At 37.5% G+C, this 72,089-nt stretch overlaps 1 protein-coding gene and 1 pseudogene across 3 annotated transcripts; one reads left to right on the top strand and one right to left on the bottom strand.

The window, feature by feature from the left end:
* Nucleotides 1–33,454: 33,454 nt before the first annotated feature.
* Nucleotides 33,455–48,001, bottom strand: LOC110805208 (uncharacterized). 3 transcript variants are annotated; one of them, XR_008927775.1, is made up of 10 exons: nucleotides 45,083–48,001; nucleotides 44,899–45,000; nucleotides 44,412–44,564; nucleotides 42,345–42,508; nucleotides 42,001–42,148; nucleotides 37,409–37,531; nucleotides 37,238–37,325; nucleotides 34,654–34,844; nucleotides 34,463–34,512; nucleotides 33,455–33,917 (listed from the first exon to the last, which is right to left on the bottom strand). XR_008927775.1 is itself a non-coding variant. In XM_056836740.1 (9 exons), exons 1-8 carry the CDS (start codon nucleotides 47,525–47,527, stop codon nucleotides 34,678–34,680), a joined length of 3,390 nt encoding a protein of 1,129 aa, XP_056692718.1. In that variant the 5' UTR covers nucleotides 47,528–48,001; the 3' UTR covers nucleotides 33,455–33,917; nucleotides 34,654–34,677. The 3 variants fall into 3 exon arrangements, 1 of the variants encoding a protein (XP_056692718.1); XR_008927774.1 differs by having other exon boundaries at nucleotides 34,463–34,844; XM_056836740.1 differs by lacking the exon at nucleotides 34,463–34,512.
* Nucleotides 48,002–55,282: 7,281 nt separating this feature from the next.
* LOC110805204 (PTI1-like tyrosine-protein kinase 2) lies at nucleotides 55,283–57,959 on the top strand (annotated as a pseudogene).
* Nucleotides 57,960–72,089: the final 14,130 nt, after the last annotated feature.

Genomic DNA, 72,089 nt, shown 5'->3' with positions numbered 1-72,089 from the left:
TCTAAACATTTATCATGAGTAATAACTTGAAAATTAAAGCAATCATGCAATTTAAACAAGTCATTAGCATTTTATTCGAATTTATTGTTCCGGCAGGTGTGAATAAAATGATTCCAAGACCCTTAAATCATTGAAGAATTAAGCACATTATGTATTTTGACTCAATTCTAAAATATTTTAGGTAAGCAAAAGCCTTTTGCTAATAGTCTAGAAACTACTGTTAGTTGATAGGTACGTCTAAGAACTTATTAGGTAAACCTATCGAATTTGCCACGACATAAAAAGACTCCTTACTTATATCGTTGAGTTTCACCAAAACTAACATGTACTCACAATTATTTGTGTACCTTACCCCTTTAGGATCAATAAGTAACACCTCGCTGAGCGTAAAACTATTACTAGATTGATGTAAAGGTTATCCAAGTAAGTGTTATTTTGGCATGGCACCTTTTAACTCAATTTTTAAACTTTGGAACTTAAGGCTCTTACTATGTTGGTTAGATTTTAAGTGAACTAAAATCCTTAACATGCAACATAATCAAGCCAAAATCTCATGCATATTTAAGACATATTTAAAAGCAATAAATAACTTAAAGCATGCATAAGATAAATGTGATTTAGTATGGCCCGACTTCATCTTAAAGCTTCAACTTCAAAGTCCGTCTTGAAAATGGATTGGAAACTTCTTGAATTTCACCGTGGGAGGCGCCATTTTCTTCAAATAGGATCAGCTATAATTAAACTAATTACAACTATTTGATGGTACGCAGACCATATTTGAATTGAAAAACAAACTTTGGTGCATTAGACCAATTATATTCAAATTAATGGTACGCAGACCATATTTTCTATCCTATTTGGGCCATACTAGTCACTTCATAACATGCAAAACAGTACATATACAATATATACCATTCACCCATTCATTATCATGAATGGCCCACATAGCTGGTTAGTAAAACACATTGTATGCATCACATAAATATTTGCAGCAATTAATCAAGGGCACCAATAATCTACCAATTATTCAGTCCTTATTAATTCTAATCAAGTTGTTTAACCTTAAAGGATTTGTAGACCTAATCAAGAGTTTATGACTAAAGGCTCCCACTTAAACCAATAACTTTATATGCTTTACTAATTTTAAACATAAAAATGTATTTCTAGTCTAACCGGAAACATACAAGTTTAATTAAAATTTAAAGCTCATATAAAATTATAATCGAATCCATTTAGTTTAATTTATTTTCAGTTGATTTAAACGAATATAAATTAATTCAAGGTTTAATTTTAGTAAAATAATTAGTATAAATTAAAATTTATAATAATTATAATATTCAAAATTAAAATCCAAGAAAACAATTTAAATTATCAATTTTAAAATTAATTAAAATTATTTCCAAACTGAAAATTTCAAATTAAAATTCAAAACGACTCAATCGTAACACGACGAGCACTTGGGCTTGCGCCCAAGCCCCATCGTGTGCACAACTTACCGCTCCGCCATGGCACAATGTAGCAGCAGCCACGCGCAAACGCAGCAAGCCAAGCCACGCTTGCGCGTAGCCTGCTTACCCGCATGCATCGCAGCAGCCCTCGTGGCGAGGCAGCGCTCGTTGGTGCGCGGAGCAGCGATCGCTGGACGACCCAGCTCTCGCCCTTGCGCGCGCGCCTCGTCTTGTGCCACGCCCATCGCCCTTCGCCCATAGCACACAACACACACGCCCAGGCTCCCTTGCCTCGTGCGCGCGCCATGCCTTGGTTGCTCGCTGCATTCGTACCGCACGGGCGACGAGCTCCCTTGCTCGTCGTCGCGTGCCCGCACTATACAACACCCCTTAAGGGTAACACGTAACGTCCTTTGCTTTGTGCGTGCAACGTTTATGAGCGAATTTTATAAAAATTTAAAATTTTTAATTTAAAATTAATGACAAATTAATAAATCATATTAATTTCATAATTTTAGGGCGAAAAATCGAAAATTTATTAATCAATTAATTTCCGATTAACATGGATTCAAATCTAGGTCATAAAAATTTAAAATTTAACATAAATTAACAATTTTTATGGTGGATTTTAATCATGGATACCTAATTAAATTATTAATTAATTATGAAAAACAAATCAATTCCAAATTATTCGAATTTCAACAAATTAATCATAATTACAAATTAGGTTGTATAATTAACAAGTCTAGGCATTCAAATTTGTTAAAACATATACTGTAGGTCAATCAAAAACTCAAGATTTATCAACAAGAATCGCAAATATTCAATTTAACATCTTAATTTTACAAACTTTTGCGTTCGAAAAACTTAAACCTCCGATAAGTCATAGTTAGGCTTCGAACTTAGGAATTCTGGGTTTCGGCGAAAATTACTATTTTTGTCAAAATTTTAGAATGCCTTTTACATGCGAAATTGACACAAAAATCACTCGATTTGGTTGAGTAACGAATATTCTGCCGAAAAACTGCGTACATATAATTAAATAAACGCAATTTGCAATTAATGACGAAAACTAATCCCCCTTTAATTCCTTGCAAATTTGTAAAATTTAACCATGTTCATGCAATTTAGATTATGAAAATAATAAGAGGCTCGTGATACCACTGTTAGGTTATGATACATATGACAAAACATAAATCATGCGGAAAGCCTTAATGCCAGGAAACATATTATTTACACATAATCATTTAGCATAATTTAGGTGCATACACTTTGTAGCGTGCCCTCCCTAGCTGCCGAACCGAACAAGAACAAGTCTTTAGGACTCCAAGTGTCGTCCCTCCGTAGATAGTCCACAGCACGTCCGGATCCGCCTTAAGCTTGACCAACTAGAATCGCCCTTAAGGTTCCTAGGATTTTCGGCTAAATAGGTTGCAAGTGTTTGGCTAATTTTTGCTCCAAAATCTTACCTTTGAATACTTCAATTGTATGTATAAATCTGTGACCTTAGGCACCTATTTATAGTGTTATGGAAAAGGAATTATAATCCTATTAGAATACAAATTTATTTGATTATAATCCTACTAGGACTCTAATTAAATAAACTTTATCTATTAGGATTAGATTTAATCATATGACGAATCCCGGTAGCCTTAGGATTTCGAGTAACACACACGAGTGGCGCACAAGCACCGCACGCAGGCCTTACGGCCCACGCACAGCGCAAGGCCCAGCTCGTCGCTGCCTTTGATCCGCGCGCGCGCCCAAGGCCTTGGTTGGGCCTGGCATTTGCACTGGGCCTAGTCGAGGCTTGGCGTGTGTTTGTTGCACTTTGCCTTGCTGGGCGAAGGCCCGGCTTCGTGTTGGGCCTTCGTCTGGCAGGCCTCGTCCGATGCTAATTCGTACGATACGCTTCCGATTAAATTCTCGAATCCGGAATTCATTTCCAATACGAACAATATTTAATATTTCCGATTCCGGAATTAATTTCCGTTTCGAACAAATATTTAATATTTCCGTTTCCGGAATTATTTTCCGATTTCGATAATATTTCCGATTCTGACAATATTTCCGTTTCCGGCAATATTTCCGATTCCGGCAATATTTCCATTTCCAATAATATTTTCCTATACATACCATGTTTCCGTTTCCGGCAACATCTACGACTTGGATAATATTTATATTTCCGATACGATCCATATTTCCGTTTCCGGCAATATCATCGTTTCCGGAGTATTTATTTCTTGCTTTTGACGATCTCAGCTCCCACTGAAACCAAGATCCGTCGATTCCGAATATCCATAGATGGAGTATTTAATGCCATTAAACACTTGATCCGTTTACGTATTATTTGTGTGACCCTACGGGTTCAGTCAAGAGTAAGCTGTGGATTAATATCATTAATTCCACTTGAACTGAAGCGGCCTCTAGCTAGGCATTCAGCTCACTTGATCTCACTGAATTATTAACTTGTCAATTAATACTGAACCACATTTATTAGACTTATCATTAAATGCATACTTGGACCAAGGGCATTATTTCCTTCAGGTATGACTCCTGAAAGATACAGAAGTTGGACACTTCACAAGTACCTTGTCACGGAGTTTATCCTAAAGTCTATCTCCGAAAGTTGGAGAGGGAGGTTCATTACTTTTGATCCTCATGCTCTCCTAAGTCGTCTTGGGGATAGGTGTCGTGCGGGGTTTCAACCCATGTGCCAAAATGGTGGCAAAAGGGTTGATGAATTGGCTAATTCAATGAGCGATCTCAAACTCATTACCCCACACAAGTCGTGCCTAGAGAACGATCTTCTAGAGGCACAACAGCGCATTTACTCAATCAAGATGGACAAAAACACACCAATTCGGTCTCATGTGGATATGATGTCTGGATTATTTTTCACAAACGAGAGACTTGGTGGTTCCGTCAAAGAGTCGATAGCTATTTCACTAGTGCTAAATTCTCTTCATAGGGATTATGAGGGATTTAAGATGCACTATCTCTTTAATCAGAAAGAGAGCACATTCTGTGAACTTGTGGAATTGCTCGAGAAATTCGAGAGAATCCTTAAGTTCAAGCAAGACCCTTTGAATGTGAGGTGCACCAAATTCAAGAAAGTGTGCAAGGGGAAGATAAGCAAGGCTAGATCTTCATCCACTCCCGGAGGGCAACTGGCGCCTTCCAAGAGCAAGATGAGGAAAAATTCTTCTCCTTCTACATCGCAATGCTTTAATTGTAATTAGATTGGTCATTACAAGCGAGATTTCCCTAAACTAAAGGAAGAGAAGAAGGACGGAAACGTTGCTTCTCCTTCAGGTATATATGTTATACATTGTAATCTTGCTAATTCTACTCCTTGGGTATTAGATACTGTTTGTGGCTCACACTTATGTTCCAATTCGCAGGGACTAAAGAGAAGTAGAAGGCTTGATAAAGGCGAGATGGATCTACGAGTGGAAAATGGAGCACAGATTGCTGCATTAGCCGTAGGATCTTATTTTATGTCTTTGCCTAGTGGTTTTGTTTTGGAACTAGAAAATTGTTACTATGTTCCTAGTATCACCTGAAACATTATTTCCGTTTCAAGTTTGGATTCTAAAGGTTTTAGTTTTCAATTTAAAGACAATAGTTGTTCTTTTGATTTGAATGGAATGTTTTACGGTTCAGCACAACAAGAAAATGGTCTATATGTGCTAGATACGTGCAAACACATTTATAACATAAATACTAAAAAGGCTAAAACTGGTGATTCAGATCTCACATTTCTGTGGCATTGTCGATTAGGCCATATAAACACAAAGCGCGTGGAATTACTTCAACGAAAGGGAATTCTAAATCATTCGACTTAGAGAACATTGATCAATGCGAATCTTGTTTACTTGGCAAAATGACAAAGCAACCTTTCTCAAAGGTGGGAGAAAGAGCAAGCGAACTACTAGGGCTAATACATACGGACGTATGTGGGCCTATGAGTACGAATGCTAGAGGTGAGTTCAGCTATTTCATAACGTTTACGGACGATTTCAGTAGATATGGCTATATTTACTTAATGAAACACAAGTCTGAATCGTTTGAGAAATTCCGAGGATTTCAAAATGAAGTAGAGAATCAACATGGAAAGAAATTCAAAGCTCTAAGATCAGATCGAGGAGGTGAATATGTTAGCCACGAGTTTGATGACCATCTGAAAGAATGCGGTATTCTTTCTGAATTGACTGCTCCGGGGACACCTCAATGGAATGGAGTGTCGGAACGGAGAAACAGGACCTTACTCGATATGGTCAGGTCAATGATGGGTCAAGCCAAACTTCCTTTACAATTTTGGGGACATGCGTTGCAAACTGCACCACTCACACTGAATCGTGCTCCGTCAAAAGCTGTTGAAAAGACTCCATACGAATTATGGACTGGGAAACTTCCAAAGTTGTCTTTTCTAAAGATTTGGGGTTGCGAAGCATATTTCAAGCGATTAATTTCGGACAAGCTCGAACCAAAATCTGACAAATTTTTCTTCGTTGGGTATACAAAAGAAACAAAGGGGTATTATTTCTACAACAAGTCAGACAAAAAGGTATTCATTGCTCGTGACGGTGTCTTTTTGGAAAGAAATCATATTTCCAAATTGACAAGTGGGAGAATAATAGACCTCGAAGAGATGCGATACGAACAACGAACCAAGAACTCCTTAGAAGGAGTTCAGGATGAAGAACCTCCAAGGTCTTTAGAAGAGCCAGTGGAAGTAGTTCCTCAAAACGTTGTTGCCCCTCGGTCAAATAGAACTATATTTCAGCCGGACAGATGGACAGGTGTCCTCTTGACTGAAAACTTAGATGTTCTCATATTAGATAGTGATGAACCTATGACTTACAAGCAAGCTATGATAAGTCAAAGCTCCACTAAATGGTTAGAGGCCATGAAATCTGAAATAGACTCCATGTCTGAAAATCAAGTCTGCGATTTGGTAGATTTGCCGGATGGGTTTACACCTATCGGATGCAAATGGGTCTTCAAATTGAAGAAAGACAAAGATGGAATTGTATACATATACAAAGCTAGATTAGTAGCAAAAGGTTACAGGCAAGTTCACGGCGTTGACTACGATGAAACCTTTTCTCCAGTCGCGATGCTTAAGTCTATTCGGATAATCCTTGCGATTGCCGCTTTTCATGACTATGAAATATGGCAAATGGATGTCAAAACTTCCTTCTTGAATGGTGTTCTTGAAGAGACTGTGTTTATGAGACAGCCGGAGGGTTTTGTCGATCAAAAGAACCAAGGAAAGGTATGCACGCTTAAGAAGTCTATTTACGGACTAAAGCACGCATCAAAGAGTTGGAATAAACGATTTGATGAAGCAGTCAATAAGTTTGGCTTCATCAAGAATCAGGACAAATCTTGTGTATACAAGAAGGTCAGTGGGAGTAAAATTGCATTCCTAGTCTTGTATGTTGACGACATACTAATTATTGGAAACGACATTCCTATGTTGGAGTCTGTAAAGATTTGGCTTGGAAAGTGTTTCTCAATGAAGGACTTAGGAGAGGCACAGTACATATTAGAGCACTTACATTGACAAAGTGCTAGCTAGGTTCAATATGATGGAAGCCAAGAGAGGCCATCTACCCATGTCACATGGCACATATCTAAGCAAGAGTCAGTGTCCCAGAACATCTTATGAGCGAAGAAGGATGAGTGGAATTCCATACGCTTCGGCTATTGGATCCATCATGTATGCTATGATTTGTACAAGGCCGGATGTTTCATTCGCACTTAGTGCAACGAGCAGGATCCAGTCAGAACCAGGTGAGGCACATTGGAATGCTGCCAAGAACATCCTAAAGTACTTGAAAAGGACTAAGGATCAGTTTCTGTTTTATGGTGGTACAGATGAGTTGATTGTTAAGGGCTATACGGACGCAAGCTTTCACACCGACAGAGATGATTTCAGATCACAGTCTGGGTTTGTGTTCTGCCTCAACGGCGGAGCAGTAAGTTGGAAAAGTGATAAGCAAAGCACTATTGCGGATTCTACAACTGAAGCCGAGTATATTGCTGCCTCAGAAGCAGCAAAGGAAGCTGTTTGGATTTGGAATTTCATCGAAGAACTTGGGGTTGTCCACTCCATTAAAGGACCAGTGGCTTTGTATTGCGACAATAGCGGAGCCATTGCCCATGCAAAGGAGCCTAGGAGCCACCAGAAGTCCAAACAGGTACTGCGGCGATTTCATATACTTCGAGAGATCATTGAAAGAAAAGAAATTAAGATTTGCAAGGTTGGAACTGACTACAACGCCGCGGATCCATTGACTAAACCGTTGCCACAAGTGAAACACAACGCACATGTAGCAACCATGGGAATCAAGCATGTTGGAGAATGGATTTGATTTTCTAAGTATTGTTTTAGAACATTTATTAGATCTATGTTTAAAACAATTGGTTTAACCATTTCATATTTATGAAATTTATTATTTCATATTCATTTAATTTTGTTTTAGTATTAAATGATAGGTCCATGTAATTCAAATCATTCAAATGGGATGTCAAGATGGATTCTTCGACATAGAAACACCCATAAGTGAACTTGAATATTGAAGTCACAAAGGATCCCTAATCCAGGTCATTGAAAGGTGGACGACCAATGACTAATGAAGATTAGATTGCAAGTAGATTTTTGGTTCTGTTTCTTGAACTAGAGTGACTGGATGTCAGAATCTTTTGCATGGATAGTTATTGGATCTTGTATCGGATTGACCATGAGAACACTTTAAGATATTAAAGTCATGTCATAGGTAGTTCTCATTAATGGTGATTAGGACCGTTCCTCAGAACATGAGCGATTATGTCTGCTCGTTTGAGAATTAGTTCGCTTTGATGCTAGCTAAACGTCGCACCGTAAAAGGAGGCTATAAAAGAAGTTATTGGGCATACTATAAATCAAAGTGAGTGTTCATAGATTGCAAGAATTGATTGTCCTCCTATCCTTGATAGGATATGGTGTTGTTGTGTAACAAGGCCTCTCGGAGAGTTAGATACTGCAAAATGCATGGCCGTGCTCAGAATGGTTAAGGCTTAACCTTCTGTAAAAGTTTAACAGTTGAGCTCTGTAATCCGAGAAACACTTCTAGACCTAATAAGGATGGCTAGGATCTTACCTTATGTTCAGTAAGTAACACTAAGTGACAAAGGAATGTGAATGCACACTTGTCTGAATGATAAGTGGGAGACTGAAGGAAATATGTCCTTCACCCAAGGTGCATTTAGTCTAATACCAAGGTTCGGATTAATTGCGAACAATTAATTCAGTGAGATCAAGTGATCGGAACAGCTAGCTGGAGAAATGCTTCCGATCAGTGAGTTCTAATGAATATTAAGCTCACAACTTACTCTTGACTGAACCTACAAGGTCACACCAATGGCACGTAACAGATCACCGGATTAAATGAATCGGAAAATCATTTAATAGCTTTTCGGGAATTAGTTTTGGAAAACGTATTATACGATACGACCTTGCATCGGAATCGTATATCGTATCGCGAATATACGTAAGCTGGGCGAAACGAATAAATCGTATCGTACGACGGTGATTCGTCATATACGAAACGATAAATAATATCCGGAAGGTATTAGTCGCGAATACGAAGGGCATCGAAGTTGTCGGCCCGTCGAGCCAAGCACGCGAGCATGCAAGGCCCAATGAGCCAGCAAGCTCGCGAGAAAAGGCGAGCATCCAGCCCGCGTGTGGGCGCGAGCACGCAACACAAGCAACGCAGCAGCGATCATGCGAGGCCCACTGCCCAGCAGCTCGACTGTGCGCGCTGTGGGCTTCGGCCTGCAGCGTGTTGGCTGTGCACGGGTCCGTGTGGTCATGAGTGCAAGTGTGGCCAGTCAAGGCCTTGTCTTGGCCGGTTACACAATATAATATTAAGTTATTATATTTTTTCACACAAACCAATACTCACAATTAGTTTTCCAAACCCTAAACCTAATTCAGAAATTACGTTCTACAGTTTTCTCTCTCTGTGAAAACTGTTCTTCCCAAAAGCAAAAACTCTTGATTGATTATCTAAGCTACGGTTATCAAGACGGATCTGATCGTGTTGGTGAACCAAGTAGAGGAATGACAAGTGGAGTTCTAAGTTCGTGTTCGTTGACAGATTACTAGGGAAAATACGCTTCGAATGTAAGTTTGCTTAATCTGTGCTTTATACATGTTTCCTGGCTTTGGGGATTATTTCCGCACATGTTATTATGTTTAACTGTATTCCCCTATAGATACGGCCCTTAAAGTGCTTTGAGGTACGGCAAGTACCACGGGCTGAAAACAACAAAGCAGATGCTTTGTCAAAACTGGCCACCTCAGCATCATGTGATACCCCACGTCATGTGTTCTGGGAAGTAAAACATAGTAGAAGCATCGACGTCGCGGAAATAGCCATCTTGGATCGGAAGGCCACTTGGATGGACGACATAATCAACTAAAAGATGAATTGGGTGCTTCCACAAGACCAAAAACAAGCGGAAAAGCTTCAAAAGAGAAGTTCCTGGTTTGAGATGTGGAACGGGACCCTATACAAAAAATCCTTCTCCCGTCCCCTCCTTCGTTGTGTGAAACCAGAGAAAGGGCAAGAAGTTTTGGAGGATCTGCATCAAGGATTGTGTAGCTCTCACATAGGGGGCAGAGCCTTGGCAGAAAAAGCTCTTAGGACTTCGTACTATTGGCCCACCTCAAAAGAAGACGCACTCAACTTGGTCAAACGATGCGATAAGTGTCAACGGTTTGCCCACCTAATTCGCAGTCCCTCTCAACTTTTGACGCCCATCACTAGTCCAATACCATTTGCAAATGGGGGAGGGATTTGTTAGGGCCCTACGCAACAGCACCCGATAGTGTACGATATGTCATAGCAGATGTAGACTACTTCACAAAGTGGGTGGAAGAAAAAGCGTTGAAAAACACCAAGGCGCAAGATGTTAGGACTTTCATTTGGAAAAACATCATTACTCGATTTGGCATCCCACAATCCATTGTCTTTGATAACGGGCCGCAATTTAAGACACCTAAGCTAGAATAGTGGTTGGCTGGCCATGGGATCGCAGCTTGTTTCGCGTCCGTCTATCACCCACAAGCCAACGGACAAGTAGAAGCATTCAACAAAATTATTTCCGAAGGGATGAAGAAGAAGCTAGATGAAGCCAAATGTTTGTAGGCAGACAACGGCGTTTGGTCGATTCGGACCACAGCAAATAATTCAACAGGAGAAACACCGTTCTTACTAGTATATGGAGCATAGGTTGTGTTACCCATAGAGATGTGCAAACCCACTCTACGCGTCATGTTGTTTGACGAAAATGCTAACAGGGAGATGATGAAAGCCGCCCTGGATTTTTTTACCTGAAACCAGAGGAAATGCGGCTCTAAGGCAACAATTTACAAGCTGCGTATATCCAGGGAATACAACCAGAAAGTCTCTAGACACATTCTGAAAGTAGGAGACTTTACTAAGGAAAATGGAGGTCGTCGGACTTGCTAATGAACAAGGAAAACTCACCCCAACTTGGGAAGGCCCGTATGAGATTTATGAGGAGGTCTGCGATGGTACTTATCGAATTCAAGACATGCAAGGGAGTCCTATTTTACCTACTTGGAATACGGACAACCTAAAGAAATTACTTTTAAGTTAAGATTTGTGTTGTTTTTCTTAGCCTGGAAAAACGAAAGACGTCTGACGAAGATTTGTGTAGTACGGCTTATAGATTATTAATAAAAAATCTTGTCACAAATTTAATGACGTACATTATAAACATGGCCCGAAAGCGGCCCCAGAATTATCTCATTCTTCCATGAATGAACAAAAGACTAATATTTAAAGGCTTAAGAAGTGGCCCAGATTAGCACCATTACTAGGCTGATCACCTAGAACACAGGGTATACTCCAAAGGGCTATATGCTAAAAATAGTATAGATGCTTCAAACCTTAACGAATGCATAAGGCACATTGTTGTCGTCCCTGTCTAGGGGAAAACCATATTTGTTGAGTGGCAACACATAATAAAACAAATAAACCGGCACGACAAAATATATGGATAAAAGCATCCATTCTAGGGTCGAAAACGTCCGACCACCAAAATTCAATAGTAATTACATGGTTATGCACAAAATTGCTTTGAGAAGGCCTGAAATAAATACATTTGACGAAAGACATCCTTCATCTAAGCCCAAAAAAAAATTAAAAGACCTTTACATCTGTTACCAGAAATGACTCATTCGTCGTCGTCCTCAGGAATAAACTCAGGGGGAGGACGTTCTTCCTTCAAGGCCTTCTCCACTTCCATGTGGTAATCAATCATCCGTTCAAACCAGCGGTAAGGACGCGATTCTGAGAACTCCTTATTACATCTAGCTCCACTCCCCCCTTCATCGACTGCTCCCCCAAAGCGACTGACTGGGCGCGCACCTCTTTTGAGCTAACCACCTCCCGATGAGCTTCCTCTAGCTGAGACTCCAATAAGCCAAATTTGATGCTCAATTGCTTCAACTCTTCTTCCTTTTTCTTGTGCTCCCTGGAAAGATCTTCCATCTCTTGGAAGTTCTTGTCAATCTGCTGAAGACGCCTTTTGTTGTCAGCACGAAGAGTAGCCAAGGATTTAGCCAAGGAATCAACCGTCTCTTGCATGGTAAGACGGAGTTTCTTCCAGGAAGCATAATGATGATCGCCACATTGAACGGGGAGATTCAGAGCTATGCTTTCCTCCTTCACCAAGGCAGCACGCCACTCCTTCAGCGAGTCTAGCTGAATAAACATCTGCAGACCAGCAAAAATTAGATTATAAACATAAGAAAAGCAGAACGTCACAATCACAAAGTAAAATAACTTACATCCAGCGCACAAGATTGCATGGCCGCAAGTTGAGTCTCGGCCGCTTCAGGGAAATTTTGGGCATAATCTGTTGGAATAGCACTGCGCATGTAGCCCATGACCTTAACCCTGTCATTGGAAGTAAAGCGGCCCAACGAGGGGATATGATCAAGCTCAGCGTCTATCGCTTTCTGAGGATCAGGCATCTCTACTGGAAAAACAATAGCCTTAGAATCCCTGGGAGAGACTATTGAACTGTCAGACGAAGAACGGCAAGTGCTTATGATGTTGGAATAATACTTACCCCCCGAGCTCCTAGCCCTCTTAGCCGCCTTGGGAGGGATGTTACGTCGGACAGCATTCGGTATACCTCCCAAAGGATCTGGGGAGTTGAGCCTTGTGCGTCAGAAACACCCTTCAAGCTCGTCTTTGGACGTTTTGAGGGCGTCCACGCCTCTAGGGACGGCTCCACTACTGGATCCTGAAGAGGCTTGAAACGCGGTTTCCCGTCCTCCCGACTTTACGCCTTGCGGACGATGCCACTGTGGTCGAAGCCTTCTCCACCGCCTGATGAACCATGACATCCACGATTAGGTAAATAACGCAGAAGGTCAAAACTCATGGACAAGGGAACTCACCTTTTTGCCGTCCGTCTGAAGGCTGGACACTTTATCTCCTTGCTCTGCCTCTTGCTTCTTCATAGCCTTGAGGGTGCTCTCACTAAGCACCTCAGCCAACCAAGTCGGCATATCCACCCTACCCTTGGAGGCGTCCTCCAATTTCTCCATAGCCTCGTCTACAAAAAGAGAGCCAGTCAGAAACTATACATGATGAAATAATGCAGGAAATTCAATAGGAAATCATCACCTCTCGGCATATACGGCCACAAGCCCACAACCGAGAGGAAAACAGTATCCTCAAACTGATCTAGGTGAGGCAGCGAGCCCTCAGGCACCCAAGCCGTCTTTGAACCCACTGAGAGCGGTTTGGCTTTGAATAGGGGGGCAATTTGCTTCCAGAGATTCGCATAAACGGGAGGAAGGGGATTGCTCTTCCCTGCAAAGCTAGGTTGGATTATCCAGCGAGTCATGCGTCGGCACATCACCTCGTCAGTCATATGAATGAAAACCCACTTCTTCCACCAGTGGTGTCACTTGGACGCCTTCCCCACCACCTTCTTTGAAGCCCTTTTGTAGCTCAAGGCGAGTCAGCCATCCGCTGCTTGAAGAACTTTAGACAAAGTCACCAACCTGAGAAATGCCGAAAAGGAAGGGACAATGCCCTCAAGCTCGCACTTGAAAATATACCCGAAGACACTAGCCCAAGAGTTAAGTGCCATCTGGTTGACGCCTATATAATAGTCGCCCAACATTTCTACAACAAATGAGTGTGGAGGAAATCTCAACCCAAGTTTTAGAGTAGAAACATAGACGGCAAACTCGACGGGTATCAGGCCAACGCTAGAGCAATCCATACCTCCTGGAATTCTTAGACTATAACCCTCACCCAGGTTCAGCGACTCTCTATAATCACTCCCTTTGGCCTGCAAATAATCTAGCCACGACTGAAGAGGAAAAATTTTAGATGGACGAAGACGTCTCTCCTCGCTCTTTGCAGAAGAAGGTGCTTCTCTCTCAGAACATCTGGACTCCATGACCTCCTCCTCCCCCACCTAGGATGAAGACTCACCCTCGAAATCAGGATCTGTGCTTATCCTTACCATGACATCCTGCACAAGGTGAAGGGTTGGCTTAGGACGAGGGGCATCATCCTTTCTAAGAGGAGGCAGTAGATACTAGGCCGTCGTCCCCAAACAACCAGAACGGCTCGCCACGATAACAAAAGAAACAAAAAAAACAAACAGCTTCTGAAAACAAGAGAATTACCTTTCGGAAAAGAGCAAGCCTCTTGAAAGTTACAAAGAAAAGTTGAGAACTTCCTAAGAACAATATATGAACTTTTTTGTGGTGATGAATCGTCTGCTGGTGGTCAATTGATGTCGGAAATCGCCTTCACTCAATGACTCTCAAATGCTGTAAAAAATGAAGGGGAGTAAACTCAAAAGTGGCATGGTACATATAGAAGAGTAAGAAGTGAAGGGCCCCGGCCACGTGTCGCTGCGTCACATGAAGAGTTAAGAAAGGTAAAAATTGAGTAAAGGGTTTTTACCCTTCTTGAGAAGAAAATGATGTGGCCGTAATTGGAAGTCCACCTTGGACCTTCCACAGAACGACACGTGGCACCCCCTGCTTACTAGGTCGAGGCCTAAGTAGTTAATGAAATTTCCCTTGAGTTGAAACAAGGAGGCCCAATTAGTTAAATGCCAATATCAGGAGGCACACTAAGCCCTCTATCCAAGATACCTGATAAGGACACATGTCCCCATCTTTGGGATTAGCCAATCAGGTATCTAGGGTTTTGGGAGAAAATCCCAAAACCCACCTTATAAATAGTTCAGATCCCAAGGCAAAGGGAAATCAATTCATTCTTACCTACCTTAATTATTCTACTCTGCCTTCTCTCTAAAAATTACTTTCTCTCTCTAGTCAATACTTACTTAGGCATCAAAGGGAATATTTCTGCGGGAATATTCTTGTTTTGCAGGTTGCAGGAAGATCGTGACAGCGCATACTTGATACCTCCGAGGAAAGGGTGACACATCATCACCAAAAGTTCCCACAACAATTCTAATTATTAAGCGATATGTGCAGAACAAGTCCAGATCATGTCCAAAAATCAGAACCATGCAATATGTCCAGATCATAACCCATATGTCAAAATCAAAATCTGCATGTCTAGTTCTTGTCCAGAACAGAACCAATGTGTCGAGATCCTATCTAGCTTAGAACCGATCTGTCCATATCATGTCCAGATTAGAACAGATAAGTCCAAATTAGTCGATATGTTCAGATCAGAACCAATTTATTCATATCATGTCCAAATCAGAATCCATATAATTATATCAAAATCGGTATGTCATGTCCGGATTAGAAGCGATATGTCCAGATCATGTCTGAATCATAACCTATATATCCAAATCAAAATTGATATGTGAAGCTCATGTCCAGTCTAGATCTGATCTTTCCAGATCATGTCCAACTCAAATCGATTTGTCCAAATTACGTCCATCTCATAACCGATCTATCTAGATCACATCAATTTCAGAATCGATCTGTCTAGATTATGTCCAAACCAGAACCAATCTATCCAGATCATGTCCTGATTAGAACCGGTATGCCTAGATTATGTCCGGATCAGAACCTATATGTCTAATCAATTTGTATAGATCATGTCCAATATAGAACCCATATATTCAGATCAAAACCGATATGTCCAAATCTTGTCCAGATCAGAACAGATCTGTCCAAATCATGTCCATACCAGAACTCATAAGTCCATACCAGATCCAACTATCCATGCCAGGTCATAAGCAATCTGTACAAATCAGAACCGATATGTCCAAATTAGAACCCATATGTCCAAATCATGTCCAGATTAGAACCAATATTTCCAGATCATGTCCAAATTAGAACCATATATTTAGATGAAAATCGATATGTCTAGAATCTTTAGATCACATCCAGCTCATAAACGGATCATGTCCATATCAAAAGCGATCTATCCAGATTATATCCAGATCAAAACTAATCTATCCATACATGTCCAGATCAGAACCCATATATTAAGATCAAAACCGATGTGTCCAAATCATGTCCAGATCATAATCCATTTGTTCAAATCAGATTTAATCTATCCATATCATAACTGATATGTACATCATATGTCCAGATCTGAACTGATCTATCCAGATTACAACTGATGTATGCAGAACATGTCTAGATCAAAGTCGATATTTCCATATCATGTCTAGACCAGAATCCATATGTTCAGATCATAACTGATTTTTCTAAATCATGTCTAGATTAAAACTGATCTATCTAAATCATGTCCATGTCTATCTAATATATAATGTGCAAAGTCAAATAAATAATGTATACTTTTAGTAACAATATTATAAATTTAAATACCATTTTACCTGTAAATAATTTAATATTAATGATTGTAGATTTTTTTTAAATCTTAATTATGAAAAATCAATTTAGATCAGATAGTTAAGTTTAGATCATATTATACCACATCAGAAAAAATGAGTTTAGGTCATATCAGATTAGATCAGGAGAAATAAGGTGAACTAAATGGAGTCTTAGTGTACTTAAAAATTGCACTAGTAGGAGAGGAAAAAGTTATTACGTTACATTGTTGATGATTTTTCACGATTTACTAAAATTTACCTTTTAAAAATAAAAGATGAAGCCAAAAGTGCATTTTTAAAGAATAAAGACGAAGTTGAAAATCAACTAGATCTTAAAATCAAAAGAGTTAGAAAATATCGAGGTGGTGAATATGAAAATTGTTCTTTAAAATAATTTTTTGAAAATAATGAAATCATTCATGAGTTAAGTGCCCCTTATATTCCCCAACGAAATGGTATTGCCGAAAGGAAAAACAAATCTTTAAAAGAGACTATAAATGTCATGCTTTTGAGTTCTCGATTATCCAATAACATGCGCACTTAATAGAGTTTCCCGTAAATAAATTGGATAAGACACCTTTTAAACTTTGGAAAGGGCTATAGTCCTAACTGTTAGGTTATGATACATATGACAATTCATAAATCATGCGGAAAAACCATAAAGCCAGGAAAGCATATTATATTCACATAATCATTTAGCATAGAATTGATGCATACATGTTGTAGCGTGCCTTCCCTAGCTGCACCCGAACCGAACAAGAACAAGTCTTTAGGACTCCAAATGTCGTCCCTCCGTAGATAGTCCACAGTACGTCCGGATCCGCCTCAAGTTAGACCAACTAGAATCGCCCTTAAGGTGCTTAGGAATTTCGGCTATGTGTTTGCAAGTGTATGGCTGATTTTTATTTCAAAAACTTACCCTTTGAATACTTCAATCGTTCCTACAAATAATGACCCTAGGCCCTTATTTATAGAGGTATAGAAAAGGAACTGGAATCTTATTAGGATACTAATTAGTTAAACTAGAATCCTAGTAGGACTCTAATTAATTAATTTTATCCTTTTAGGATTAGGAATTTAATCATCAAACAAATCCTACACAATTTAGGTTTCGTATGTGAACACAAACTCTACACGAGCATGACCCATGAGCGTGCAGGCCATGCCCGCGCACAGCCCACACGGCAGCTCGGCCCACGCGAGCCGCAAGCCCACGCGAGCAGCAGCACAGCTCGCAGCCCATCGCTGCGCGCGCTGCGCGCGCTGCCATGGCCTGCTGGGCCTGGCCTTGCGCTGGGCCTGGCGTGGCCTTGGCTGTCCGTGTGGCGCGCTTGGCTTGCTGGGCGATGGCCTGGCTTCGTGCTGGGCCCTCGTCCGGCAGGCCTCGTCCGATGCTTATTCGTACGATACGCTTCCGATTAAATTCCCGGTTCCGGAATTCATTTCCGATACGAACAATATTTAATATTTCCGATTCCGGAATCAATTTCCGTTTCGAACAAATATTTAATATTTCCGTTTCCGGAATTATTTTCCGATTCCGATAATATTTCCGATTCTGACAATATTTCAGTTTCCGGCAATATTTCCGATTCCGACAATATTTCCATTTCCGATAATATTTTCCGATACGTACCATGTTTCCGTTTCCGGCAACATCTACGACTTGGATAATATTTATATTTCCGATACGATCCATATTTCCGTTTCCGGCAATATCATCGTTTCCGGAGTATTCATTTCTTGCTTGTGACGATCTCAGCTCCCACTGAAACCAAGATCCGTCGATTCCGAATATCCATAGATAGAGTATTTAATGCCATTAAATACTTGATCCGTTTACGTACTATTTGTGTGACCCTACGGGTTCAGTCAAGAGTAAGCTGTGGATTAATATCATTAATTCCACTTGAACTGAAGCGGCCTCTAGCTAGGCATTCAGCTCACTTGATCTCACTGAATTATTAACTTGTTAATTAATACTGAACCGCACTTATTAGACTTAACATAGAATGCATACTTGGACCAAGGGCATTATTTCCTTCAGTCTCCCACTTGTCCTTAGGGACAAGTGTGCATTTCCTAATTCCTTTGTCGCTCAATGCTTGCTCTTGAACATAAGGTAAGAGTTGTCATCCTTATTATGTCCAGAGGTGTTCCTCGGTTTCAGAGTTCAACTGATCAAATAAACAGATAATCATAGCCTATGATTCATCCGAGCACGGCCATGCATTTCACAGTTTCTACCTCTCCGAGTGGCCTTGTACAACTTTTAAGCATCTCATCCCGATTTATGGGAGGACAATCCCAATCTTGCGATCTTGAGATTAGACTTCGTTTGATAGGTGATTACCTGAGCGTTGCCTTTATAGCCTCCTTTTACGGTGCGACGGTTGGTCAACGTCAAAGCAACCAGTTCTCAAACAAGTAATCTCAAATCACTCAGGTATTGAGGATTTAGTGTCTAATAATTTTAATGAAATTTACTTATGATAGATTTTCATCTCTTACAGTAAAGTTTCATAGGTCTGTCCGATACTAGTCTTCCCCAAGTAAGTATCTATGCAAATGATTATGACATTGCCATGTCCACATAGTTCAAGAAACAGAACTACTAGTCATCTTGCATTCTAGTCGTCTAACGTTTTCTATGCGTCCAATTTTATAGAAAACTCCGACTAGGGACCATTTTCAACCTTTGACATTCAAGTTCACTTGATAGACATTTCTTAGTCACAGGACTGGTCCTGACAGTCTATCTTGAATATATCGTCAAATTGAAGGGACTCATCATTTAATACTAAACCAAGATTAAATGGAATATGAAAATTCATTTCATATATGATAAATGTTCAACCCCAATGTTTTACAACCATGGGCCTCAAACCCATCTTTAAAACAGTTCATGGAATTCAAAGCTATGCTTGATTTCCAGTGCCACAATGTGAGTGTTGTTTCTCACTTGTTGCATAGGTTTAGTTATCATGCTTTGCCAATCTTAATATCCTTTTCATCGAATGTTCTTCGAGATAGATGATAAGATCTTTTGAGTATGTTTATTTTGTGATCTAGTCTTTCTTGCTACAATAGTGGTTCTACGCATTTTGCAATGAAGAACTATTAAGTCAACAGACATGTGATCTACCCAAGTTCAATGAAGAACTCTTTAACATAAACAACCCTGTTTTATTGCTTCTTAGGCAATAAATACTTTTACTTCAACTTTATAGGTTGCTAGTGATGCTTTGTTTGGAATTACTTATCCAAGCAGTTCAAAGATATGTGGAATACTTTCCAGCTGTATCTTAGAACATAGAAATTAATATTTTAATATCCCACGCAACAACTCATGGTCTCCAATCCATGTTGACATTTCAAAACACGATGCTCTATAGCTCGTCCTTATCAATGGTTAACTCCAAAGGGTCTTGCTTGATCCTTTGCCAGTGTTTATGCGTGTAGCATCAATATTTAGCATATCTTTATTTCCTTGAATCAAGAACTATTCCTACGTACCTTTTAAAGTACCATAAGTATTCTTGATTTCAATCTAGTTGATCTTCACTTAGATCAATAGAGATTGGTATATGTTCGTCATGCCTAAAGTCATACGATACATTTTTGGCGATCCTCATATTATATCATACATGATAAATTCTTTTGCAGAATAATTCCCAATTGAATTCTATTCATGTAAGTTTAGCTCATCTAGTTTCAGTAGATACTAAATCCAGCTAAATTATTTGACATATAATATAGGTTAAAAATCTTACTTAGATCCTTTGATGTTTAACTTAGTAAATGCTAATACATAGTTCAAACATTCTTTACTTAGATTTATTCACATGGGTCGAATATCTCCAATGGAGTCTTTCGTGTTTGATTTAGTAAATGCCATTACTTAATCTAAAACATTAATATAAGATCTTTGTAAATAGATCTTAATACCCAGTATGTACTAAGTTTCGCCTTGGTCCATCATTGATGAATAATTACAAATCTAAGTCATTAGCATTTGAATGTTATTTCACAATAGAGAGATATGTGTGTGATACACATAGGACCAATTAAGTTTTATGTACTCCCACTAAACTTCTTATATATCTATAAGAATCATGTACATTTTATGAAACTAAAATACTTATTAGCTTCACTAAAATATAGTTCTAATTCCCAATTGCTTGCTTAAATCTGTACTTAGATTTTATAAACTAGCTTTTCTTTTCAAGCATTTATTTGGATCCACAAATCCTATGACATACCATGTACATAGTTTCTTCCAACATTTGACTGAGGAAGATATTTTGTCATCCAATTGCCATATGTACCAATATGCAATCATTGCTTGAATTATAGACTTAAGCATTACGATTTTGCATGAGGTTTCAACACAATCCACATCGTGAATTTGCTTGTAACCTTTAGCAACTAATCTAGCTTTGTGTGTGAACACAATTTCATGTTTGATGGTTTTTATCCTTAAAACAAACTTGCAACCAATAGGTGTGAAACTATTCTTGCAAATCAACAAAATTTTAATTTTTTCATCAAAACATTGAGTATGTTTTATGGCCTCTAGCCATTTAAAACATTTGAGTCTATATATGGCCTCTAACCATTTTAGGGAATCTGGGTTTCGTCATAGTTTTCTTACAGGTCACAAACTCATTAATCTACATGATAATAGTTTGACTGCAAGTTGTAGGTTTCTTCACTATCTAATAGAAGAATTGCATAGTTTCAGTGACCTGAACTCCATGTTTCTTCACTATCTAATAGAAGAATCTCATAGTTTCAGTGATTTGAACTCTATGCCTACTTGGGTATAGAACATCAAACAATAGAATATCAATAGCCATTTGAAAGTCCTTTGAATATTCTGTTCTCCTTGAAGCACTTGTAAAGTCTTCTAAGAGATGCCTATTCTTTAAAGCCACTTCTAAAGTCCTTAAAGAATAAGTTCGGATTTTATGAAGCACTTCGAAAAGCCTCCGGAATGTCCGTTTATGTTTGTTGTTCGCCTCGAAAACTTTCGAGGTCTATTTTCTCCCACTTGTCATTTTGGAAACGAATTTCCAAAAGGACATTATTTCGAGCAAACAAACATTATGTTCTCAAAAATTCGTGGTAGAAACAATACCCTTGTGTCTCATTTGAATAAATCAAATGAAACATATATCTATACTTAGGCCTTAGTTTGTCGAATGACAAACACTAAGCTCCCACTGAGTTTTGCAACTCTCTAGATATATTTTATGAAAAGTTATTCTGAAATTACTTTTCAATAGCTTTGACGAATTTGGTTTAGTTTGGTGGTAGTCGAGCATTTTGTTTTAGAAATTATAGGAAAAGTCTTTATGATTCATCATTGATCGAATCAAGTACTAATTGACTTCGATCATTCCAACGTAGATATGCCATATCTTATGGAGCTAGATTGTGAAATTACAACACACAATCATTGATGATCATATTTGGTCTCAAGTAATCATCAACATGATCTAACCTAGATCTTTATGATTTCTTGCCAAGTGGATTTTATACTTCTGAATCATTGAACTAGCCAAACAGATTCAACTTATATCACATTTGAGTAAATAAACCTATATTCACTCAAATCCATGTGAAATAATAAAGTCATAAAATCTTTCTTTAGCTTTGAACTCTATTGTCTAGGTGTTCTAACAATAGTTCATATCCTTTGTTACTTTCAACAAGTAAGACTAGCTTGTCTAGAATGATCTAGAAATCAATCAACTTTCAAAAGTCCATCAAAATAGAGCTTTTGAATGTTAACTTGTTGATATGGTCTAAGCAACAATGCCAAAGATTAGTGGAACTCAAATCAAGGGTTTGATTTAAACCTAGTAAAGTTGTTATTGTTAAAGAGTTGTTTGTTTTAATCAAGCATATTGACTCAACCCGTAAATGACCATTTCATTCAAATAAACAAACAAACATTGTTTATGTTCTTCTGAATGTGAGTCTTTCTGTGTTTGAAAATAGAAATTTAGGTATGCTGATTGTGGAACAAAATAGGCATTCAGTTCCAGCCTTTGAAAGGACTTAAAACAAACTAGATGACCCTACAACTAATGTAGCATTGCCATGCTTCATTTCCTACTTGTAGGCCATTAGTGTACACTAGCTTCCATTGTTTGAGTTATTACGGAAGTAAGAACCTCAAGCGGTATATGATACCAAGGAAGTTTGATTGCTAGGTCACTTCTCTTTAAACATTAACTTTTAGGTAGAAACGGAATTGTAAATTCCTTTCATTTGTTCCTTTGTTTTCCTATTTCTTGTACCCTTTCTTATAGTCTTAAGAATTGAATTCTTTAGTGTTGACTTTTATACTTTGTTAGATATGTCCAATGTCACTCCAACAAGGTTCTTAATTACCATTTTAATTTATGTTGAATATTTTGTTTCAACTAGATGATCTTACCAGAAGCTTCTAAAGTTCTCTAAGCATCAATCTATTCGAATGTCTAGGGACTAGACTCATTCGAGAATTAAATGGACAAAGATATTAGGTTGTTAACCATTGGTAAGGCTGAGCGTTTAAACTCAATGCTTTATGATCTCAAAACTACATTGTATTTTGAATTCACAAGCACCAATTGGTTTGCCATTCGATTTTGATATTCGAAAACAACCATAAAAGTCGATATAAGAAACGTACATTTTAAATTGCTCATTTTCTCTCATTTCCGTGAATCGTTCTTGGATTCACTACCAATCGAGGAAATTTACTGTTACCTTTTTAAAAGGATTTATTGCAGTGCAAGATATTTAATTATAAACAATAATTAAAACATACATTGAAGCATGCAAAGTCTAAACATTTATCATGAGTAATAACTTGAAAAGCAATCATGCAATTTAAACAAGTTATTAGCATTTTATTCGAATTTATTGTTCCGGCAGGTGTGAATAAAATGATTCCAAGACCCTAAAATCATTGAAGAATTAAGCACAGTTTGTCGACTCAATCCTAAAACATTTTAGGTAAGCAAAAACCGTTTGCTAATAGTCTAGAAACTATTCTTGGTTGATAGGTACGTCTAAGAACTTATTAGGTAAACCTATCGATTTTGCCACGACATAAAAGGACTCCTTACTTATATCGTTGAGTTTCACCAAAACTAACATGTACTCACAATTATTTGTGTACCTTGCCCCTTTAGGACCAATAAGTAACACCTCGCTGAACGAAAACTATTACTAGATTGATGTAAAGGATATCCAAGCAAGTGTATATTTTGGCATGGCACCTTTTAACTCAATTTTTAAGTTTGAAACTTAAGGCTCGTACTATGTTGGTTAGATTTTAAGTGAACTAAAATCCTTAATAATGCAACATAATCAAGCCGTAATCTCATGCATATTTAAGACATATTTAAAGCAATAAATAACTTAAAACATGCATAAGATAAATGTGATCTAGTATGGCCCGACTTCATCTTGAAGCTTTAACTTCAAAGTCCGTCTTGAAAATCTCCGTGGGAGGCACCATTTTCTTCAAATAGGATAAGCTATAATTAAAACTAATTACAACTATTTGATGGTACGCAGACCATATTTGAATTGAAAAACAACTTTGGTACTTTAGACCAATTACATTCAAATTAATGGTACGCAGACCATATTTTCTATCCTATTTGGGCCATACTAGTCACTTCATAACCTGCAAAACAGTACATATACAATATATACCATTCACCCATTCATTAACATGAATGGCCCACATAGCTGGTTAGTAAAACACATTATGCATCACATAAACATTTGCAGCAATTAATCAAGGGCACCAATAATCTACCAATTATTCAGTCCTTATTAATTCTAATCAAGTTGTTTTAACCTTAAGGATTTGTAGACCTAATCAAGAGTATATGACTAAAAAGAGCTCCCACTTAAACCAATAAATTCATATGCTTTACTAATTTTAAACATAAAAATGTATTTCTAGTCTAACCGGAAACATACAAATTTAATTAAAATTTAAAGCTCATATAAACTTATAATTGAATCCAAAAAATTTAATTTAATTTCAGTCGTATTTAAATTAATTCATGATTTTAATTTTAGTAAAATAATTAGAATAAATTAAAATTTATTATAATTACAATATTCAAAATTAAAATCCAAGAAAATAATTTAAATTATTAATTTTAAAATTAATTAAAATTATGTAAACTGAAAATTTCAAATTAAAATTTCAAAACGATCTAATCGCAACGCAACAAACTCACGCAATGCACGCCCATGGGCCACACGCACATAGCCATTGCTGGCCATGTGCGCGTAGCCCATGCGCTGCGTCGCATCGCTGCTGCTCCCCATCGCAAGGCGCGCGCCAGCGCTCGTCGCAACAAGCTCGCTGCTCACCATCGCTGGGCGCAGCGCTCGTCGCACGTGCACGCTGCTCACCATCGCTGGGCGCAGCGCTCGTCGCACGCGTTCACTACTCACCATCGCTGGGCGCAGCGCTCGTCGCACGCGAGCTTGCGCTCGCTGCACGCGAGGCTCCGCACACTTGCGCGAGGCAGTGCGCGCTGTGGCGCAGCTCGCTTGCTGCCCACACGCGACTGCTCGTGCCTTGCTCTCGCCCTTGCCCATGCGCCCATTGCTCACAGCCCACGACACAAGGCAGGGCTGCTGCCTTGTGCTCGTGCACCATGCCCTTGCTCGCTGCATTCGTACCGCATGGGCGACGAGCTCCCTTGCTCGTCGTCGCATGCCCGCACTATACAACACCCCTTAAGGGTAACACGTAGCGTCCATTGCTTTGTGCGTGCAAGTTATATGAGCGAATCTCATAAAAATTAAAAAATTTATTTTCAAAATTAATGACCAATTAATAAATCATATTAATTTCATAATTTTAGGGCGAAAAATCGAAAATTTATTAATTTATTGATTTCCGATTAACATGGATTCAAGTCTAGGTCATAAAAAATTTAAAATTTAACATAAATTTACAATTTTTATGGTGGTTTTTAATCATAGGCATCTAATTAAATTATAACTAATTATGAAAATAAAATTAATTCTAAATTATTCCAATTTTCAACAAATTAATCATAATTACAAATTAGATTGCATAATTAACAAGGCTAGGCATTCAAACTTGTTAAACATATACAGTAGGTCAATCAAAAATTCAAGATTTATCAACAAGAATCGCAAATATTTAATTTAACATCTTAAATTTACGAAATTTTGCATTCGAAAAATACTTTTTTTGTCAAAATTTTAGAATGCCTTTTACATGCGGAATTGACACAAAAATCACTCGATTTGGATGAGTAACGAAGAAACTGCCGAAAAACTGCGTACGTATAATTAAATAAACGCAATTTGCAATTAATTAACAATTACGAAAATTAATCACCCCTTTTAATTCTTGCAAGTTTGTAATATTTAACCATGTTTATGCAATTTAGATTATGAAAATAATAAGAGGCTCGTGATACCACTGTTAGGTTATAATACATATGACAATTCATAAATCATGCGGAAAAACCATAAAGCCAGGAAAGCATATTATATTCACATAATCATTTAGCATAGAATTGATGCATACATGTTGTAGCGTGCCTTCCCTAGCTGCGCCCGAACCGAACAAGAACAAGTCTTTAGGACTCCAAATGTCGTCCCTCCGTAGATAGTCCACAGTACGTCCGGATCCGCCTCAAGTTAGACCAACTAGAATCGCCCTTAAGGTGCTTAGGAATTTCGGCTATGTGTTTGCAAGTGTATGGCTGATTTTTATTTCAAAAACTTACCCTTTGAATACTTCAATCGTTCCTACAAATAATGACCCTAGGCCCTTATTTATAGAGGTATGAAAAAGGAACTGGAATCTTATTAGGATACTAATTAGTTAAACTAGAATCCTAGTAGGACTCTAATTAATTAATTTTATCCTTTTAGGATTAGGAATTTAATCATCAAACAAATCCTACACAATTTAGGTTTCGTATGTGAACACAAACTCTACACGAGCATGACCCACGAGCGTGCAGGCCATGCCCGCGCACAGCCCACACGGCCGCTCGGCCCACGCGAGCCGCAAGCCCACGCGAGCAGCAGCACAGCTCGCAGCCCATCGCTGCGCGCGCTGCGCGCGCTGCCATGGCCTGCTGGGCCTGGCCTTGCGCTGGGCCTGGCGTGGCCTTGGTTGTTCGTGTGGCGCGCTTGGCTTGCTGGGCGATGGCCTGGCTTCGTGCTGGGCCCTCGTCCGGCAGGCCTCGTCCGATGCTTATTCGTACGATACGCTTCCGATTAAATTCCCGGTTCCGGAATTCATTTCCGATACGAACAATATTTAATATTTCCGATTCCGGAATCAATTTCCGTTTCGAACAAATATTTAATATTTCCGTTTCCGGAATTATTTTCCGATTCCGATAATATTTCCGATTCTGACAATATTTCCGTTTCCGGCAATATTTCCGATTCCGGCAATATTTCCATTTCCGATAATATTTTCCGATACGTACCATGTTTCCGTTTCCGGCAACATCTACGACTTGGATAATATTTATATTTCCGATACGATCCATATTTCCGTTTCCGGCAATATCATCGTTTCCGGAGTATTCATTTCTTGCTTGTGACGATCTCAGCTCCCACTGAAACCAAGATCCGTCGATTCCGAATATCCATAGATAGAGTATTTAATGCCATTAAATACTTGATCCGTTTACGTACTATTTGTGTGACCCTACGGGTTCAGTCAAGAGTAAGCTGTGGATTAATATCATTAATTCCACTTGAACTGAAGCGGCCTCTAGCTAGGCATTCAGCTCACTTGATCTCACTGAATTATTAACTTGTTAATTAATACTGAACCGCACTTATTAGACTTAACATAGAATGCATACTTGGACCAAGGGCATTATTTCCTTCACTAACATGAGTATTTTGAAAGTGTGGGGGTTGTTTATCTAAAGTTGAATTCCGGAATATAAGAAATCATTGTTGGCCCTAACACTTTTGATTGAGTGTTCATTAGGTATGCTCATAATAGTGCAACTTATAGGTTCATGTTTTTGAGTGATTTTTCTATTTATGAATCTAGGGTTGCAGTCTTCTTTACTCCATTCGCTTTATAAATAACCTGAAAAAACACACACAAAAAAAACTTTTGAAACCTTCTTTTTAGCTGCTTAAGCCCTTCATTTCTTATTTGCTCCATTTGCTTCTAAATAATGGAAACTTTTTATTTGTGTATTGTACTTTTTATTGGCTACCTTTGAGCTAGAGCTGTAAAAAAACTGATCCGACTCGAGAAATCGGACTGAACCGACCTGTATTCGTAAGGATCCGGACCCGACCTAAGACCCGAATTGTTGTTAAAACAGGAAACCTCTAACATGATCGTATCCAACCCGTTAAAACCGACGATTAATTTCGACCCATTATTGCATGAACTGGACCCGAACCCGACAGCCGACCGGAATACAACCGATAACAGAACTGATGCGACCGGAAAATGACCCGAACTCGATTCAAACCTGATCCGATGTCAACCCGAAACGACTATAACCCGATGAAACATGTTATTGACCCGACCCGTGACAAACTGTTACCTGATTTTACCCGACCTATTGACAACTCGACTTGTCATTGACCTAACTAAATAGTAACTTAAATCAAGTTAATATTATTTTTATAATTACCTATTATAGAAACAAGTAAAAAGTGTTAAACCAAATTTAACCTAAGTTTAATATTATTATTTAAATAAACAAACGCTAAATATAACTAAGTTTAATATTATTATTTAAATAAACAAGCGCTAAATATAACTTATTTTGTTCCTACAATGCTTTTGAGTTATTTTTTGGTAATTCATTATAACCTTTAGTTTGGTTAAAAGTAAAAACAAGATGCCTTGTTTTGATCCTACAATTTTTAGTTACATTGTACATAAATTATTTTAGTAATTTGATGTTCAAATAAAATAACTTGTATACCCTTACTAAATTTCTATATTCATAAATAATTTAAAGGGTTTTTTGCGATTTAACACCAACAAAAAATTCAAATTTGTGTTTTACCACCTAAAAATCTCAAACTTTCATTTTACCACCTAAAAAAATTAAAAATATTCGTTTTACCACCTTTTAATAGTAAAGTTAACGAAATCGTTATTGAACCCACTTCAACGGCTAGTATAGCATAACCCTATAAAATTCCACAATGTTTAAGCATGTTGTATAATACTATAAGTTTGTAATTTGATTAATTTGGAGATTTGAAGTGCAAAAATGGGTGGTGAGAATTTAAGAATAGTAAATAAGAAGGTGAAAAAATTGAAAGAGAATGAGTAAAAAAAAGATAATCACATAATTTGGTTAAAGAGAAGCTTAATTTGTGGGCTCCACGAACGTTTTCGTTAACTTTGCCGTTAAAAGGCGGTAAAATGAACTTTTATTTATTTTTTTAGGTGGTAAAATTAAAGTTTTAGAATTTTAGGTGGTAAAACACAAATTTGGATTTTTTTTTTAGGTGGTAAAACACAAAATTTCCTAATTTAAAATTCTTAAATACTTGCATGATTATGAGTAATAAAAGCTCGTCCATTCTAATATTTTTTGCAAAGAAAAAACTATTTTTGTAGAAGTACGCGGTTTAACTTTAACATGACTAGTTATCACATTTTGTAGAGAATAAACTTTATATATGTATTGAATATACAAAAAGACACGATGACTTGGTTTAGAAAAACTCAAATTTGAAAAAAAAAAGAATAATTAATTTTTATAATATAAGAAAAAATAATTAAAGGTTAATTAAAAACTTGCTAGACTTGATAACTATCGGACCTGGTCCTAACCCGTGTCCGAGATTGAACCCGACCTGAATATTCAACCGATCCGATAATTGTTTGATCCAAACTTGACCTGAACCCGAAATTAACTGCTACAAGCCCGACTCAAACCCGACTCAATAATTAAGACCCGAACCCGAAATTGCACCCGGCCGAAATAAAACCCCACCTGAACCCGACCTATACCCGGAATGAAAAAATAACCCAACATGACCCGACAAAATATCAACCTGACCGAACCCGGCCTGAACCCGAGTGACAAAGTAATCCGGTTGGATCATGACCCGAGACCCGAGATGACCAGACCCGACTTGAGTAACCGTTTTGACAGCTCTAGCGTGTGTTTTCAAACTTCTTATGGAGTGTAATAAAAGGACATTGACATGTAAAACGTTACTCCGCATTGGATAACTTAGATTAATCGTATATTTTCAAACTATTAGCATTTTTTTTTAATCAGTAGACAACTATTAGGGTATTACACTATTACGCGTGTAAGTTAAATTGTTGTTAGTTATACATAAACCAGGAAAACATTTCGATGTTAAAGCATACATTAATCCTTCTTTCTCATCGGTGATAAGCTACTGTGTTATATGTATGATCTCATACCAATTAATCAAATATCCCGAACTTAAGAATAATCACGAAATTAATTAAGGTTATAGCATTGACTTAATTCGGTGTAGTGATAAGATGATACTATTATTCAAGTCAAAAGCTCTATCTTTTCATCACGGAAGTTGACACAGATGCTATAAGTGCTCAATAAATACACTAACTAAAATCCATATTAATCCTGGCCATTAATTAAGAACACACTTATTATCATGATGACCTAATCTCTTCATAACTATCTCAAGTTATATGACTAACTGCTCATTTTTCATAATATTATAGGTTTTTAATTAGCTTCTAGATGTCATGAATAGCCTTTAATTAGGTATTTTGTTCTTCATCAAAAGTTAATGAAGTAAATTCTAATTTTTGAACTTATTTAGTTCAAATATATGAGGTACGTAATTCATCATTGTACTACTAGCTCGATCAACAAGTATATATGTATATGCATCGACTAGCTAGAGGAATGCATAATATATGTTACGGAGTAGTAGTATCTAATAATGCCTAATTATACGCGGGGTGTGTGTGTGGGAGTACATCTATTAAAACACATTCTATCTATGTGCACTCAACAATTTCAAATAAGTGTTTCATATCGGAAAAATTGCTCCTTTAAAAATAAAAATAAAATAAGTTCGTCTTTGAAACAAAACAGGTAGAAGGATATTAATAGATCAGGTCAATGAAATTCCATCAAAATATTTAGGAAGAGGTTAATACAAACATACTCAAAACTGTTATTAATTCAAGAGGTTATTGTTGAAGACACTTAGACAGTTAGACACAACACGTAAAGTCCTTAAGAAATAGGGCATGGAATTAAATTGACTAAAAAATAGGTTGAATAAAAGAAAGAAGGTCCAAGTATTAGGTTAATCATCAATTAATTTATAAACCATGGATTTATAGAGGACGACTTTTTTTATATATATTTAAATACACAAAAATAAAACGTAGAAATTGGAATCATGCAAAATGAGAAAAAGTCAACCGGAGTTTAAACAAGAAAACAACAATATACAAATTGAATCAAAGTGTTCACCTGCAACAGGGAATCTGGGACCATCAATCATACTTTGATTTTGATTTTAATTTTGATTTGGATTGACATTCACCTTAACCGCTCCATTATAACTTAGCCCTTGCACCCGCCATTATGGCGTTTTCCTCTTCTTCAATTCCATCCTAATAAGTTCCTAGAAATTATTTTTCAATATTGATGTTACTTTGATACATGCACTTTGTATATACAAGTAGTCGGTAAACAGTGTGTCACAGCGACAATCTTGAAAGAAAACTATCCTAGATAAATGTTATGGGGGCCATAGAAAATTTCACCATAATCTCGAGAGAAAACGAAGAAGAGTACATTGGTGTATGTCGTGTATCACGGTATAGATCGATACACTTTTTATATGTCGATCATGTGGTACATGTATATGAATTCCTCCGCTTAGCAGTTGGTAATTTAGAAACTCTCGTATCAGGCAAAATATTATTTAATCTTGTTGGATTCATTTCAATGTAAATTTTTCTTACTTTATGCCCTAAGGCTCTTAGGTAGGGCTGCAAATGAGGTAGGACGTTGGCGAACAACTCGCGAATAAACTCGGTCAAAGCTCGTTCGTTAAGAAATCGAATGAGCTCGAGCAAATATTTAAGGCTCGTTTGTTAAACGAGCTTTACTCGAACAACATCCCGTTCAACTCGTAAATGTTCACGAACAACTCGTTTCTAACTCGTTAGTAGCCGGTTAAAACTGGTTAGTAGCTCGTAAACTATTTTAATAGAATGATACAAATTTAAATATAGAACATATATTATTTAGTATAATGGAAAAGTCTAAATTTAATATGGTAAATAATGAACAAATTTTAGGAATTATATATCTAGAATCTCAATAGTCAATGTATATTTGCTTGAATTTTGTCAATTAAGTCAATCAAAATCCCTAAATCATACTCCCTCCGTCCCTTAATACTCGCACCGCTTTCCTTTTCGTGCCGTCCCTTAATACTTGCACCGCTTTTCTTTTCGGGCCGTACCTTAATACTTGCACCGCTTCTATAAATGGAAATCTTTACCAATATTATATTATTTCTCACACTTACTTACCACCCCACCTACACCCCTACTCCTTACAAAAAATCATTTAAAAATCCACACCCCCCACTCACCACTCCCCACCCCTTACACATATCCCACTAACTATATTAACAAAAATACCCCATTATCAACTAACACCCATTAAATTAATAAGTCAATTCAAATGTCTTAAACTCCGCACCGGTCAAACCGGTGCGAGTATTAAGGGACGGAGGGAGTATATACATATTGCCTTCTTCCTCTTTTAGTCTTCTCAATCACGACAATCATCAAGAATTTTACTGGACTTCCAAATTACCTACTTCTTGAGATTTTGTCAATCTTTATGAACACTATAAGTACCCTTGAATTGGATAGGTTTTCCATCATTTACTAAACCTCGTTCGATTTGAGCACGAGCTCGAAATACAAACGAGCAAGCTCAAGCCGAGCTCGAGCCAGTATTTTATCGAGTCTGGCTCGAACAAAACAAAATAAAAGCTCGTTCAAGCTCGAGCTTGCTCGAACAACAATATTTCCTAACAAGCTTAGCTCGATAAGGTTATTACTCGGCTCATTTGCAGCCCTACTCTTACAGTCATGCACGTTGGAAGTAAAGGGTCCCTCGTCTTTAAGGTGACCCTACTAATTTTAAGTTACGAGGTCATACCTTTACCACTAGATCAAGTCTTGTTTTCGATAGTGCATGACTTGTGACCTAAGTGTATACTCCCTCTGTCCCGGAATACTTGACCTGTTTTCCTTATCGGGCCGTCCCTTTTGACCTGTTTCTAAAAATGGAAACATTCTAACAATATTATATTATTTCTCACTCTACCCCTATTAACCCACCTACCCCCTACACCATACAAAAAATAATTAAAAATTCAACCTTACTCTCCCCCGACCCCACCTCTTAACCCACCTCCCACTAACTATATTAAAATAATACCCCACTATCAATCACTACCTATTAAATTAAATAAGTCAATTCAAGTCCCTTAAACTCTGTGCCGATCAAACCGGGTCGAGTATTCCGGGACGGATGGAGTATTATAGATAAGGCTCTTGTGTCCTGTCATAGAAGGGTACGGCATGTGATACACACCCCATCTTTTGTGTTTTGTCAGTCTTGTTTTCAATAGTGCATGACTTGTGACCTCGGTGTATATTATAGATAGGACACATCATTTGTGTTTTGTCGTATAATTGATGTTAGTGATGTTGCCATACGATTTATGAGCTACACATGATTTAAATGAGCTACACATGAATAAGATCGTACAAATACTCCGTATGAATTAACTTGTACTTTGAAGACATTCACAAGTAATCCGTACTACATGTGAATTAACTTGTTATGATTCGTATCTAGGAAATTAACCGTCACATTTCCATAAGTTGGATTTTATTTACTTTTAAAAAAGAAAAATATACGAAAGCTAGTTGCGTAGGCATCCTCTATACAATCAACTTAGAATCTGTAGAGACTGTAATTTCAACGAATTTTTGTTACCCGTAACTCATTATCTAGGCAAGAAAATGAGAAGAATACGAAAGATAGAAATCAAAACCGTAAAGGCATCGAACAAAATTTCAATCTCGAGGTTTCACAAAGTATATTGAAAGCAAAAATTATGCCACAATATGTAATTATTCAGCTCAGAGCTCTTCTCAGTCATCTAACTCAGACAATAACATCATCACTGCATGACATCAATGTATCAGTAGTATGAACTACGAAGAGCTGTTGAAGTAAGAATCATATGTACTTCATTACAACTGCATACATGATTGAATGTGTATTACATAATTTATTCCTAGTCTACAAGATTAAACCAAAAGAACTTGACCACATCTCTGTCGAGTTCTAGCAAGATATTGTATCGTTTGTTCCTTCCAAGGATCATGCTATAATATTTGGCTTATATACAGTGGAATTTACAGCTTCATCTTAGAAATCAAACAACCCTTTCTCTCAGTGGCATCACCAGTTCACCACCAATTTTAGTACACATGACATTCTGCACAAAGGGGAAATATTTCAACAATTAATCCCCAAAGCGTGCATAAACAATCGTTTGTGTTTTTGATGAGGGGTGAGTGCGCAATCCAATTCCCCTAGTTTAAATATGGAAATAGAGAAAGGGGTTGGGAAGAGAATTACAGGGACACATTTTCATTCCCCTTTTAACAAACCAAATCCTCCCAAGAGAATCACAGGGACACATTTCGTCTACGACTTTGTTCTCTTCATCTTATTCTTATTGCTTATTAAATCAAACTAGATAAATTAGACCAGATCAGATCAGACTAGAGCATACCAGAATAAACACTCACAGAAAACATTCAGATCGGACCAAACCAGATCAGACTAGACCAGAAACTAGAAAAATAATACCAGATCAGGTGAAGACAACAAGGTCGTAGAAGCAATGTCACCCCACCACCCCCTCCATTCTCCACATTTCCCTTCCTCTTAATTTCTAACTATACCTTAGAGTGTAAGTCTAACACTTAATATTAAATTAACAATGTAGGTGTATTTTGCACACAGGGAAAAACTTACGTTCTGTTTTGGGATGGCACTCCCAACTTCCTGATCTTTCTGAATGCCAGCTAAGTGTGCATAGTAACACGCAAAAGAATTATATATGATGAGATGCTAAAACCTTTATACTTCATAGTAGAGTGTGAAGCAGAATGCAGCATAGCTTTCCATAACTTGAGAGATCAGAGGCCAGCTAGTAAACATCAAACCTGCAAAGTTTGTGGGCTGTTCTATCATTTGACATTCATTGCTGCAGCCATACTCCTTAGCTTCTGAGAAATCTCTGTAAATGATGGCCTATTGGCCGGGTCAGGTGCCCAACAGCTTTCCATTAAAGACTTCCATTCAGGATCGCACCACGTAGGGATTTGAGGACGCAATGTACTGTTCACTATACCACCTACAAGCAACATGCAACTTTCAACAACTACAGCATTGGCTATAATAAGAAGTTTAAACTCAAATTTCCAACAAAATGTTGCAAGGAAATACCAAATCCCATATTTCTATCGTGTAAATCAATTCTACTGATATTCCCAGTCAAATCAAACCAAAGTCTATGTACATCAAGGCAAGGAACGCGTATACTTTATACAGTGACAATGCATAAAGATGGCCCAAGGTGTACAGAGCTCCCCGAGCCTGGTGATGAAAAATCCAGTTGCTCAGGCATGTTGTTTTTTTGTTTTTTATTCTTGCCAGCACGACAGATGAAGCTTCTTATGCTGCTACTGCTGTTGACCGTGCTCTACGGAGATGAAAAGAATACCAAGGGATTTTGAACCATTAATTAAGGTTGTTATACTGTGTCTGGAACTCTGGATAACAAAATTTAGAGAAAGAAGAAGGGACTGGCGAATGGCGAATGGCAAAGAGGAAGAAGGTGAAACATTATTCTCCTGATTAAAAAACAAAAGGAAAAAAAAAGGTGCAATTCCTTTCCAGGTCTGGAAGAATTTGGTTTATAAGAAATGGAAGGATAATAATCCTTTCACCAATTCCTTATCTTCCTCTTCCCCAACCATCCTAGTTATCAACAAAACAAGGGAAAGTATGTCCTCCCTATCCCTCCTCTTACCTCCATATCAGAAATTAGAGATATAAAATAAAGATCAATATAATATGTTCATGTACTATGTTACTGGGCGGCTATTAGAGAATCTGATAGAAAGGAAAAATACAGAGAGGGGGCTGTGGCCACTATACTACTTCTGAATCCTCACATATTGAAGAAGAAGCTCTCAAGCTGGTGAACTCACTTATTCGAAAATGTTAACGGAACACACTGTTAAAGAGGGAGATAACAAATTCTACAAGCAATTTGCAGAAGAACCTTATGGCCTGTTTGGGAACAATGAAATCATTTGAAATGATGGAAATGGAGCAAATTAGGTGTTTGGCAAATTGAAGAATTTTGGAATTGGGTTTGATTCAAATCCACCTACCTTAAAACACTGCTCATAATTAAGAATTTCAAATTACACCCAAATCCTGTCATTTCCAAATTCTAATATCTAACTTCTCCCTCTTCCTAGAGCCTTTTCTACCACTCAAGCACCGTCAAACATTTCCACATTGTTGTCGTTGTTGCAGCCGGAGGTTGTCATCGTTCCTTCCTTTCGTAGGTAGCCACCATTCCGCCACCGTAAAGGGTTACCGCAAATCGTAATCAAATAAGCTGACAAGGCTATTAGATTTGTCGAAGTATGTTTTTCTCCAAATAAAAGTTTATGGTTTGGAATTAATTTCTTTCCTATCTTTTTCAGATCTAATGTGGTTGCTTATTTCTTTTCATGCTCCATTGTTGACCACCTTCAATTTTGTTAATTATGCCAGATTGGTGAATTTAACTTTTGTGGGCTTGTTATTTGGGAATATACAAGTAGTGTATCGTTAATAATGTAATCATGGAATTGAAATTCCACTTTCTTCCAAAACACGTTGGTGTAATTGAAATTTGGGAACTAAAATAACAATATTCTCCAGACATTTGATTTGGATTTCAATTTCCAGATTTCAAATGAAATCCAAGTTTCCAAACACTACCTTAGGTCATTAGTCGTGACAGGATTGCATAATACAAGAGCACTCTACTTCTAATAGGAATTTGATTCTTCTTCCAAAGCGGGTGTTAATTTCACTATAGACTATGAAACACAAAGCTGCAAGGACAAAAGAAACAACTGTATGTTGGGCCTGTTGGCACGTATAGCACTTCAGCATACTTCAATGGATCCATAGAAAAACAGTTAAACTAAACTTCTGAAGTTCAGTTGCCTTTCAAAGAATTAAGATATCTTTTTTCAGTCCTACATTCTGAAAAGGGACTTTCAAAATAATAAAGAATAAGATATCTTTCCTCGATCCTATATCTGAAAAGGAACTTTAATCTAACCAAACAACCAGCAGAAGAGAGTCAGCTTTTCACCGTAGTGGATATGACTCATCTGACACAGAAAAATTGATATGGTTATGAACGAAGATCCAGATTTATATCCAGTAATAGTCTTACTTGCAGCCTTTACAAGCTTTGTGTCACCATTCTCATGGGTTACTAAATCAGTTAGATTTTAATCAGAGGCATTGCATCATATTGGACATATGTGATGTGTAGCCTACGTGTTCCATACTCGAGAAGTCAAGACGCAAACAGTGTTATAAATTATGTGCAAAGGTATCTTTGTACAAAAAGCATCAATCTTCTTGCCACTCAAACTTACATAATTGAAAAGAAGGTAGAAAATTAACAATTATACTTGTGAAGCACATAAAGCTTCTACAAAAGTTACGTACCAATTATTGAAGCGCAATGCATATCTGAATAAGGTTCTTCCCCTGTGAGCAACTCCCACATTACGATCCCAAATGAATAAACATCAATCTACATCACATAAATGAAAGGTTAAAAGGTTAATATTGAGGAGAGGAATAAGAAGGGAACAATTCCAAGATTATAACAGTCACCTTCTCTGTCACCATGTTACTCTTTCCACTAAGCAGCTCAGGGGCCATCCAGGGTAAAGTTCCACGAACACCACCTGACACCAATGTATGCTGCTTCACCTTTGACAATCCCAGATCACCAATCTAAAAGGACATGGGAAACAGGTTAGATGTTACTCTACGGTCTCTACCTATCTTGATAAAATAGAGACAATTAGTGCAACACAGCCTCGACCATTTCTTCTTTTCTTTTTTTCTTTTATAATGCCTTGCCAATTTCCAATTTCCTGATTACTTGAAATGACATAAAGTAATGATTAGCACCAGAAAAGCCAAACAAGTAATTTCTATGACAAGTTCACCACCTTTCACTGCATAATTTAACAGATTTAGCTTGCTTTGTGCAGAAAAAGTAAAAAACTCTTTCTCGCTGATCTTCATGCAAGGCCCTATTCTGAAACTTCCTATAACCCCTACTATTTTTTTTTTTGATATATCCTGTAACCCCTACTAAAGAGAGCACTCACCCACAGTTCAGTTAAGCAGTTTGATGACCAAATTTAACCTGTTCTTGTGCTTCCTAAAGCAACATAACAAACACCGAGGGACGTCACCTAAGCAAATCCAGTACATCTTCATCTCAAACATCAGATATATGAAAAGGTAGCTAATTTTCTCTTGCACATTTAAATCCAATAGAATTCTTTTTGGATGCAGAAGCCGAACATGATGAGCAGTATGCACTCACTGTGATATAAATGTCTTGATTCACAAACATTTTTCTTTAAATGACATTCCTGATTTTATTTATCCAGTGGAAAGTATTTGAAAATCTTAACCTGACTTTCTGTATCACAAGTTATACAATGTACTTGGGGAAATATCTTGCTTAAATTTTGACGATGGGACTCTCAGTTTACAACCACATAACGCCATGACTATCATGATAAGGTAACATACACAAAATTCCACGATATGGATGTCACCTCCCTGCCTACTAAACTAAGCTCACACTGGCATGCTACCAAGATTAAGCACCATGCCTTTTTAGGGATCCAGCCACCTACAGAAAAAGGCAGGGGAAAAATACGAGCGATATAGGCTTAGACACTGTTTAAGTAGCTGTGACCCATGACACCCAGTGAGAACCACGCCACCGTTAAGGTTTGTGGAAGCCAAGCAACCTCACTCCTAACCAGCATGAGATAGTGTAATGAAAGCTTCTGGGATACTCACAATCATATCATATGAAATTATTGACCTTTTGTTAACAGGAATTAATTACAATACAATTTTGCAAACATATTATTAAAAAAAAAACGCCAGAATAATTTAAATGATCAGCATCTCTTGTTGGATTCGATTTTAGATGTACGGTTGTAAGCTTGGGCATGAGGCCCAGCATGGCCTTCTTTGGGCTTGTGTGGTTGACATGAGAATTTAATTCCCATGGGAAGTTGTACTTCAAGGGAAGTTACTTCCCTTGTTAAATTTCTAAGAATTTCCTTATGGCCTCTTTGGATACGGGCATTTCATTTGAAATGATGGAATTGGCCCAATTCAGCTGTTTGGGACTACAAATCATTTGGAATTGGATTTGACTCAATTCCATACCCTAAGTAAAACGCAACCCAAAACAAGAATTTGAAATTATTTTAAAATGCCTGTTATTTCAAATTCCAATTTGCTCAGGCCCTTATTTCTCTATCTACGATTCTACGACCACAACAGGTCAACAGCTGAACAAAGTCTTCAAATTCTCTCTCCTCAATTTCTCTTTCCTCCATAGATCACTTTCTCTTAATTTCACTCTCCTATTCAGCTTGTTCCTCCATAGCTCCTCATCTGCATCTTCTTCTCCAATACACTCACCTACCGAAAAAGACGACAAAGAAAGCAATGACCATGGCTAATTAGAGCTTGAAAAGACATAGTCCGTCATTAATTCGAGCTTGAAGAGGAGCCACCGCCATTAATTAATTTGATTTTGGAATAAAGAGAGATGATGTGAGAACAAAGAGCAGAGGAATTGAAGATAACAATTAACAATGACATTTATGTTCTTGTTTGAAGAGAGAAAATATGAGAATAAAGAGGGAAAATGAAAATGGTGGGTGAGAAATTGGGAGTACCAAAGAGTGAAGAAGAAGATGATGAATGATGATATATGAATCTCGGTTTTGATTTTGATTTTGTTTTTAAAATTTTCTTTTTTTTGAGATTGGAAAATTTATTTTGTAGCATCTTCAATAAATGCATCATATTTCAGAAGATCTAAAACTTCATTCTGATTCCTTGTTGATTATGTACAATTTGGTTATCATTTCCTAATTATTAGTTGCTGAGAATATTTTGAAATTAAAAGTTTCAATTTCTTCCCAAACAACATAGAGAATTTCAAATGATGGATTTGTAATTCTTGTTTTTCCCAAACAAATGATTTGGAATTCAATGTCAGTATTTGAAATGAAATAATTGAAATGATGCATTTGAAATCAAATCCATTTATCCAAACACTACCTCAAGTTGTTTAGTTGACAACATGGGAATTAGAACCTCCTATGAATTTTGATTGATCGGGGGGCTTCGTAATATACTACCCATGTTTTGTAGGAAGCCCAAATTCTTATGAATTCCAACTTCCCCAATTTTTACTTTTTATGTCAACCAAACAACTACCCAACTTACAAATTTCCACGAACTTCAACTTCCCCGTTTGCGTCAACTGAACAACCCCTTTGTATTAAATCCTGACCCCATTATAAAAATAAAATAATAAAAATTCCAGCTCTTAAGCAACAATGTCCCTTGATGCATGCTAAGCTACTAATGCTTTAAAGAGAAAGGAACTGAAAGGAAGAGGAATAAAATATACTTTTATTTTCCATTGTGTGGTTTGAGGGAAGGAAGTGAAAGGAAAGAAAAGAAAAGAAATTCAGTTTGACATCTTTCAATTTTCTTTTACCTTCCAAATTCATTCAACTTCGGGAGGAAAGGAGAGTGAAATTTAGGAAGGAGCTTTCCTTCCACTTCCTTTGTTTTCCTATCAAATACTATATACTTTATGAAAACAAACATGGGAAATGATAATTTAGGCCCTGTTCTTTTTGGCTTAATTTCTGGCTTAATTTCAGTTTCAGGACTTATTCGCAGTTCAGTTCAGGAGCATTCACTTCAGTTTAGTTCAGGAGCATTCACTTAATTTCAGTTTGATTCAATTCAATTTAACATAATAATAATAATATGATTTTTTTATTTTTTTTTTATTATTATTATTATTATTATTATTATTTTTAATTATTATTATTATTTATTTATTTATTTATTTATTATTAATACTATTTACTATTATTATTATTATTATTATTATTTATATTATTATATTTCTTATTATTTATGTTTATCTTATTATTATTATTATATATAACTAATTATTTATTATTAATTACCATAATTTATTATTTGTCATTTGTTATTATTTTTAGTAATTAGTTACGGATTACTAATTATTAATTATTTAGTTATTAATTATTTAGTTATTAATTATTAATTATCAATTATTATTAATATTTATCATTTATTATAATTATTTAATAATTAATTATAGATTATTATTATTTATTACATAGTTATTTAGTTATTAATTATTCTTTAGTTATTAATTATTAATTATTTAGTTATTAATTAACATTTTTTATTATTATTTTGTAATTAACTATAGATTACTAATTATCAATATTTATTATTTATTACTCGTATTTATTATCTATTGTTTATTTCAGTAATACTCTGTTCAGTTCTGTTCAGTTCAGTTCAGAAGCATTCAGTTCAGTTCTTTTCTTCTCCTTCCAATTCCTCTCTACCAAATAGGTCCTAAGTTGTTGGTTTGAAATCAATTAATAATGCATAAATCCTATATTTCCCATTACACTTTTACTTGAAAGGAAATTTTCCTATTACTTTACCTGTCAGTAAATGGCTCTGACTTTCTACGTACTTAAATTATTTTAAGACGCTTACTTTCAAATAAAGTAATTGATTTTTATCTCTGAAAAGTAAATGACTAAAACAGATATGGAAAATTAAATGATAGATATGGAGTGCTATTTAAATAAACTCTTCTTGTAAGTTGTAACCATGAGCAATAATATATATATTGTCCTCCTCCTATATTTTGTCTTCGCCCCTGCTGGTACATTAGGCCCTCAAAAGTTCAGATATATCCCATCATCCCAATACTAGAAGATGCACTGATTTCCCAAAAAGTCTTCAGCCTCTACGTATAGTTGTTTTAACAACAAAAGATATCTTCCTTTTTTCTCTATCTAAGTACTAGCAGATGATAAGATACTTCATACAAAATCTCCAGATAAGAAAGAACCCAAAGAGAAACTAAGGGACAAGCAATAAATAGAAAGCTTAGTATAACGAAATTCTTAGTTGCTTTGACTATTGGAGGCATCAAAACAAACACAGCTACAAAAGCACCGCCGTATAGATAAAGAAAGAGTTAGTAGCGCTCTCTCTCTATCTCTCTCTCTCTCTCTCTCTCTCTCTCTCTGGAAACCTTGTTACAAGAGCACAATTCACCAAGATACACAAGAAGCACATACCTTACAGACTGGTCGATGAGGATCCCTCATGTTGACCAGAAGATTTTCACATTTCAAATCAAAATGCACTATGTTCTTTCCATGCAAATACTCCATTCCAAATGCTGCATCCATAGCTATGATGAGTCTTTTACGGCGATCAATTGTTCTGTTCAGAAAGAAGAAATTTTTTTATTAAGTACTTCAGAAATACTCAAAGCAAATAATCAGTTATCTCGTTCCCCATCCAAAAGATAGAGTGCAAAATTTGTCAAAGTACAGCCTATAGTCATACACACTACAAAACAACAAGCTCAAAATACCACTGTTAAATCAGATGTAATTAGTTATCAGTAGTTCATTACCTGTCCTTCTTTCGCAAGTACTGTTTCAATGATCCATTAATCATGAATTCGGTGACAGTTGCTAAAGTCCCATCAGGACCATCACGTACTATACCGTAAAAGGAAACTACATTTGGATGATGCAATGAACTCAATAAGAAAGCCTCCTTCCAAAAGTCTGCGATCTATAATAAAACCATTAAATACGTCATCAGTTTCTCAGATAGCAAAATTCTAAGAACGGTAAACATGAAAATTAAGCCAAAATGTGCAGAAGCAAACTAAGGCTCTGCTGCTTTTTTTTACGGAAACACTTTCTCGGAAAATTATTTTCCTTTGTTTTATTAAGGGATGGAAAACAATTTTTCAAGGGTGGAAATCCACATTTTCCTGTCTACTCCCTTACATTTCTTTTTCTCTTCTACCATCTATCCTCTCCTTCCATTTCCTTTTTCTCACTAACTTTTCTTGTAAGGAACACACAAGAAGGAAAACTATTTTACAATTGTATTTTCCTTAGAAAATTGTTTTCCATGGAAAATCATTTTCGGTTGAAATTGTTTTCCATGGAAAATCATTTTTCGTTAGATTTTTTTTCCGCTGAAACAATGAAGCCTAAATAATCAAGCATACCTACAAAGAGATCCGCAGGAGTCACATTAAATATGGAAAAAGAGGATACTCTCTCACCCACGCCCTTAAATAAAGGAAAAAGAGGGTCATTTTAATTTATGATGCCAAAGTCTATCATCTTTGTACATTGACTTGTTAAAAAGAATAACATTCAAAAAGTTCATTAAGGTGTGTTTTGCAAAAATAATCTCACAAAATAGTTCTATAAATCTTTTACATAACTTCGTAAGGAAGAAATAATGGCCAAAGTATGACTCGGAATAATCCATATAAGTAACTTTTAGGAGACGGAAGATAATATTGCCTTAATGTGATTTTATAAAAAGACATTTTGACAAGACATGTGACCAAGGAAGCCGGAGGCAGGGAGGAGGAGGAACAAAGTTCGATAATAACTTGATATTTGCCCAATAACGTGTAGGACTGTAGGGTTTAAAGGAAATTCGAATGTGTACAACCTTACCCTTACTGAGTCTAAATAAAAAGAAGGATGTTTTTGAAAGTTCCACAGAAAAAAACGCCAGTAAGCATCATCTTTTTCTTACCTTTTTAGGGCAAAAGGAAAAAAACAAAGACATGCACCAATCTAATAAAGTTAGATATAATGGTTAACAGAAATGAAAGTTGGAACAAATAATAGAATGCCCAAGTAAAAATGTTACTATTTCCACTACAAAATAACCACTCCATAGAAATGGGGTATCTCGTCTCTAATTAGTCCAAATCCGTCATGGTTGAGGTGCAGTGGAGGGCTCCCTCAGATTTTGGTTAGATACGGATTTGAGACGGGAATAGGACATCACTGTACAAGTCGTCTCAAAAATATTTGAGACGGAATTTTGGCAACTCAATATACAATTTCATCTCATTATTATTTACAAACAAAATTTATAGTCCATCTCAAGTTTGAGATGCTTATAGTATCCATCTCAAAATCCAAATCTCTTAATCTATAATTCTGCAGTGTTCCTCTAAAGAGTAAATAGGATTTAAACGAACAAAGTAAAACTCAAATTATAAGTAATAGACTAATTGTAGTAACAAAGAAAATAACTGCCACAGTCATACTTAAATGAAGGTTTAAAATTTATAAATTTATAAATTTATAGACTTGAAAAAAACAGGTAAATATTATACTACTCCGTAACAGCAGTTTCTTCTCAATTTTCAATGTTAATTCCAAGTTGCTAAGTTTAAACCGAAATTTAACTAATTTGCCTATAAAAGGACGGTCTGAATTCTCAGTAGTAGTACTATCAAGCATAACCATGAACGGCTGAACTGAGGGTCTGAGGTTCCAGACTCATTGATTTGCTTCATTCATTATTGTTTTTCCCAAATGGACATCCCAAGTTGTGATGGAGAAGGTGGACAGAAGTTATTAATATATCACCACAGCATTTTACAATCAAACAATACTGATAGGAAGGAAAATGTAAAATAGGGATAACATACAAGGCGCTCTCTTTCAGACGGCCGTCCAGCAAAGCAACTGGCTTTAATTCTTTTTATTGCTACATCAGAACCCTTCCACTTCCCATGGAAAACAGCACCATATGTACCAGAGCCAAGCATGCGAATCTCTTCCAGATCAGCATTGTATATTATCTGAATAACAAGTTGGAAGAGTTTAGTGCTAGTAATGAGAGGAACCCCACAATCAGTAATTACAACAGCAAAAGGAAAAAGGTATCCCAGGGAATGACTTTTCAGTATAATGAATGCTAGGAAGTAGCATCATGTTTAATATGAACAGATGTATGCGTGTAACCAGCCAAAATCCTTATCTCGGTCAAGGCTCTCAAAAAAAGTGGCTTTTACAGTGTAAAATGACAAAGGCAAAGACCCATTGGCTGGCAGGACTGATGCTTGAAGATTTCTATATACAAAAGAGAAATTGCAAAAACAGACTAACAAGAGAAGAGACTGAAAAAGAAAGAACCTGAAGTCCTTGAGCAAGAGCTTCATCTTCAGCCTTTGTGTGCTCAATCTTAGAGGTATCAATGTTTTCATCAGATCCACCCTCAGAATTACCATCAACATCCTGTTACACAACTCATGAATTCCTCAAGTGAAAAAAGAAAACTCACATTGATGAAATCTAAACAAAAACAAGTCACACTGACCGGTGATGCTGTTTCATCAATGTTAGCAACTCTCGCAGTATTACAACCATCTTCTTTAGCTCTGGCTTTAACCCTTTCAACACTTTCCAGTTTAGCTTTCTTGGCAGACGCCACCAATTCAGGCAAGAAACTCAAGTCTGCCTTTTCTGTTGGTAGACAAGTATTAGTTTCTCCAAGTTCAATACCACATTTAATTTCTTCAGCAGGCTTTGTGTCATTTAACTTCATAGCATTAAGTGATGTCACGGTGGAATGCTTCTCTGCATTATTGTTTTGTTCAGTACAGATGAAACCGTCTACATCTAGGAGCTCGGCTTTTCTCAAGGGAATAGTTTCATTTAATTCATGATGGTTACTTCTTTCATCTGACGGGACGCCGGCATTACCAGCATCTTCTCTTTGTACTGAAGTGTGATCTCTGGCACCAGAAGACAGCATATTCTCATTCATTATAGTTAGCTCAGTAGGCCTTGGAATATTACCCATATTAGGTGTATTTCTTGAAGGATCTTGAGGAAATGTCGGATGAACTTCCTGAAGAGGAGAACCCGCACTCAATTTTGAAAAATGGCCGTAAGGACTTTCTGGTGTAGCTAATCCTTCGACTCCTAACCTACTCCTGGAAGACTCACCCCAAGGACTTTGATCAACTCCAACGAAGAATCTGGGACTAGCTTCCACATTTGCCCTAGGAACTACTGGACTAGGAATACCATTTCTCAGCTGAAGATTAGATGGGTCATACACTGGAGATACGTGCACCGGGGTAGGAACATTCCTCCACGTTGTCTGTGCAGACGGGTGGCTGTTTATTACTTGGTGAGGAATATCTGTACCATAAGAATAGGGCAAGTTTGCAGCATGAACACCTCGATCCTCTAACGGAACATGAACTTGTGAGCCAGCAGCAACAGCTTGGTTGTGGAAAACCTCACCTCCCAATTCAGCACCAGCTCGGATGTAGCGGGGATCTTCAAGGGGGACATAAGGTTTTGGCACTAGGTGCCCCTCTGGTAAGTTGCTGGGTCTCATAGCTATACTTGCACCAGAACCATCTAAGTTGTAATGTTCACTCATCCTTCCAACTCCAGGAATGCTATGCTGCAATTTTGGATCCGTGTTCAACATAACAGGTTCCCTATTCGGAAGGCATTCAACACACTGATTTCCAACATGAGGGAACCCATTTGCAACAGTTGACTGTTCCACGTGACACTGGCCTTCAGCCTTCCAGTGATAGTCAGAAGAAGTTGGATTCCTTTGAAAAGTCATCTTGCATTGCTCACATACGCTTGGTCTATCCAGAACACTATGTCCATTAAGTATGTTGCCAGGAAACCCAGCCCTGTCCATAGGCGGCATTCCACCAGTGGGAACCCAGGCAACATTGTCAGAGTATTGTTGTTGAGGGTCAAATGGGATTTGACTATTTACTTGTTGAAGAGTAGTAGCATCATCTGGCATCCTATCCACACATTTATCAGGCATTTCTTGAAAAGGCATACGATAACGAGCTGATGACGGTGAAGATGGATATTCAGTGAACGTGCGTGTATCATGAGGCCCAGCGCATCTTGGGGAATAAAATGCCGGACTCCATGGAGCTTGAGCTTCCTCAGTATACCGTTGTGCAGTAGGACCTAAATGTTGCCCTGATCCCATAGTAGGAATAGCAAGCTGCCTTAAATTATATTGTGCCATACCCATATCAAAGTTCCTCTGATTATGCACACTTCCCTCAAGATTCAACGAATTAAACAGCTGATCAGCAATATGCAACTCATCAACAGGAGTCATAATTGGGGAATCATTAAGCTGTTGTTGTTGTTGTTGTTGCCTCGTATAGTCGGGGGACTCACAAAGGCTATTCAAAGCATCCACATACCGTCTCTCGGTATCCCTTTCATCCCCTCCTCCATCCATATAATGCATTGACACATCCTGCTCCGGATGAGAAAACAAGAAAATCCTAAGCCTTGTAAACCCATCCCCTGACCCTAACTTATCATACTCCTCCATCATATTAGTAACATCATCATCATTAACAACCGAAACAAGTGCATCAAGGTCCTCCTCTGGCTGCTGATACTTTAAAATCGCAGTTGACTCATACAGCTCCCGCATTCTACCCATCAATTCCTCGTACCCTATATCACGTGGCACACTCACAATCCTTGTCTCTCCCCCTACATACCTAAGCTTCCCGTCCTGAGGCCGGGGCAATATACTCCCCCCAAAACTACACAGAAACTTCACCCTAGGTGACACCATTTCATCATTCCCTAAATTCCCCATATTATTATTATTATTATTATTACTAGTAATGATACTATTACTATCCATTCCAATAAGAAGAGCTTGACTTAGCAACTGATTACATTCAATAAACAATAATGACTCTTCTTCCTCCAAACATTCATCCCCTTTATTACACATTAGATTCATCCAATTCCAAAACTTTCACCATTGAACTCAACTAAACAACCAAAATTACTCTAATTTCCACGATAATCTCAAAATACAAAGTTAAAAGCGTAAATTAAACAGAAAATTCCGAAATCAAAATACCTGAGAAGCGGAAATTCGGATTGTGCAAACCCTAAAAAGTACGAAGATTTTTGAGAGAATTAAATTATTGTCGTCATCATCGTCAATAATTCTATCATCAACACCAAACAAAATTGAAACTGAAAATCTTTCGTCTCAATTTAAAAAAGCATTTGAGAGGACAGAGAAAGTTGAAGGTTTTGATGATGAAGGAAAATGGTGGTGGTGATGATAAAGGTGATAATTGGAGGAGAGAGAGAGTACCGCCATAGCTTCCTCTCGCATCGTTCGCTCGTCGCTTATGGTGGTTTTTATTTTATTTTTTATTGTTTTTTAATTTTTTAAAAATTTTTTAAATTAATTTTGATGTGAGATGAATGAAGGTGTGAGAAGATGCGATGCTTTTATGCCAGGCAGGGACACACGTGTCACTACCTGGTTTACTGGAACCTTTTAGGTACTTTTTGAATCTCGTTCACTCGCCTTTTAGCGCGTCATAATAAGCTGATTCATGATTGGTGAGAATGGCGCGTGGGAATTTGCGTCATCAGTTGCCACTCTAATTTGGCTGAGTTGGAGTTAATTGGTTTTTTTGTTCTGTTGTTGGGAATGAATTTGGTCCATAACGAATTGGTTCAATTTTTAGAAAGTTTGAAAATAGTGTAAATGCAAGCAAGCAACATAGGGATGGACAATTTGGGTAAAGAATATTCGTTTTTGGTTCCACGGTTGAGTTTTCAAGCTTATGGTCATTATGGAATGTTTGAATAATTGACGGCTATCTGTTACGAAGTACTCCGCAGATGATTGTATTAGTTGTACTCCCTCCGTTTCATAATGATGTTCCAATTTAGGTTTTTGAATCTATTACAAACTTTTAAAAAAGACCGCTTGATCGGTCAGACCGCGGGTCCATTCGCGGGTCGAAGAATTCGTGGGTTTTAATTCGCGGGTCATTTAAATATTTATTTTTCACCCATTTTCGAAGCCCTCATTCTCCCTCTCTCCTCAAACTCTCTGCCTCCCTCTCTCACTACTACAAATTCCGCCTGTTATTGACGCTTTTTTGACCATTTCTCGACGATTAAATGCGTCTAGAAATTAGAGTCGAGAAAATTAGAGTGGAGAATATCTCGACGCTTTCAGGCGTCGAGAATGAAGACGCTTTTTGGCGTCCACCTCTATTCTTCAGCGTCGACAGCTTCGACACTTTTAGCAGTCCACAAGGCTTTCCCGCTTTGCCCACCCTTTTCCGATTCAATGTCCTCGACGCTGACAGGCGTCCATGTTTTCTTCAGGCTAGACGGTTATAAGCGTCCACAACACTACTACAAAACCCGCTGTTTTATATATTGTCGCCTAAAAGCGTCGAAAACTACTCTAACCCGCCATCTACAATTCATCTTAGTGCCAAGATCCCCACGCAAAAAAGCGTCGACAAATAGACAATTTTAATATAAAAAAAACACTGCTATAACAAGCTAGCTGTAGCAGCTTGCATAGCAGCAATAGGGAATATTTTTAAGTTAACTTGTTTTACTTCCAAAAATATCAGTTACACGGGTATGCGTACATCAAAACTCCCTCACATATAAAACCTAATACTTTGCAAAAAATTATCTATCAAAAAATACAATCAATGAACAACGGGGCGTCAACTCAATATAGAATCCCAACTTTCTCCTTTCTAGCAACCTCGGCTTTATGCATGGAAGTTGTGCATTTCTCTTATAAAAGAATCTTCATGGCTCTCTTTCACATTTCTCTGCAAATATCCAAATATCAGATGAGTATCACAGTTCTCGAAATAATAAAACTAACATATTTTCCATTATGAAACACACAACACACTCAGAGAGCCCAGTACCACATACGGAGTAATGGTCAAGACAATCAATGGACGATTGGACGAGACAGAAATATATATCATACGATTATGCAAGTGTATTAAAAAGACAAAAGAACATTCCCTCAAAAAAAAAAGGACAGAACATAAAAATAAAACAAATAAAACTGAGAAGTCTTCCTAGCTCTCCAAGTAGTTATGGGTAATTGCCAAACCCAAGTATGCATAAGTAAGCAGAAAATATAGAGTGGAAGAGAACATGGAAAAAGATACGGGCGAGTACATATGAATGTTCTTTTCATCACCAATGCACTCTCGTGTTTTAAAGTTCTTGTTTCATGATTAACCGGTTTAGCACAAAACTTATATCTAACAGTTAAAGACAAGAAAATAGATAACATTTAGAAAAAAAATCGACCAAAAGATAAGTACTACCAACCTCTTGTTATTTCTTTGCAGCAGAATAAAAACCGGGCTGCCGATCATTACGTTGATAATCAGATCTAAATTCTTCTTCACCTTCCATGCTAGAGACGCTGCTATAATCACAGTCACTGTTATCATCATCATATTCAACATCCTCTAACTCATCATTTCAAGTCCAGTGAACTGGTAATCTATATGTCATCTACTAAGAAGCCTTTTGTTGTATGATAAAGATATCATTTTTGTAAAGAGACCAACATCCAGCTGCAATAAAAACAAAACAAAGATTAGGTGCTTTTTTGTTTACAAAGAGGAGGCCACACACTGGAGTTTTACATCAGTACTTGCATGGAATTTAAAAAATCAAGCAGGATACATTAGAAAAAGAAATCGACAAGCCACATTAATGAAAAGGCTTAATGAAATGATATTATTGATTTTGCACCCAAAAAAATAAATATGTAACTAAGTGAATACATATGAATGATTTCTATGTGTACCAGTGAATGTGCTTCAATCTGTTTGGGTAGCACGGTGGATTATTTCCTCAACAAGATGGAAAAGCGGTCTGACATCAACATTACGAGCATCAGGGATGTGCAGTTCCTTAATCTGTTTGGAGGGGGCATGATCATCAGTGAGACAAGAGATGATTATATGATGTGGAGTACATATTTATAGAGCTCTAGATACTTCAAAGTTCGAACTATACAGTCGCAAGTGAGATATGAGCTAAGTTAATTCTTATAAGAACATGAGGCATTGTTTCAATATTCTAGTGTTATCTGACTGCAAAGAAAGCATGCTACAAAAGCTTAATATTATCACCATGTCAATAATACTATTACAGTAAAACTCAAAAGAAAAAAGAAACAACAAGAGATAAATAAAGGTATTTCATGAAGTTCTAAAAATTGATGCTCTAAACTATGCAATATGAAAGCAACTCAATGCAATAGACCCGGTACCTCAAGTCTGAATATTATAATTAGAAAAATTCCCAAAATTTTTCATTTATATAGTCTATAGATTGAAGGATACTAATATATATTCAGCAAATAAATTAAAATTACCCTTCAATCATTTCATTACATTTCCACTGTTCTTCATCGTATCCCCAGACAATAAGAAGATCCCTAGCATATCGCATGAAGCAATTATAATAGCTCCCTTGTCTCCTGGTCCAATACATTTTTTGTGAATTCAAGTATAAATTCAAATTAATTAGATAGTAGTCAATTGGAAAAGCAACATCATAAAAAAGTCAAGAAACAAGCAAACAACAGATTAAGAAGTAGGACACTACTCAATTTTGTCGTGCATATTACTTTGAATCTATTTAATTAGAAAACATCTTATGCCTTAAACCAAGAAGAACACAAAAGAAGAATGGGGCCATTTTAAACCATGAAGATCTTGTGGAAGGACTCCATTTGTTATCAGACTACTCTTGCTTCTGGACCCTTTGTTCTATTTCCTATCATGAGTCTTTTCATTTGGTTCAGTTGGAATATTTCTTTTCTCCAGATTCTATTGAAGAAGAATTGAGAAATATGGTGTAAAACTTTTTGTCGTTACTTCACATGCCTCTCTATTTGAAATAAGTACTAGGTTCATAAGTCATGAAGTCTTATCAAATTTTTCATTGGAAGACCGGGTAAAGAGGAATTAGCGAAGTTGATTGTTTCCTAGTTTGGAGATATTGACTTTGTTAGCATGTAGAGGAGGGACATGCTGACCCTGAGATTGAGTTCAAATTTGGTTTTAGATGGTTCAGACTGTAATGTAGACCCTGGTTAGACATCATACATAATAGGTATACGTAGCTTAACAAATTTGGTGTTGGCTAACATATGGTTTAAGCGTTTAGCTATTAAGGTAGCAGAATTTAAATCATTTCAGCTGGCACTGTTTTGCCAGAAGTGGACTTTTAATATTCCATGAGTAACTAGTATCGAAACAGAGAAGTAATATTTTACCTACTCATGGTGTTGGGGATTGATATAATCTTGTGCTGGAATTATGATGGTTGAGGTCAAACTTTACCTATCCTATTGTTGTTGACTTGTTTAAGAGGGTTGATTTCTTGCATATAATGTCTAGAATCGATTTACTAATATAAAATCTGGTTTTTAGTCGGAAAATATAAATCTGAAAGAAGCTATTAATAAAAACTGAATAAAATGGAACACATTGAAAAACCAGAAGTCTAACCTCCATTCCTCGTAAAAAAAAATGGGAAAGAAAACCCAAAAAATACCCAAATAACAAAAGTAAAACGAAACAACTAATTGAAGAAGCTGGAAGATGGGAAGAAAATCGAGAAAATGAAACAATTACCAAAGGAATTGGAATCAAGAACTGGAATAGCAAGATCCGAAAATAAAATCGATTCAAGATGAATAATTAAATGAAACCCTAGAAATTCTGAAATTCAGAGGAAAGAAATAATCTAAAATTCATTATTCGAGCAAGAAATTTAACGAAACATATTCTAAAAACAATCAAACATAAAATATCGACGATAATTGCAAGAAATTAAAAATTCAATTTAAAACATGACATTCAATAGTTTCTAGGTACCTTGGGAATTCCAACACAAGGAAGCGAAATTGAGTACGCAATTCAACCAAAGTTATGGGTTTATCGCCGCTCTAGCGCATGAAGGAAGAAGAATATGAAAAATCCAATTAATAAAGATAACCAGATCGAGTTTAAGAATTGAAAGAAAATAAATCATCAAAGAAGCTAAGAATTTGCGGGACAAACCTCATATTTTCCATGCAGTTTTTGTTTCCTCACTCATCTCCTCTAATGCTTTTTTACGAGCTTCCCTTGCCTGCAAATAATGATAAACATTAAATGACAGAAATTTATAATCACAATACACTCTCAAAGCAAGTATAGTCCATCACATACCTCCCGATTTGCCTTTTTAGCTTCCCGTACTTTCTGTCTAACAAATCCCTGAGGCAATAATAGATAGAGGTCTTCAGGCAGATCCCAGCTAACTGCATCACCAATTAAGGCGTGATATTCATTAACAGGACAACTTAATGTACACATAAAGATTACTATAATGAATTATCAATTAATATGCATGCTCTATTAGATTAAAAATACTCCAGCTAACTCAACAGAAAACATTTGTGAGCTTCTGGTAAGCTTTATTATTGTTCTTGTGTTTCTAACTTCCTATATCTCTAGTCAAGCTCACCCATAAATGCGGTCTACTAGAAGTTTCGTATTTACATACTCCTTATGACTGTATGTTGGGCATGAACCATTCATGGGGTTATTGTTCAATAAGGTAGCGTCCAGACAATCAAGAGAAGAAGTAGGTTTGTTGAAGAAATGAACTCTGACGGTGCATTCTTTTGAGAAAACAACCACACATCAGGTTTCGTTGATTAGGAAAAACAATCTCTATATAACACAAAAGTAAAAAAGTTTATGAAATCTTACACTGTCTTGAATTATGTCTCTTCCTACCGACCAGAGGAACACTTCAAAGCCAACTACGGGTACAATTATTGCTAGCAGCTGCATAAGCGCAATATGGAAACCCCAAAATTGTACATCATATAAACTCTAGTGTGTTTCTGAGAACTGCTATAATTTGATTCTGGAACCAGGGTCTCTCCATCATTTATCTTGATACAGCTGGGTTCAGGGTAACAGGTGGACATTCCAACAATACATCCCTACCGCAAATTACTCGACCTTCGAGGAGCTTGCAGACATATGTTACAGAGATTAGTGAACTCTAAAATCCTTCACCATGCTTTTTAACAAAACTAAAAGCCTGCCCTGCCGAAGCAGTAGCCTTAGTGCAGTTACCAGGGTTGTCCAACTGAAGTAGTGTATACCTTTTTAGTTTTATAGGTAGTATGTTATTACTTTCCGATTAGAACTGCAGGTTTATTAAAAAGAATCATAAACCTAAGAAAAATACAATTTCTTAAAAAGATATAGACAGCAGACCCGAAAAGACTTAATGCCTAATCCAGTAATCTATGAAAAATCTCCCTTCTTAACAAAAGACTAGAAGACAAAACTATAATTTTTTTCAGTGTGTTCACGGAATCACAGCCTCACAGGGTTGTTGTATACAACCATACAGATAACTGATGTAACGGAGAAGCTAAACAGTAACAAGGGAGATGAAAATACAACATTACATAGAAAAAGAGCAGCCATATCAAAGTAAATACACATAAGAGACCAAAGAAGAGTTTTACCGGGCCATGACTTACCACAAGACCTGTGATAGGGCCACACTGCCAAATAAATGAAGAAAATGCATGTCCTATTCCAAGTGTCTGCAAAGACAGTCAAACCAACAGAGTTAAGCTAATATTACTTAATAGCAAATAACTGAAAAACAACCCTAAAATATAATCTCAACCATTAAAAGGAACTACAACATCAATTATGCATCCTTCTTTCTAATCAGTTACCAGCCTGAACAAGTAGAAATTTTTTCTGAAAAAGACAGAAAAAAGAAAATTTCTACACAGGATATTTATGAATTAACTCTACTTAAATAGCCAGTCGGGTAAGTGTAAGCTACCTGATATAATTTCACCTAGAGTTCCAACTTGTATTTTCTTATGGCACGAGATTTCCAAAAGGGACCAAAGCACTCCCTTAAACTGATATGATATATGATATCTCGTTTGATCTCAACATTGCCTTGGATGACTGACTAGTTGACACAAACTGAAATGACTTGACAATTAGACTCAAACCAGCACAAAATTAGAAAGTTTGGGTCAATGAAATAAACCCTCTTTAGTATATGGGTTGGCATGAAACCCCAATTTAATTGGTGAAGCTCTCAAACACAAACCCCAGAAAAATAACCCCTTTATTTAGATGAGTTGGGTTCGCCCTATAACGCAACCATTAAATCGAGAACTGTTTCAGTTTTTGCTATACGTTTTTTGGTTTGAGTGTCGATGATTCTAGACTTATTAGTAGCTACGACTTAGAATCTCTTTTAGATTTATACAGATGCCAATGTACTAAGCCTCAAACAATGTGTTCAACCTCCATTAATACCACAACCTAAAAAAAATTCAGTTGTTTACCTAAACATATCTCTCACCTCATTGAAAAACTTATAGAAGTACATTTACCACCCTTTATTGATGTCAACATATATTCAAGTATTTACCCTTCCACCCCTCATACACCTATGATCCAAAACCCTTGTTTAACCCTTTGTAACTCGAGGAAGTATTAGCCCATATAACATATGGGGTACTACAGTACCCAATATAGCCAAAAATAAAAATAAATTAGTTTCTTACTAGGCAATAGTATATGACTGGGCGAGAGAAAGAGTGAGGTGGCTATGTATGACATGGCAATTAAAATACGTATATCATTAGGAATACAGTAGGAATACAGCAGCAATACAACGTGATTTTCCCCTTCCTTTCTCCAATCTCCCTCCTTTTCTTCAGTTCTTCAAGCTCTAAAAACTCGATTGTTCCAAAAACTTCATACCCAGCTCAAGTTCCCGCGCTCCATCAACCGATTCTCTATTATGATTCCGACAATCAATGAAATAACTTCAAAATGGGCTTAATTCTTATTTGGATTTTCGCGGCATAAATTGGGGAAGAACATCAACCCTAATTTTCTGGTATCGAAGATCTTATTGGAGGCGGTTTGGAGTATTATTCTATATAGAGGTATGTAATTTACTCTTAATTGAATGAAGAATATGGATTCAATTGAATGTAATTGTCAATTTATCTCAGTTCAAAGGTATTATGATCTCACAATCGTAATTGACAATGAATTCTGTGTTTTCTTTGATCTTAAGTCGAATTTAAGCGGTTTTCTTGAAGTGTATGGATTCAATTTTGTTAGATATTGTGAAACAAATGGAGGAAGTTTGTGAGTTTGCAGGAGGAACATTTCACCCAAATGAACAGAAATCAGGTTGTATTTGTAAATGGAATGCTACATTGGTTGACAGTGAGTTATTCATGTATACTAGTATTAGATTTGGAGAGAGATGTTTGGAGAAAGATTTATTTGCCTGATGAAATGAGTGATGGGAAAGAAAATAGGATGTATTTGTTGGAATCATATGGTTGTTTGTCTGTGGTTCAGATTTCTGAGGCTTCCTTGGATGTATGGGTGATGGAGATACTGAATATGTAAGATAAACCCGCCAAGGAAGAGGAAGACCTGGATGCGGCCTTGAGGAGGTGAGTACATGGGTTCTCTGCTAACATGTTTTAGACCGGATCTTTAACTTTATGCATAACGGGAATGTCTAAATGACCAGTGCCAGTAGTGCTCTTGCTAGTGCTAGTGATAAACATTCACAATAAGTGGACTAAAAAGACAATTCTTGTTAAATGGACTAAAAAGCAAGAAGTGGATCTGCTCAACAAGCAACTCATTACTCACAAATCTCGGAGATTTTACAAAGGCTTGTATTCTCGCGATTTTTTTTACTTGTATCATATGCTGATACCTTGCTTTGTTTTAGGTATTTCCCGGAGGGTATTAACATTTATTTTGAATATGTAAGATGGAATGCTACATTGGTTGACAGTGAGTTATTCATGTATACTAGTATTATATTTGGAGAGAGATATTAGATCTAGTAATGTCCTCTTGTTTGAGGATTTCAGAGCCAATATTGCAGATTTTAACCTTTCAAATCAGGCCCCTGATATGGCTGCTCGTCTTCATTCCACCAGAGTTTTGGGCACCTTTGGCTATCATGCACCAGAGTAATTTTCTCTTCTATATTTGGGGTTTATCTTTTAATATGAATGCATGCCCTACGGGGGTAATAAGGATTTTAGTTAGTTAGTCATGTTCACGTCTGTTGTCGTTTAATTGTTTTATTAAGGATTTTAGTTAGTTAGTCATGTTCACGTCTGTTGTCGTTTAATTGTTTTATTTTGGAGATGGGGGGAACCAACTAAAGTTTGAAAAGCATAGTATCTTTATGGTAGCTGGATTATATCAACTTGCTAATATCCAGACTATACAGAATGATTACTAGGCCATGCCCCCCCCCCCCCCCCCCCCCCCCCCCCCATGGGTGGTGGTAATGTAGGAAATCTTTAAATTGGCTAACTGATGAACAAATGGTTGTTTCTTCTTGATTTATGTTACTTGTGACATTGACCGCTTTGTGAACCTTTGCTAAGCTGTCTGCAAATGTCCTAGGTATGCAATGACTGGACAGTTGACGCAAAAGAGTGACGTGTATAGTTTTGGTGTGGTTCTTTTGGAGCTATTAACAGGACGCAAACCCGTGGATCATACAATGCCTCGTGGTCAGCAAAGTCTTGTTACTTGGGTAAATTTCCTAGACTTTTTTTTATTGAACCAGTATAAGAGGTGAATGAGTACGGAGTAGTCATTATTTATATTCTGCCCTGGAGTAGTTGCCTAAAAACATGTGTTTGTTTCTTCTGTCAGGCAACTCCAAGGCTGAGTGAATACAAAGTTAAGCAGTGTGTTATCCCAGATTGAAGGATTACCCTGCAAAAGGAGTGGCTAAGGTGTTTTTCTTAACTCACCTCTTATTCCCTTGTTGTTCTATTTGCTGATTGCTGACATGATGTGGGTTTTGTAGATGGCTGCTGTAGCAGCTCTATGTGTTCAATATGAAGGTGAATTTAGGCCAAACATGAGCATCGTTGTCAAAGCACTCGAGCCGTTACTAAAGCCACCATCTCCAGCTCCAGCTCCTGCTCCAGTTCCAACTCTAGAGGCAACTTAAAAGAGAGAATAGTTACTGTCAAGTTCATTGCGTTGATTGTGTTAGATAATTTCTACAGCTGTTTGGATTATCTTGTTCCTTGACTCTTGGCCGGCTTTTGTTCATCACCATATATATCCGATTTTTTTTTCATAAGTCGTTCTTGAGTTTGTTGTTTTGGATGTGGGGAAAAAAAAGAGTTTGATGTCTAGGCAATCCGTTTAAGTCTTTTTTGCGCTTATACGGATTTCAGGGCTATTTGTATAAAAAAGAATAGCGACAATATGATCAAACTCATTTTGAAAATGGCAAAAGGCGGATTCTTTCATGTGCAGTAATATTATTCATTCATTTTTGTTGCTGTTGTCCGAAGTTTTTCCTCCCCCTTTCGCGAATTCATCATTGTTTCCAATCAACTCTCGTTGGTTGTTGAGAGACTCTAAATTTCCCCGTCACAGAGTAGCATATAACCACAAAGTCGTGTACTTTAAATTTCCGCAACTTTAATATGTTATTTCATAACTAATATTGTAATATGTTCCACTATAAAGGAACTAGTCTTATATGCACGCGATGCGTGCGAGATTATATAAAAACTAAAAAAAATGTGTTGTTACAACTAATCACCATAAATAATAGGCAAGAAAAATTATTTGCAATAGACATCATTTCTACTTAATAAAATCTAATTCCAGAAATAATATAATACTTATTCCCGTACACATTGAAAAATCTTAATTGTAATACCGAAATAAATAAATTAACACTTACATAGTATAAAATAGTGTGTTTCGCAATTTATTTTTCTCACAATGTACTTGCCTAACCACATGCGCGCACTCCTTCGCCCAATTAATGTGCATCACATAACTAACATTAAGTATAAAAATCCTAGATTAAAATCTTCAAATATTGGTGGAGGTAGCCCACGAAAAAGCTTCTGAAGTTTGAGAATTCTTTTTCCATTACCCGGACTATTGTGTCCATTAAGGTGAATAAACGTTAACAATTTTCCTTTTAATTTTAAATAAAATATGAGGTAATTAAAATTATAAGTTTATGTAGTCATAGTAGATTGAAGCCTGTTGAAGGATTAATTTTATTTTCTTTAGAAGAAAAAAAAGTAATGATTTTATTTTAGTAGCTAAGTAGTCTAAAATGTGTTGTGCAAGGTCTTATAGTACCGTTACTTTCAAATGATCACTTTTATCAGATAGCATAAGTTGAAGCAATATTTGACCTATAATCAGATAAAAAAATTCCTTTAAAAAATCAGATATTAATTTAGATATTTTATATTATCACGTGAGTTCAAGAATAAAGAACTTTTCGATTCGTACTGAGTACCTTAGAATAGTTACAACATTAATCCTCTTTTCTTTCCATTATATGTTATCATGTGATTACATTTGTCGTATTTTGATATTACATACCTTGATCTTCATTTTTATACATTTGTAAAAAGACGTATCATTTTATCGATATTATTAAGTTTTTTTAATTAAATATTTTTATTACCTTATCAATATTATCTCACCAAATTACTTCAATCAAACTTGTCTTAATAAAGACAAAAACTATACTTCACCTCATATATTCTAGAAAATGGTCGTATATAAGTCAAAAATTAAAGAGCACTAAAGGAGTAAAAAACTAAAGACCCTTAATTAAGACTCAAAAATTAGAGAGCACTAAAGGAGTGAAGAGTTGTCATCATCCACAATCGTCTAATCCCTTTCTCTCGCCTCTTCGTCACTCTCTCCTCTTTGTCGACAACAACACCACCATCAACATCAATTAAGAAGGAGATCTGCCCAAAGATGGTGACAATAGTCCCACCAATTAATCTCTGCTCCCCGTTGTGTCCTCTCAAGAGAACTCAACTCTTAACTATGTAACGACGCAACTCTGTCATCCTCCTCTCCAATTAACTTTTCTATGCTGTTGAGATCGTGTGGAGTTCAAATCGCCAAGTTTGGAATTTGATTTAGGAAAGCCTTGATCTTCAAATAAGAAAGGGTGGAAAGACAATGATTTGATCACTACCCAATTACGACATGCATGATCAGGTATGGCTTCCCACTCTTCTTATTTAGGCTAACCATTATTGGGGTTTCCTGCATCGTTCCGCCGCTGATGGTGGTTGTGATGTCTAATTTTATTTATCTGTTAAATTTGAGAATTGTACTTTATCACGATCTTCTTTTGATTTGTAGTGGAGGAATATTTATAAGGATTGTTAATTGTTTCCTAAAGGAAAATGAGAGATATTTCCGGCGTGATTTACAACTGTAATTAAGTACTCCGTTTTTTTTTTTGATTTTTTGACTTTGTAATTTGCTTTCTTGCAGGTGTAGGGATTAATTGTTATTGACTTATTTGTGTAGGGATTAATTGTTATTGACTTATTTGTGTAGGGATTAATTGTTATTGACTTATTTGCTGTAAATTTTCACAATTGATTGATTCTATATGTTAGAATTTCTTGATTGATGATTAGTATTAAATAGTCAATTTTGTAAATTAATTCAATTTGATTAAAAAATCAGTTAGCTGTATGGATTAATTGTTTTCTTTGCTGTAAATTTTCATAATTGATTGACTATGTACGTTAGAATTTCGTTATTGATGATTAGCGTTAGATACGTTTTCTAAATTAATTTAATTTGGTAAAAAAAAGTTTCAGTTATTTTAATCTGTATTTTGTAAAGAGGCATCAAAGGGTATTGTTGTCTATTCAATAGGGGACACCAAAAGTTCAATTACTAAATTGACCTCAGGTGTTCCCTTATAGAATAGAGATATATGATTTTTGAGAACTATTGAATTCGAATAATTGAAAGGTTGTATTTTCACACTTCCAAGAAACCATATTGGTTCCTCGTGTTAAATAATATGTAAATGCATAGATTCCACAAGAACTGTTTAAACTTAACAAATCATATGATTTTGAATAATAGATACACAAGCTAAGTAATAAGTTGATTCAATTTTTTTCATAAAAAATAACTTACTGGAAAGCACAAAAACACTGTTGTAAATGATTTCATCTGTATTTATGTTATTATATATAGTTAAATAATATGATTTTGAATAATAGATATATACAAGCTAAATAATAATAGATTCAAATTTGTTTATTTCATGGAAAAAATAACTCACTAGAAAGCCCAAAAAACCCGATAGTACAAGGTTTCAACCATATTCATGTTATTATATAGAGTTAAATATCATTTATATTATAAATAGAAATTTCTATTTTCTGAAATAACAGAGATAAAGTTTAAATCATGTGCATCTATTTGTTTGTCAGCGAAAATATTAATTCAGAACTTATTGTCATATGTTCCACTATAAAGGAATAGTAATAACAATATTAATATATGAGGTTGGAGAACTATTCATTTCGAATAATTGAATCCTTGTATTTTTACACTTACAAGAAATCATAATGGTTCCTCGTGTTAAATAATATGTAAATGCATAGATTCCACAAGAACGGTTTAAAACTTAACAATCATATGATTTTGAATAATAGATACACAAGCTAAATAATAAATAGATTCTCAATTTTTTTCATAAAAATTAACTTACTGGAAAGCACAAAAATATTGTTGTAAATAATTTCATCTGTATTTCTGTTTTTACATATAGTTAAATAATATGATTTTAAATAATAGATATATACAAGATAAATAATAAATTGATTCAAATTTTTTCATAAAAAATAACTTATTGGAAAGCACAAAAACACTGTTGTAAATGATTTCATCCGTATTTCTGTTATTATATATAGTTAAATAATATGATTTTGAATAATAGATATATACAAGTTAAAATAATAGATTCATATTTGTTTATTTCATGGAAAAAACAACTCACTAGAAAACCCAAAAACCCGATAGTACAAGGTTTCAACCATATTCATGTTATTATATAGAGTTAAATATCATTTATATAATAAATAGAAATTTCTATTTTCTGAAATAACAGAGATAAAGTTTAAATCATGTGCAGCTATTTGATTGTCAGCGAAAATATTAATTCAGAACTTATTGTAATATGTTCCACTATAAAGAAATAGTAATAACAATAGTAATGTATAAGTTTGGAGAACTATTCAATTCGAATAATTGAAAATTCTTGTAATTTTACACTTACAAGAAACCATATTGGTTCCTCGTGTTAAATAATATGTAGATGCATAGATTCCACAAAAACGGTTTAAACTTAACAAATCATATGATTTTGAATAATAGATACACAAGCTAAATAATAAATAGATTCAATTTTTTCATAAAAAATAACTTACTGGTGTAGACACCTACTTTTGTCCCCATTCCCGAAAGGGAAGGTTCGATGATGAGAACATAAATCTCCACTTGGCAACGCATCTCCTATAAAATAACGAATCTCGATCACCCTTTTCATTTTAGCCAAACCTGCTATTTATAGAAACCTGCCAAAAAAGGTAACTGCCATAATGGGTTGTTGTTAAAAGTGGCAAGACATAAAAGATAGAAATATGTCAGAATTAGGTGTTGCACTCCAACATAAGTCCTAAAAGAGATAGAATTGGCAAAGGAATTCTATTCCTGCTATAATTCGGAAATAAGAGTTACGTATTAATTAAATTCCTAACGAACCTAGAGTTCGTAATGGGCCCAGACGCATTCCGTCATAAGTTGATACGCACTAAGAAACTCGGATAAGTCTCATAAATCTCCGTGATTAAGAGTCCAAATCTGACAAAAAGCACGGCTCAGATCCTATTTTCAACGCCTGGGTCTGGGCGCCGAAATCTTCGGCGCCCGGCCCTGGGCGCTGAAAATACCTGGGGCCGTGTCGTCTCCGAATTCTCTTTGGGTTCGCATTCCAAAGATCTATCTTTCCACAAACTCTTTCCCTATAAATACAGCCTCAAAACCGACGTGAATAGAACACACAATTCATAATCTGAGTATTGACTCCAACCCTAAGCCTAAGCCTCACGCTGCGAAATTGATCCCGCGTTCTGTCGCAATCGACCCAAAAGTTGAACATAACGTATCCTGTCCCTTGTAGCTGATGAATTAAGCCTAAATACTGGAACACTGCTCAGAAACCCGAGATTCGTTAAATAAAAGGAGAAATAGCAAAGCCAAGTGGTTAGTTTTCTGAGAACCGTGACGCACCTCTCAAGGGTGCGTTGTAATGTGTCCCTTCGCATGATTTAATCGCTTTCATCACCCTTTTATAAAATTGTTAAACTATTAATTTGATTGATCTATCACGCCTAATAAAGATAATACCTTGGACAATTGAATTATCATGCTAGGTACCTTAAATCAATCTAAATAAGATAATCACGATCGATTTAGTATTATGTGTTGCATATTGCTAAAATCAATTCAGAGTAGTTTAATAGTTTAAACGCATGTCCCTTCAATTATTTATGCTGAGCTAGTAAGGATAACCTGCCTCTGGAGTTATCGATGAGCACTCCTCTCGGTAGTTACAGTCCCCCGAACTCTCAATCTCTGCCCTGCGGGTGTACGTTGAGCGATCCCCACACCAGGGATCACAAGGGAACCTATGGCCGTCGTGGTCGAACATAATTGCACTCCCTTTATGTCACGATAACCGGGTTTTGTCAGTTTTTCTCATTGTCGTTAAAAACTGAATGGCGACTCCTATATTACTAGTCGATTGGGTGTAAACTCACAGGAAATCTAACTACACTTGATCTGACGACGTCACGCCCACGAGGGACGAGGTCATGCATTAGCCTCGTGCTTTTTCGACCCCCTCACAGTGGCGACTCCGCTGGGGAACGTTAATGAAATACTCGTGCTCGTAGGTAATCAAAATAGCCAAAGGGTGAAACGATCCTACTCCGCGTTTATTTCCTTATCAAGTTGGGACGACCTGAAAATCAGCATATTAATGTGAACGGACAGAACCGCATAACGAATCTCGGCTCCCTTGGCATGTTTCATCTCGGGAGTTGGGACTAAGGAGACCCATCGCCAACCGGGGGGTGCATACCCTTCGAATGTTGTCCACTCGGCACTTGTCGCTAGTAGTACACCCGTCCCAAACCCAATCGCTCGCCCACTAAGGTCCCTCTCATTGGTGCATGCCCCCTTGGCTTACATCGTGATTGGCCTCTTGGGATGATCTGTTGAATGCACTACCTCGACCGGGGCATGTGTTGGATCTACGATAGAAGCGGTACCAAGCCAGGCGCAAATATTATCCATAGAATCCTATCATAAACTACGTGACATATTATTTTTGCTTCATGTTGGAAAGTTAGTTATGTGTAGCGAATTACGTGATTATGTTGTGATTGTGTGTGATAAATAACGCTAGAAAACCAATGACCCTAAAAATTGCCCAAACATTCATAAACACCGATTGGCCAAAGAGTTATACCAAAATACGTGTTCCGCAACCCCGGGCGATCGCAACAAAAATAAGCGACGCCTAGGATGGCCTTTAACGGATCCCACAACGCTGCACAACGCGTAAAGGACGTTATTAGGCAAGCACGCAAACATAAGTCGCATGTACGGAAAAAATAGACAAACAGAATACGAGTACCAGTCAGGGACGCATTTTCAGCGCCCCTGGCTGGTCGCCAATTATTTCAACACCCTTTGCTGGGCGCTGAAGTTGCTGCTTGGCCTTTTGGCCAGGCGCCGCAGCCTCGGTGCCTGCGCAAAAAATATACGTAGCAATAAAAAAAAATCGTAACAAATTTGCTACGAGGGCGTACGGAAAAGGCACTCAATTCTAAAAACGACTTATAAAATAAACAACTCTTTGCGTCGTCATTAGGCCTCCTATGACGACAATGTTCGGCACCAAAACCAAGCATGCCAATAAATGTAACTTTGAATGTCACGCGGGCAAGTGTTTCGAAGATCTAAAGAATGACCAAAAGAAAAGCCAAAATATACCAACAAGAGTGAAAATAGAAAACCGATAGGAAGAGTCAAAAGTCTAGACTAAGTAATGCTTAACTTTGGGCCTAAACTTTAGTTTGTCTTATGCATAGGGCTGGTTCTGCCACTTGGCGTCGATCTGAAAATCAAAGGTTAGTACGTCTCGAAGATACATCACCAACACAAGGTTTAGCAACTCCAAGCTCCATCCGTCACTCCCCCTTTCAAGGATCTCCGATTCCCCAACCTCGATTCGCACCCTCAAACATGTCCATGGAAGAGCTGCGGGATCAAATGGCCCAAATGACCCTACTTATGAATCAACTGAAAATGGAAAATAAATCCTTAGCGGTTGCGCAAGCCAAACATGACCTCGATAACGAGAAGAAGATCGAAAAAATGGTTCTGCAGCAAACTATGGGGAGCAAGTATTTCTCCCTCGATCCTGAACCTTTTCCCGGCAAACTACCGGAAAAGTTTAGTTCATCCGACTTACCGAAGTTCAAAGCCACGGACAATCCCCGTGATCATCTCTTGAGCTTTGTGAATGCCATGAACTTGAAAGGTGTGGACAAGCCCATGTATCTGCCTGCCTTTCCCTTGTCCTTGGAACCTGTGCCACTCAAATGGTACTACCACTAGGACCCTAAGCTCTTCCCCACTTGGGAGGACTTTGTCAATGTCTTCATCAAGCAATACTCGTCGAACATGGATTTTCAAGTCACCATGCGCGAGATGGAAGTCCTCTTCCAAAAGAAAAATGAAGGTTTCACGACCTACTTTGCTAGATGGAGGGACCAAGCGGCCCAACTAATCAATAGGCCTCCCGAAACTGAATTGGTCCAAAAATTCATTGACAACCTTGACCCAGCTTATAAACAACATCTTAGATACTTGGGCCTTGATACCTTCAAGAGGGTTTACGATGTAGGAATAAAGATCGAGGATGACCTCACAAAAACAGAACAAAGCAAGCCTGCATACAAAAGTAATACCTACAACAGGGGCCACACGCCTCAAGCCCAAGAGGTCCACGCCGTAGAAGAAACCCCAACCCGAAGGAGCCCCGGGAGGTGGACCCGAGACCGAAAGTTTGCCCCACTCGGGTCGACTCTAGTACAAGCCTTCCAAAGACTAACCAAACAAGGAAAACTAAGGCCCATAGGCCCCACACCCGACCCTCCATTCAAAAATAAATACTGGGTCGAGGGCGCCCGCTGCGAGTTCCATCAAGGAAATGGGCATGATACCGAAAACTGCTGGAATCTAAAAAACACGATCCAGGATATGATAGAGGATGAAATAATACCCCTCCCTAACGTTGGCAAACCCAACAACAACAAGAGCCCACTCGGCTCTTGTCACATCTCTCTCGATCAACCGGAAAATATGAACTTTGACCCTACGGTGTATATTACGCCCCAAGGTGCACCACTCGCCATGGTCCCTATAGGTCAAATCGAGAGAGAAGTGTGCGGTGTGTGGGATGATGATGCTGAAGATATCTACCTATCCCAAGTATCGGGCCAGGACCTCTTTACCGAAACTTGGCTCGGGCATGCTCCCATTGACACCACCCCTCAAGAGCCCGAAGTTGAAAATCTCACTCGGTCCGAAAGGGTATACCAACAGGATATTCGCCCACCCCCTATGGACGACATCCCAGTCATACAGACTCCTGAAAACGCGCGGCACACCACCATCGCAGAAGTCATCGAAAATCCTCTCTTGAAGCAACTAAAAAGAACCAAAGCCGAGATTACCATCTGGGATCTCATGTGCACTTGAAAGGAACATCGTGAAAAACTTATTCGCTCACTTGACCTCATCTCAGTCCCTACGGACATCACACCTGACTCGTTGGTTAGCCACGTCACGAGAGATGTTGAGGAAAAAGCAATAGTTTTTACTGACAAAGACTTACCTAAAGAAGGAGGCGCCCACAATAAGGCTCTCTATCTAGTGGTTGGATGCAAAGGACAAAACATCCCCCTAGCACTCGTAGATAACGGTTCGGCTGTAAATGTTTGCCCATTGCTTGGGGCTAGGAAATGATGACTTCCAAACCTCCACGCAAGGGGTGCGAGCCTATGATAACTCTCGAAGGCCTGTGTTGGGAAAAATCAACCTCACAATACAAATCGGGCCTGTGGCACACACCACAGAGTTTCAGATAATTGACATCAAGCCCACTTTCAACCTCCTCTTAGGGCGCCCTTGGCTCCATGACTTAGGAGGCGTGGCTTCTACCTTGCACCAAATGGTTAAACTTAACCATTACTGGGTAATTCTGGAAATACGCACCCCTCCTCTCGACGTCAGTTGTACTATGGTCGGAACGACCGATGCTGCAGAAGACCTTTACGGCTTTCAAGTGGATGAAGTCATCCAAGTCATTGAGAACTACAATTTAGCATTTCTAGATCCGCGAGCGTCCCGGGTCATCCCTAAAATGTTGCTAGCTCAAGGCTATTTCCCGGGAACTCCATTGGGCATAAGGAAGAAGAACAACATGTTCCATCCCCCACCCAACAAAACTACTCCCTTTGGTCTAGGCCATACACCAACGGAGGAAGATATTGCTGACCACTTGTCTAGGCTACGCATTAAGCCAGCCAAGACAAAACAAACCACCCTTCTTCCCCCATACCAAAGAACCCTTAACGGTATGTTTGTCCGAGAAGGAGAAGAACACCCATGCTGCGACTTCCCTGAGCCCTTTGTTCAGAATGGCCTGCTAAAACCCGGATTTGAGATTTTCCCTGACTGTCATACTATGGATGAGGCACCCCACCTCACCAAGACTGAAACAGCTGAAATATTAGACAACCAAGCTCTATGGACATTGTTTAACGAATCGAGGCCAATGGAGGACGAGACTGTAATAACCACCCTAGCCCTAGAAGATGAAGGTTTCAATCCAACCCGGTTAATCACTCCTATATCAACACCAGAAGAGACCGAGAACGGATGGGTGAAGACATATCAGTGGGTCAATGCAAAGGGAATAGAGTTCAAGATGAGTACAGGCGAAGGACCAAAATTCTACGAGACTAAACCAAAGGCTTGAGCTATAGAGAGCACTTTAGCAAAACGCCTAGTAGTTCTTTAGATGATAGAAAAAATAAAACTCTAGAGATGGTCCTAAGACCCCTTAGAATATACGTTAATTTATTTCGGTGTGTTTTCCTTACTTTCCAAATTAATAAAGGCGTAAGATTTCTCCTAAAAAATTGCTCTAACACTAAACAAGCACTAATCATATTTGCAAAAACAAAATCGAAAAATATAAGGAAGCGGCCCACTTTAGGCCCAATAGCGAGGCCCACTCGGCCTTGAATCATGACATCAAAACCAATTCTCGAAATCCACAAAATAAACCGTACCTCCAAGACATAAAAGTCAATCTGTGCAATCATAAAAGTCAACCCGTGCAACCCAAAGAAAAAATAAAAATAAAATCAAACAATGCAAATGTTGTTCAACAAAAAAATTCATAAAACATGAACCCATCATTCCCACCATTAACAACACGCACCTCAACCCACCCAAAAACCCTACACAAAGATCTTCACATCTTTCACACCTTAACTCCATTTTCAAAGCCGTTTTGAGTCACGAATAGATAAAATTAATCCGGACAAAAATGCATCTCACGCTAACAGTCCAAAAAGCTTCCGAAATAGTGTCAAAATTGATTTCTGACGAATAAAAAGTAAGAACAAAAAAGAAATAAAAGCAAGAAAACATGTGAAAGAAAAGAAGCAACACGCCCAAAAATCAACCCAGAAATCATTTTCAGCGCCCAAAGCTGGGCGCCGAAATCATTAGCGCCCCAGTCTGGGCGTTGAAATTCTCTGCTTGCCAAAGTTACCCAGAAGTGCTCGTCATTTTATCCGCACATACACGGAAAAATAACAAACACTTGGGGGGTACAACATGTGTTCACGTATTCAGATATACATACCACAAAAAAAACATGAAAAGAAAACGATGCGCAAAATACATGCACTAAAAAATATAGCCTATTTGTAGATGTACTCAAACAATGCGCAAAACACATGTACTCAAAAAAAAATCATGAAGCAAATTTCGACTTACGGCAAAGCAGCAGATCAAAATAAACATCGCCTATTCTACCGTTTCAAATAATATGTTTCCATCTCAGAACATACTTATCGAATCCGGCATCCTAAAATTCATTCTACCTAGAACTACGCGCGACCTGACTCTAAGTTAAAGTTATTTAACAAGGATACGTAGGCAATCCCATTTATGGATTCGGTCCAGTCAAAAAATATATAATGTGCATAAGTGTTGGAAATGAGCGAATAAAAAAGGAGAAGCAAAGCGAGAACAAGAAAGCAAAGAAACCAGAAAAATAAAATCACGCCTTTATTAATATTTAAAAATAATAAGAAGGAAAACAAAAGTGCCAAGGAATGAAAAACAAACACAACTGAAATAAATAAAGGGCATCTACACCCTAGCAAGAACTACACTACTTGAGTTCTTCCGGATTATCGAATAGAGTGTTGTAGAGGGCAATGTTCGCAGGGTCTACCCCCACAGGCTTCTGCGCTACCCCTATGTCGATCTCCATAAGAACAGGCTCCTTGACACTAACTTCCAAGGATGCCAAGGCCTCAGAAACATTTTCAGTTTGAACAACTATAGCCCGCTCAACCTCAAGGGCACAAATAATGGGAGGAGAAGGATTATCAACATCAGTTGGATTAGCCACTGGTTCTACCGGGGGCTGAACTTTCCTAACCCATACATTATTCCGGCGACGATCTCCGCGAGAGCTTCCATTTCTTTTGGGGATAGCAGGCCCCTTCATGTTAGGTACCTTTTTAGGCCTAGAACTGGAACGGGGAGAAATTTCCTTTCGCTTTCGATCAGGACGAGCTTTCACAGTCTTAATGCCATTTTCACGAGAGTTAGCAGGATTACGGTTTTCATACTTAGCCCTACCTCGAGGTATCAAAAGTTCAGCCGGCTCTTCATTTCGAGCCTTAGTTCTCACAGCCTTATCATCGGAACTCATCCACAACTTATAATTCTCGGAAAGACCCACAAAACCATCTGTAGTCACGGTCCAACGCGGGAGGCCACCATAATACTTAGCCCACGCTTGAACCCGTGCTCGTGAAAAAACCGCTACTTTAGGTGGTACCGTATCAGCAAATGGGATAGTTTGCCTTAAGCCGTATTGTCGCATGACTCGGTAAGGAAAGATGTAAACAGGCCGAGATAATCCCAACAAAGAAACATGAATTACCGCCTCGGAACCCCCCGTCATATTAGTCAAACCCCACCACGGTACCACCCACTTAATAGAGCATGTGCCATGAATAAAATAGGAGGCCCATTCGGCCTCGTCCTGGCCTTGGTGCAAATACTTTCGGTTGCCTAAGGCTATAGGGCGATAACATTTAGGATCGGCAGGAGCTTCTAGAAGCCTAAGTCGTTCCATTAGCCAAGTCTGCAAAAAAAAAATGGGTACGATCAGAAAAATAATAAGGCCTGGGACGCATTTTCAACGCCCAGGACCAGGCGCCAGAATTACCGACGCCCATCCCTGGGCGCTGAAAATCAGCTCCAGGCAGAGGCAAACAAAGAAAAAAATAACAATCATATGCGCGCAAATAAACGATCAATTACCTGCAGCAATAGGGGGCTCCCCTTAAAATTTTTGGACTTGGCATCCTTCTTTAACTCATCCGCACCCAACAAGGTCTCAGCAACAATCAACGGCATAATAGAATAGCAACTCTCCATCTGACTGATCAGGGGAATCAACCTTATGTCGCCAAACTCACCATTGTTATTCGACAGTAAATAGTGGTTCAACAAGCAGAATACAAGTGCCCGGATATTCAATTTCTGTTCAGTCATATTTTTACTAGGCCTAAAGTGATGTTTTGCAAGTTTCGCCAAATTAACCTTATCACCCACAATAATCTCAGCAAGCGTGTCATCATCTAGTCATAGGAAAGCCCCCATAGTTGTTTTACCCTCTTCAACAGTGCCAGGGGTAGCAGGAGTGGCATTGGTAGGATAACCCAGGATTGCGGCAAATTTATCTGGCAAAGAGCATACCTCATTGCCCCGAAAAACAAAAACATGGTGATCAGAATCCCAAAAGGTTAGGGCGGCATACAAAAAGTTATAATCAATGTTAATTTGTTGTAAGCCTAAAAGTGCCTCTAAGTGGTATCCTTTCAACAAAACCTTTTCTGTGGGATTAAAGGCTCTAAGCCAGCGCCTAACAACTCGTTGGAGGGAAAAGGGAGGAATCGGCATGGCAAGAGTAAAAAAAATAAAGCTAGATAATTGTAGGGAGAAGAAGTTGGCAGTGGTGGAAAAGAAAAAACGTACTTAACCCCCTATATATACACGAAATCATCCTGATCCCATTCGGAAACGCGTTGAGAAATCTCGAAAAATAAAAAAAGGGCTGCTAAGGCAGCATTTTCAGCGCCCGGGGCTGGGCGCCGAAATATCTAACGCCTGGCCCGGGGCGATGAAAATGCAGCCCAAGGCCCAACTATTCCAAAACGCGAACCAGGAAAATGCCTAAAACCGTGTTAGTAAACACGGGGCCCTGTTGTAATCAAGATCAAGCCCAAAGCACTTTTAGAGCCCAAATAATGAAAGCAAATGTCGAAACTTAGACTCGTCTCAAAAAATATGTGTAAATTTTTCAAAGCAATAAAAAAGACATATAATAATCCAGGTCATTCTCCGAAACAAAAAAAATCATTACGTCGTTGGTTTCTCAAATTAAAAGCGTTTATTTGTCAAAAAGATCAACCGGGCCGAAGTAAGCTCGATGTGTTAATCATTGAAAAATGAAGCAAACTTTGTCGCCCGGAAAATAAAGTCGCACTCCACGATTTCATCAAAGTAGCATACCACTACCAAGGTCGCTCGCACTTACGAGTACGATCCCAAACACGATCAAGGACGTTATAAAATACGCACTTTTCTTGGCAAAGATCAACCATCAAGTACGAATGCTTGGGGGCTCGAAAGAAAGAAAATAAACGATGCAACTTTGAAACAACGCTTCCAGGCTGCGTCCCGTGCTTGGACAAATTCAAAAACGGACTCGACCTCAAGGCAAAGGTCTCCGTTAACATTCACATATGGTCCCACCAGTCATTTTGCAAGGACCCAAGTAATGGCACAACTAATCCAGTTCTAAACGGTGACATACATCCTATGGGCCGCAAAGACTTGTTCGAAACCATGAAAGGCAAACAGCCATTAAACGATGGTCCATTTAGACACGTTGCCAACCCACATTCAGGTTGCAACTAAACCCGAGCATTTCTCGAGAGAACTCGCTCTTACAAGAATGAATAAAAATTTCTCAAAAGAAATCCCAAGGATAAATGAAATAGATTCTGGCCCACTTCGATCAGGCAGGATCACGTCAGAACCATGCGAGTCCCAAATAAATAAAAAAAAACAAATTCAGGTTCGCCCACCTTTAGCGGGCGGGGT

The sequence above is a fragment of the Spinacia oleracea genome, chromosome 2 (assembly GCF_020520425.1).
Source record: "Spinacia oleracea cultivar Varoflay chromosome 2, BTI_SOV_V1, whole genome shotgun sequence".
NCBI lineage: Eukaryota > Viridiplantae > Streptophyta > Magnoliopsida > Caryophyllales > Amaranthaceae > Spinacia > Spinacia oleracea.
The sequence above is the reverse complement of the archived record's forward strand: the minus strand, read 5'-3'. Positions and strand labels throughout refer to the sequence as shown.

What these genes read in the sequence shown, in the direction of transcription:
- LOC110805208 (XM_056836740.1), bottom strand. Translation starts at nt 47,527, where the DNA reads ATGAATCTAATGTGTAATAAAGGGGATGAATGTTTGGAGGAAGAAGAG. An exon ending in TTGATGAAACAGCATCACCG is followed by an intron (nt 45,001 to 45,082) that starts GTCAGTGTGACT and finishes GTTGTGTAACAG; the next exon opens with GATGTTGATGGTAATTCTGA. An exon ending in GCATTGCGCTTCAATAATTG is followed by an intron (nt 34,845 to 37,237) that starts GTACGTAACTTT and finishes TGTTGCTTGTAG; the next exon opens with GTGGTATAGTGAACAGTACA.